The sequence below is a fragment of the Scomber japonicus genome, chromosome 14 (genome assembly GCF_027409825.1).
Source record: "Scomber japonicus isolate fScoJap1 chromosome 14, fScoJap1.pri, whole genome shotgun sequence".
Taxonomy (NCBI): Eukaryota; Metazoa; Chordata; class Actinopteri; order Scombriformes; family Scombridae; genus Scomber; species Scomber japonicus.
Genome location: NC_070591.1, coordinates 18,400,215 through 18,460,975, shown reverse-complemented (window position 1 = coordinate 18,460,975; position 60,761 = coordinate 18,400,215). Strand labels below are relative to the sequence as shown.

At 40.0% G+C, this 60,761-nt stretch overlaps 2 protein-coding genes across 2 annotated transcripts; both read left to right on the top strand.

Moving 5' to 3' along the window:
* Positions 1–3,516: 3,516 nt before the first annotated feature.
* loxl4 (lysyl oxidase-like 4) lies at positions 3,517–22,573 on the top strand. The gene is made up of 14 exons (XM_053332785.1): positions 3,517–3,835; positions 4,732–5,033; positions 5,132–5,340; positions 11,680–11,718; positions 11,808–12,021; positions 12,128–12,305; positions 16,674–16,828; positions 16,925–17,092; positions 17,509–17,671; positions 17,760–18,003; positions 19,223–19,338; positions 19,669–19,805; positions 22,304–22,415; positions 22,503–22,573. The coding sequence occupies exons 1-14, from the start codon at positions 3,517–3,519 to the stop codon at positions 22,571–22,573; spliced, it is 2,427 nt and encodes an 808-aa protein (XP_053188760.1).
* A 19,974-nt stretch (positions 22,574–42,547) lies between these two features.
* crtac1b (cartilage acidic protein 1b) lies at positions 42,548–58,137 on the top strand. The gene is made up of 14 exons (XM_053332957.1): positions 42,548–42,732; positions 43,780–43,976; positions 44,372–44,508; positions 47,230–47,386; positions 49,425–49,559; positions 49,698–49,840; positions 52,853–52,989; positions 54,516–54,598; positions 54,879–54,979; positions 55,087–55,255; positions 56,762–56,907; positions 57,441–57,483; positions 57,588–57,731; positions 58,010–58,137. The coding sequence occupies exons 1-14, from the start codon at positions 42,548–42,550 to the stop codon at positions 58,135–58,137; spliced, it is 1,905 nt and encodes a 634-aa protein (XP_053188932.1).
* Positions 58,138–60,761: the final 2,624 nt, after the last annotated feature.

Sequence of the window (60,761 nt, the reverse complement as noted above, 5' to 3'; positions counted from 1 at the left end):
AGAGTTGAGATGCATTATGGGAAATGTGAATTTTTATACAACCTGACTAAAAATACAGACATCTAAATACTTTTTTAAATTTCCTAGATAACACCTGGATGTATATCCTTGGGAGTTATTGATTTAAGGGTGCATTCATATCTGCTAAGGATTTTGCTACTGTTATATATCAGATTCAGTTGGTTGTGGAAAGGTGTACACTGCTAACAGTCTAAATGTTAACCCTGGCTTGTATGGTTTGTACCCAACAGTCACATTTTAGTCTGCCTCAAGTTTAAGGCAACGATAGCCTTTGATACAAGATTTAATCTCACTTGGAAAGGGCCCTGTAGCCTGTGCAGCATGATCTTTATGTAATATATGCTTACCTGCTCCTATAGCATGTATGAAAGTTAAAGCATTATGAAAGCCTGGTGAGAAGGCAGTGGGGGTGAGCATAAGGAGGTGCTGTCGTTTGAAAAGGCACTTGTTTATTGTTGGAGAGCACGTATTTATTTCATGCCTCCACAGATTGTGGGTAAGGGCAGAGCCGACTCGGTTGGCGTAATTAGAGAGGTGGAGAGAGTGAGCGCTCTGCCACAGAGAGTCGCTTCGCTCAGACACTCAGTCCTGTGAGCCCTGAGAGATCCCTGAAACACTCTCACAAGCACACACCCACTGTGCTGTTAAATATTGGCACATAGGCAAGAACACCTGTCCAGTCTAGTTTAATAAGTCTGATGTGCAACAGTGCAGTGTCACTTACAATGCAGAGATGTCACACACCGAACTGACTGTCTTTTCTTACCTCTCTCTTTCCTCTCTCTGTCGGCCTCGGATATCCCTCTGATTTGGCCCGCTAATAGGGGGTCTGCGCTTCCTGTTCGGGTTTACCAGTCAGGGAGGGACCACCATCCTACCACCCAGTCGCACCATCACTGGCACACACAAACATCTCAATTACAGCTTCAAAGTTTTACATGTGCACACAAATGCCCACATACTCTATGTAACGTATGATTTTTTTTCACCCAGTTCGGAAATCTGCATATGAGTAAGTGTTTTTACAGTTGTGGTTGATGTAGCAGTTCGTACCTCCCCTGTCATGATTGTAATTTTTCATGTCTATGAATAAACTTTGCTGCCTTAAAAAGGTGCCCACTGAGGTTTCACTTGAAAACTGAAAATACAGTTTATCAACAACACCCTGAGGCCAAACTTTTCCACGTAGCTAATTTAGTCTCACATCCTCCAGAAATGACTCGAAAAATAAATAAACAACTTCCAAACATGTAGAAAGACCTTAGTAGTCATTTGGAGGAAACTTAAATCAGATCAGGACTGAGCACTGAAGTGACCTTTGCTAGAAAGCCATAAACATGACTTTTCCTTGGTTTTGTATCTGAATCTACAGATGAGTCAAATTCTCCACCTTTTTCTATACCATTATGATAGCTTTGACAGTAGTGACATGCATTTGTGCAGGGGTGATATGGCATTTTCTCATCAGTCACGTTCACTATGGCCACGGTGAGGCTGGGCCTATTATAGCGTTGGTGGTTTGCGGCCATCTCAACAAGGAAATATCTACCCTGTGGTTTGGGGAGCTTCTTTAAGACACTTGGAACTTGATGTTTAAACTATTCTGGAGCCAAGACCTTCCTGTTGGTTTCATGTACACACGTTGGCCATACCGTTGTGCAACGCTCTGAGCATACAGTTGTGTAAAGCATGAGTAGCCAATCAGAGAGGAGAGGTGGTAAGATGCTGAATCACATGATATCATAATGCAAATGGGTTTCATAATGTATCAACACCTTTTTTTTTTCTTTTGCTGAAACTGGTGAGCCTGTTATTGCTGTAGACTAATTTCTTAAACATCTGACACCAAATTGACCATCTGATTAATTTCTCTGTGACAAACAACAGTCCCAGGTTTCATCCAAGAGATCATTCAGCATTGCTTAAAAATGTTCATCCACAATTATAGACATGTCAGCCAGGACATACAAGTGACAATGACCAGTGGCTGAGGAAACCCACTGCCTAGATATTTTTAGATTTTGAACAGTGTTGGATTATTACCCTCACAATTTGATTGTAATCTAAACAAACCAGCTTTACATTTTACTATTTTAATTAGTCAAATACTTAGTTGTATATGAGAGAAAGAGACCTAAAGGGAAAGAGAGCACAGTAGGAGGGAGGGAAGCAGGGAGGGATATAGTGAGAAGGAGGGAAGAGGGAGGATTGACTAAGGAGAACATTAAGTAGACACACTCCTACACTCAGTCACTCTCCCCTAGCCGGTGACGTCCACAACTGCAAGCATTTGCTGCTTGCCAGGTGAGTGAACTTTCACGTTAACTTCTACTTTACATTTTCTTGGTAAAAGATTTTATTGTATCTTTGCTAAATTGCTATGTCAATATTGTTATTATTATATTTAAATTGAATTTTAAGACAAGCAGCTGCAGATATGCATAACAGTGTATGTAACAGGTGTTTTAAGGGGCTGAGATGGAGCAGTTACTTCTTTTCTTTCATTTGAAAAAAAAAGTTAGAAATGTTGCCAATATTTAAACATTTAGAGGAAATATTTGCTGTTCTAAACAGATGGTGTTTGGATTGAACAACAGATACAGATGGCTTTAAACAATGATGAGTTGGGTTTTGTTTTTCCTCAATATGATTTACTGAGGTTCTGCCTACAATGTCTGTTTGCTTGTTGTTGGTTTTTTCCTAAGTTCACCGTGACATTATACAAACAGATTCTTCACATTTTGCGGCCAGCATTATGCTGTGGCCTGCAATGATTTAATGTTTCAGTCAGTGTCTGTCTCCACCACTGCGTTCTTGTTTGGCTCTTGTTAACCTACAGTTAAAATCTGCCTTACGTTTCTGTCTGGTTTGTTAGCCTTGAGGGGTGTATTGCAATACAAAATACACTGCTGCATCTCTAATTATATGCCTATGTTTGACATGAGTGAAAAGCATTCATTTTATGCGTTTTGGTTATAGCCTATTACATCACTGCAAGAACAGACTACAGTGACTGAAATCAACTGTCTAGAAAAGCAGTCATGTTTTATCTCTCAGACTGTTAACAGATAAATTATCACTGCAATGGTAAGTGTCTCAGCACATCATTCATCTTGATAAGAGTAAAGATATACAGTATACCACTGAGTTGACTACCTGAACTGTTTTGTCCAGACGATGTCACCGTTGGTCTTTTAAATAATCAGGCCTCTGCTCTGCTGCTGCTGGCTGTTAAACTTGAAGAGAATTACTCAGTCTTAATGCGCAGTAGTTTGCCTCAGGATGTACTACATCTAAAACTGATAGATGTTTCTCGTCACAGGCAAATGAGCCTGTAGCTTTTAACGAAAACCTAATTGACAAGTCAGTTAAATGACCTCACTGGTCAATTGAACACGAAATGAATTAAAGTAACTAGAACTACTTCAATAAAAGTGGTACACATTGAATCAAACAGTGTTTCAACCTTTCCCTTCAGACCCCCTCCTCTCCATCATGATGACCCGTACCCTCTGCTTGAGCTGCTGCCTCTTGCTGCTACTGCTGTCCCTCTCCTGCCCCGCTCGTGCTGAACCCCGCCGGACCACGTCTAACCAGCGCAGGTCGGCTCGTGCGCCGCCCGCCAAGGTGCGTCTGATGGGCAACTTTGCACGAGAACCGTACGAGGGACGCGTGGAGGTCCTGCACAACAATACCTGGGGGACTGTCTGTGATGACGAAGTGGACATCAAACTGGCCAACGTGGTGTGTCGGGAGCTTGGTTTCCAGGGTGGTATAACGTGGGCGCACAGCGCCAAGTATGGTGAAGGAGCAGGTGAGAGGACTTCCGGTGCCATATTCAATAAAGCGATTTTTATGGTGGTCAAAGATTCTACTGTGAAAGGCCAAAAGTCACTGCAGGCCAAAAGCGAGACTGACTGGATGCGAGTGATAACAAAATGATAGGTCTTTCTCACTACATTTTAACATGTGGTAGAAGGAAAGCCACAAGTTTAACAAGGACTGCGCTCCATTTAGTTTATAGTTTCAAGGTCCCACCACTGTGCAAAGTTTACTGATACACCATATAGTTATTTATTACACCTGTCCTTTTCCTGTAATGACAAGAAATATCTGTCCTGAAAAAGGCCCATTCGACACAGTAAATTTATTAGATTTAATAACCCTTTAACAGGCAACCATATTTGACCAGTTTACCCTGTCTTCTCTAAAACTTTCCCAGCAACACACATGTGCATGGCTTCATGAACAAACCACCAATTAAGACATCCAAAATAACTAGCATCATAAAGTGACAAAGATAACTTGTTGTGGGATCGGAGCCTACATCTCGTTAAGGTTGCCTGGCAGACTGGCAGAGCAAATATATGGGCCGAAAACAGGCATTTGTTTCAGAATAATGACAGCATAAGCTTGGCAGAGTATTGCAACACTTGCTGTAGTTCATGAACATTCTTTACTGCTGCTTTTAAATCCAAATTAAAGAGAAGGTTGAGTGGGGCAGGATCTACAGCACCCTGCCATACTGTGTATCTACTGCTAAACACACCACTGAAGTGCAACCCTAAATCAGTCTGACAGTAAAAGTCAAGTGTTAGGTGTTTAGGGTCTGATTTGGGCCCTAGTGTAGATGCATTGCTCAGTCTGTCTATTGAAAAATCAATGAAAATCACAATGAATGTAGTAATGAATTGTTTATCCTTTCACAAGGCCCAATATGGATGGACAATGTACGCTGTGACGGCTCTGAGAAGTCCTTGAAGGACTGCAAGCACAATGGCTGGGGGGTGAATGACTGTAAACATTCTGAAGACTTGGGAGTGGTGTGCACCCCTGAACGCAGGCTGGATCAGACAACCAGTAGAGGCCAAAGCAACGCCATAAGGCCCAATGTTAGCCCTGCACCACAATGGCAAGGCCTCGTGGCTTCCCGCAGGCATCCAGGATACAACTATCATGGAAACGGACATCCGCAAGAGGTCCCCAGGTTTCAACGACATCACCAGCACCAGGTACAGAAGCATTCCTCTGATAAATGCCACATCACAGGTAGATTCATTTGTGAGTTATTCTTTTGTAACAGCAATTGTTATTGTTCACTCTCCCTAAGGGTAAGGTGCAAATTGAGGAGGTGCGTCTTCGGCCCATCCTCATGGCCACCAAAAGGAAGAGCCTGGTTACAGAGGGTGCGGTGGAAGTGAAGCACGCTGGGAGATGGAGGCAGGTGTGTGACTTGGGTTGGAGTCTCAACAGCAGCAGAGTTGTGTGCGGGATGCTTGGCTTTCCAGAGGCTATCCCTCACAATGTGAGAACATACAAGTGAGTATGAATCTTACCCTGCAAGCTCCAATGAGAACAACACAACACTGACTTTCATGAACTCAAAGTTATTAGATTGGCTGTTGACTGTAGGTCAGAAGGGCGAGATGCTACGCCATTCATCCCATTGTTAGATGAATAAAAATACATCCTCAAGAATAAAAAACAAACAGTGGCATCCCGTTTAAAGCCTAAGTGAATAAAGGCCTTTTGTCGAGCTTATCTTCCTACCACAGCCACTTCTTCTCCATGCCCCCCCCCCCCCCCCCCTCGTCCTCTCCTCAGCCTCAGGATGATGATAAAGGAATCTCTGTCCCCTCTCTACTGCCCTTTCTTTACACCTCTCTCTAGGCAAATCACCTCTGCTCACCTCATTGCCTCTCTCTTATTCTCGCTCCCTGTCTCTCTCTGATGCTATCTTTAGCTTGCAGCTCCAAGACAAACAGCCCCACTTTTACTTTTAGATTCCTGTGCTGAGGTGTAATATCACTGCTGATTGTCCTTTAACTGTCCCATTGATACCATGGTGTGAGACTGAGGCAGCTATTGGAGAGTGGAATGGGGGTCTTTGTGAAGTGACTCATCTTATTGGCAGGGCGGCCTATGCAGGCTTGTGTCAGCCATGCATCGCTTCACTTTTACATCCTCTTCCAACAGTTTGTGTGACAAGCCGCCATTGTTAGTGTGTGTGTATGTGTGTAAAAGGGCTTGTCCTTTCAAATTCATTGTTACTGCATCAGAAGCAAAACAATGCTATCTTTACTTCAGGCAACATAGAAACTGTTTTTAATTTAATAAGAATAATATTTTATTTGTAAGCTAAACTTCTTAAATACATTTTGTCTGAACATTAAGCATCTATTTAAGACTGTTCCTTACTAAAACACATTCTAAAATCAAGAAAAGAACACTTTTGAGTACTTTTGGTATTTTTTTGTTTAAAAAAGTGGTAATGTTCAATACCTAACCCTAGTGTCTACACATGCACACTCTCTTGCATACACTGTGCTAATGCAGATCTGCTTAAATGCATTGTGTCTCCTTTTGCCCTTTTGACACAAATCTGCACTTCCTCTCCTGCTGAAAAATGTGACAGTGGTTTTTGGAAGGGTGCTACTCTAAAACCGCAGGACGACCACACATTAGCAAATTACTCCAGTGCTATTTTAAGAATGAATAATGTCTGACCATTAACTGTCTTCAATGGACGGGGGGACCCAGTTGGATCTGGCTCTTGAAGAGCTGCTGTGTCTAGATGATTCACAGTTAAGCTGTTCCTTTCCTCTCTTGGCCAGGGTTAGTCTGACCCAACCGTTGACAGGCCGCAACATCTGCTCTGTAGTGTAGGTGCTAGATTCCTCTTGCTGCTGAAAAGTTGTTCCTGTTGAGGGGGGAACTCAGTTGTTTTATAGACTTTTCTAAGTTTTTATTCACTTAACAACATGCCCATTTTGGAGCACATTCACTCACTGAGGGTATGTCTGCATTGCCCTTGAATTAAGATATCTCCACTGAACTCTGTGTTATTGGGAACACAGTGATGCTATAACTTGATTCTATTGTTGGAGGAAGGTCTCATCAGACATCATATATTCAGCAATAAAAGGTCCTCAGTGTGAGCTGTCGCTGAACAACCTGGCCTGGCTCTGTACACCATCTGTGTAGGATCATTTATTAGAGCACAGCTTCCCCGCATTGCAGGTGTGATGACTCTCTCGATTTCCTATCACTGTACAGATTTGCCACTTAATGCAAAGAATGGGAGATGGGAAGCACAAGTAATAGTTGAGTGAGGAGTCAGGTGGGTAGATTTGCATGGCTGCAACATAAGAAATTTGGCTGCTCACCAAGAAGAGAGACAGAGGACAGGGCTGCTGTAGCTTGAAGGGCTTGGACTAAAGCCTGCAGGGAAGCAGTTTCAGAATGTTGTTTTGAGATCCTCCTCTAAGGATAAAGATCTTAAATAATAGCACTCCTTGAGCTCTTCTTGTCTCGGCCATAACAAAATGGACAATACAGTTTACTCAGCATATCTTCTAAATGTACAGTGAAAGGTTTGGGAAAACATATGCTATTATGTTGATTTTTCATATTGCGTCATATTGCATATTAAGTCTCTGGCATGAAGCAGACATGACTTGATACATCTTGGTTTGCCTGTTCTGGGCATGATCTGGTGTTTTGTTGTAGCCTCAGGCGCTATATTAGTCTGAACCACGATGATGTGTTTGTTTCCAAATCAAATCAGTACCTGTGGTACCAGGTGTTGTTCTTGGCTTAAAATTGGTTCAAGATATACACATGCCTCAACATCTTAAATGCCAGTGCTCTACTTAAGTTATCTAATAGTATTTGGTTTCTAAAGTCAGGATGGATCCCTATCTGTATTATCATATTGGGATGTTCATATGTGACATGCAGTAACAACCAAAAGAATACTTTAAAGACAAGAATACTTAGAGAACACTTAGCACAGGGAATGCTATTTCAGCCTGGACGTATGGGTAATTGTAAGGATTTTAATCTGACTGAAATTCATACGGTAATTAATTATTATAATACAAAATGTCATCAAGAAACTATAGGATTTTCAGTTTTTATGTAACATCTTCCAAATGGGTGCCAGAAAAGCTTAGGATTGTATTGCAAATTTAGGCCAAATTTAGCTGGTGACACTCCACCCTGTTTCTCCACCTTGCTCCAAGTCTCTCAGTCCATTCTTAGAAATCCTGGACTGTGCAAGTTTCTCTGCCGCCTGTGTCTCTTGGATGAGACTCTGAAGATGCTGTAATTACAGGTTGGTCAGGACTGAGGCTCTCCGGGGTTTCTGCTGAGAGTGAAAAAACACCCCCAATTATAGCCGTGTGTGTGACAGAGAGTAAGACAGAGTTGGCGAAGAAGGAGGAAGAGAGTAATGAGAGAAAGAGGAGATGGAGGGAGAGAACAAGAGCAGCAGTCAGATGAGCCAGATTTTCGCTTGCTCGTGTGAAATATGTCCAATTACAGCTGCAGTTTGCAGTGAGGGCAGCTGTGTCAGCAGCTGTCTGTCTTCCTCTGTCACCATAGTGATTTGGGGACTTAACCCAGCATTTTATGTTTAATTATGTTTTAGCTGAAATTTTTTTATGACACGGGTATTATTTTCATCCCTTTGGGTGATATTTTGTGTAACCGACTCTGGTTTTCCTATCCGATCTTTCTAAATGATCTTCTCTCTAATTTATTTTCCCATCTTTTAATTTCTGTAGTCATGCCGGTGGCTCTTTCTGTGGTTTGGAAAAGACTGTGGAAACCAGCTTTCAAAACAGAGTTGAAGCAGAGTGATTTAATCACCTCATTCTGGCCTGCGAGATCCTTTTCTCAGATAGTCAAAGGAGAGAAAAATTAAACCTCATAAAATATTTCAAATTGACTCCACTTATACTCTGTAAGAAAATAAAATGTTCTATCTTGGCTTTTTTTTTCTGTAGCCGAGAAATAGGTCCATTATTAAGTAGGTCCACTTGATGTGACTGCAAAGCATATTTTCAGACAACTTAATTCTAACTGATGAACTTAATAAGCATGTTGTAAATAAAGGTTTATTAGTAATATAGTTTAGCATATTTAGTACCCCTGATATACGGAATAAAAGGCTAATTGTTCTCAATGTTACATAATCAAAAACACCTAACCCTAACCCTAACAGATTAAACTAAAAGATTATACTTTTTACTTTTAAGATATTTTAGACACTTTATGTCTCCCAAAACTTCAAATCAAGCAGTGAGTACTGCCTTACTATTTGGGACAGACCTTCACCAGTCTGTATTAAAAATTGGGTTATTTTCTAACAAATCAGAAGATAGTAAGCCAGTGAGCAGTGTGAGGGTGATGAAGCCCAAACAGTGGTGTAATACTTTTAAGAGGTGGGTGGGACTCCCTATCATTAGCCTCTGTTCTCTTGGCTCCACAACAAGTGCTGGAATACACTGTTTGGTTAAGCAGGCTGATGAATACTATGGAGGTGGAAAACTAATACTGTGGCTGTTTGTTGCACAAGCAGACAGCTGTGGACCAATGCCCTCAAACTACTTGTGATGAACACAGAACTGTTAATTATCATTTTTTATATATTAACAATGTGGTATGTGTGCATTTTACTATCCTGATAAGAAATCAAACATCAACAAACAGTGCTGTGATTAAGTCAAATGAAAGACCTGAAGGTATCATTTATAGCTTGTTAGTGCCTGTTTCTGTCTCAAGAGAGTAAAATGGTTAGCCGATTGGTCTGTGGTGAGGTCACAAACAAGTCATATTTGCCTTATGGGAAAATGTGTTTGTACATGTGTGCATACTCTTCAGTGTCTCTCCTCGATGACATGTTACTGCAGAGCCACATGGTAGACACATTTAAGATGTTTTACAAGTGTAGTTCAAGACACTGTAAAGAACAAGTGTTAGTGTCTATACAATGTGTCAGTCGCATTTGCAGCTAGTCTCGTGACATCACATATGGCTTTATTTAGCGCACGTGATTTCAAATGTTTACTTTATGGGATTTTTCTGCCTCAGCGAGTGAAATGTTTGATATAGTCTTAAGTGGTAACAAGCAAGACTATTTAAGTCAATTGAAATTTCTTTTACAGATGTTCATAAATTGCGCTGAGCTGCATTTGTACTTCAAATGGGTCCCAGCAACCAGCTAAAGTCCATTTAAAAAGTTTAATTTAAAAATAGCATCTGTAATTTACAAAACACCTTTACTGCTGAGATGAAAGTGTACTCATTTTCTAAGACTAATTAAGAAGTATATTTCTTTACCAAACACATATTTTTGATGAGGGGTTGTTTATATTTGGACTACAGAGTGAGGAGGTCTCTTCTGGCCCATTGACTGCATACAACATCAGGAAACAAGCTATTTCGTGATTTTGGAAAGTGTACAGTCAGCAGCCCATGACCTCACGCAATCATCTACATAACATCACATCAGTGACAATGTGTCTCTTGATAACAACTTCCTTGGTTTATTTTTCAGACTTGTGCCTTAACTTTACAGGAATGTCTGCTGTTTCATGTCAGAAATACAAATATTTACCTGCCTGTGCTTTCATAGAAATATCCTCAGACATGTTTGTTTCTTTAAAGGGGAATACCACTGAAATCAGCATTGGAGTATGTTTTAGTGAAGTTCCTCACTGTGTTAGTAGTTACGGGGAAAAAAAGAACTATTTAATCCTCCTACAGTTGTTATGCTATGCTAATGTACAGCTCTGAAGAGTATTTTTTCTAGAAAAATGTACTAATATTGGCTGATAAAATATCAGACTGTAGCGTGCGTATCTCTGAGTGTTTCGGTGTGATTGCTGTGAACACCTGTGATGGTGTGTGCACTTTGCGATGATTTGAGGACATTCTGGCATGACCTGTGGCATGTCTGCTTGGCGTGTCTGCCAAGAGAAAAGAAGGCTTTCCTCTCCACTGCTCGCCCGAGTCAGCCAGCCTACTTGGTGCATAAATCTCTATTCTGGTATTTCTCGGACATGCCAGAGTTTTTGTTTGCATATCGTGCTTGGTCAAACCCTGTTTTCCCAGAAGTGTTATACATCACTGATGTTGAATGTCATGATTTTTTTTAGTTTGTGGCTTTAGAGGTTTACGACATAGTTCAAAATATCATGTGTTTATCCTTTTATAGTTCTTACATCCTGTAGTTATGTACAAGTCTTTGTTATGTTACAACTAGCAATGCAAAAGTTGTATATCTAAAGGGCACATGTTAGTTTAAAAGCAAAAACAAATTTGAGGTGTACTGTTGCCTGATAGCTGAGGGACACATGATACACTGGCCACTTTCTCTACATGTAACCACAGCAGCCCACATTCCAGATGGAAATACACACTACTGTACAAGTTAACTTGCTGAGAGAGAACAGGAATGGTGAATTCTCCCTTGAATTATGCCAGTCATTACCATCAATATACCTAACTTTACACTCACCACAAAGCCACATGCACAACTCATTGTGGTTTTATATGCAGAAATTATATTTGGACCAGTATGATTCATTTTTTTTTTAATTTTAGGTAATAGCCAAGTGCCTAAGTAATAAGTAAATCTATATATAGTAAATCTATATATATTCACTGTGGCAGAAAACTCTCCTGTGTGGCCAGGTTACATATAAAACAAACAGCAGATGCTACAGTATATCTTACAGTCATTCATTCTTTACATCACAGTTCGGTCACTCAGGTCACCTCACAGGGTGATTTGTGTGTGTTCCAGAAAACTTTGTAACTACATAGACCTGATAGAACTAACATCCATCTCTATTCTTTGTTGTTTTACAGGAAAATATGGGATACCAAAGTTGCAGATCCTTCAACAAGGTAGCCATGTTTATTTACATTATGTCATTATGTCTTGAACTTTATTTAAGAATGTTTAATACAAAATGGACTTCCTACTCTTTTTTTAGACTGAGCATTATGGCAAAGAAGAAGGGATTCTGGGTAGAAAAAGTACACTGTCTGGGCAGCGAGAACAGCCTGTCAGAGTGTCATGCGCAGCTGTCAATCCCCCGTAGCCCCACACCCTGTAAGAACGGGAGACATGCAGTGGTCAAATGTGTTGCTGGACCTCAGTTTGCTCGCATCTCCTCAGGAAGACCCCAGGCCCCTTATCCAGTTGTGGTAAGATGTAACAAAATTAGGTCTACAGTAGCACAATCATACAGTGTGTGCATTTACTGTTCTTATGCACAGGCTCTGCTAATCTCCCTTTTGTTGCTTTGTTCAGCCTGTGCGTCTGAAGGCCGGCCCAAGGCTGGGCGAAGGTCGTGTGGAGGTGCTCCGAGAAGGAAAATGGGGGACCATTGTGGACCACATGTGGGAAAGAAATGCAGCCAGTGTGGTTTGCAGAGAGCTGGGCTTCGGTACTGCCAAGGATGCTCTGCATGGAGCCTTTATGGGTCAAGGTGAGAAAGATCACTGCTGTTTTACAGAGAGTCTTCTACACAAAGCTGGAATTTCTTGAAAGCTTCCCATTTTATCTGGTCTTGAATCTGCAGTTTGGATGTTTGAACGTGATTATTGTGCGTCATGGTCTTCCAGAGACGAAAAGGAGACCTTTCTAGTCTTTTGCTTATCTTAGACATTGCACCCGTCTGCCACGGCTGATCAGATAATGTATGAGAATGTCTGTGTGTCTGTCTGTCTCCCTTTAATACCTTGTGAAACTGCAAATGTGTTGATTGCAGTATGCCCAGCTGTGATTACGTGAGTTCTTAACCAAGGCTACCAGCTGCCCAAACACTGTGCACATGTGCATGTGGACACACTCAAACACACACACAAAATGTAATAGTATAAGCCACAGTGGTATACACTGGCATTTGATAGTTAAAGTCACAGACATAATCTTGCTAGCTTCAAGCAAGCTGTGGTCTTTTTTCCTTCGATTTCAAATTTCCAGCAATGGTGACACACAGATTTACTCTGTGTTCAGCTGCGCCAGTGGTGTCCCCACCCTTACGAGATGTGAGAACAGCCTCCCCATGCCTCAGGATAGGGTGTACTCTCTAATCATGCTGATCAGGATGAAATGTGGGATGACAATCTGCTGGTTTAGCTGTTCACTTGATCATACAGAGAGTATTTTTGTATGTGTTCAAGTGGTCCTTTTTTTTTCTTTACCTTTTAACCTCTTCAAATGGGTTTTCTGTAGATGATGTCATTCATGCTACCTTTCTTTTTGATGACTCTAACAGAACTAAATCTGACTCTTCAAAGGAGACTTTACAAACGTATAACCATATAGTCTGGTTTCAATTAGCACCTTCACTTGTTGGGTCAGGGTTCAGGTTCATCGTGGTTCCAGCAGTCTGAAGCAGAGGTGTTTAATTGGCAGGGAGGAGCTAAAAAGCATTCAATTTTCTACCTAAAATAGATTCTCCTACCCACAAAACTGCATTTGTGTAAGTACACACGTGCACATGCCAGCATGTATATTTTGCATGTGTGTGTGCAATAAAATCAGTCTCAAAATTATAACATTAAGATGTGGCTCTGCAGCTGTAGTTTGGTTTGACAAATGGCAGGTTTACCCTCTAATTTACCTCATATTACTCCTGTCTCGCTCCTGGAAATGTAGGTTTCCTATACTGTGTTTCCTGGGTTGGTGATTCACACACTTACTATGCACACACATATATGCTCTCTCTTTCTTGCTCTCAGTCCAACACTGGCACCCACAGTACTCTCCCTTTCTGTCTGTTTCTGTCTTACATATACACTGCCATTGCAGGATGATTGGACTTCAAAGGCGCCTCGCAGCTTCGTTTCTTTAACATGCAGCCTGTTAGACATTTTTACTGTGACATATAATTTTCCATGTGTTTGAAGGCCACATAAATATAGGTCTATATACTGTTGGAATAGACATGAACTATCTTTAATAGAGCAAACTCACCAAGGCAAGGAGTCCTGAAAAAGTGAGTGAGTGAAAAGTGAGTTAAAAAAGAAACCATACATACATATGTGTGTATATGTGTATATATAAAGATAGCCAATAATACATTCTTCAAATCACGCTACTTAACACTCAGGTACACTTGCTTTCTGTCAGCACCTCAGAGAAAAAAAATCCATGATTTCTATCAAATCTTTCAGCCAACAGTCAACAAGACCCCACAGAAGAGCACTGAATTATTTATGATGATCAAATGTGATAAGGTGATAAAGGTTGTGGTCCACTGGGTCAACAGGGTGGTAGAGCTTCTATCTTTCATCAGATATGTTTGAAACGCTTGCACAAATGCATTTACATGCAGGTGTGATATACAAGCAAACACACACACACACACACTAACTATCAGCTTACAACTTGTCCATCAGCTTTGAAATCATGTTGACAAAGAAACATGATTTAGATTCTTGTTGGCTTCTACCATCTGAGCGCCCACAGGCTGGCAGAGCTATTTACAAACCGACATGATTTTAGCACTTGGTGAAGAAAATCTATCCATCTGTCATCTATCCAATGACACAAAGTTGCTTACAAATCTTGTTAGAGGCATAGCAAAATATGTTACATGGAAAGAAAAACACAACAAACACTGCATTAATGTTCCTAAAATGGAGTGTAATTTCAGAGAGGAAAAGAACAGGGTTTCCCTTGTAACCACCAACCAACTATTTACGCTATTCTCAAGAATGTGACCGATTTTACCCTGTTTCCATCTCTGTAACTCAATTTTCTAATCTCTCCAAATGATCAGTGCCATCTGCCAATTCAAACTATGCGGTCATCAAGCTCAGTTTATTTCTTGTAAATACTACATTTAAGATATAGCACGTTTTTATTATGCCTCATAATTGCTGTCTGAGTTGTATCTGCTGTCAATCATCAACATTTTGTAGAAGTTCATGGTTTGATCATTTTGGAAACTAATGTCAGGGAGAATGAAAGTGAAGAAAATATTCTAAGCTCTGTGCAAACTCCATATGCCACCCATCTAACTCCCATCATCATTGCATTTCTCATCACCATCAGCAAGTTAAATTACAGGGACAATGTTTCTATTTCCTTTCTTGACCAACATTGTTATTTTACCGTGTAATTTTACCCTTGAAGTACAATTTAATATACATACAGTACATAAGGGAGTTCAACACCCGAAAAGCTTGTGTGTTTGTGTGAATGTAAAGTGTGTGTGGCCAATTTCTTGGAATTTATTTTGGGTTTTCGTGGATTTCCCAAACTAAGGTTTAAATACAGCATGTCACTGTTCATTTTGAGAATCCCTTGAGTGGGACCCTTATTTGTCTTGATAACTTAAACACTGGGAGTTTGGATTTAGCTTGTGGCCTTTACCATACAGATAGAGACGGAAGTGGTTTAGATGTGTCTTTTTAAGTATGAACCCACGCATGGTGACCAGTATGGAAGCAGGTCTTCAATCTACCAAAACCAACACAGAGGCAGAATGACTTAGGCTGCAATCTAGTCCCTGCTCTTTCAACCATCTTCCTTTTCACTCATCTTTCTCGGTTTCTCTCTCTTGCCTCCTATGTGGGTATGTGGTTATGGTTTTGTTTATTTCAATGCTACCACATTTCTGAGTTTGCAGTTTACAGTCTTTTGTCTTAAGAAAACAAAGAAGCCATAGTTTGCCCTGTTTTCATATACTGTCAAAATCTTGAGTGTTCTTTCCACCATTTTCTTTGCTGTTTAGAGATTATCTGGTTTTAAAAGACAAACGAATACAAGTGAAAGTTTTACTGAGTCTTGTTTTGTTGACACAGATTTGGCCTTGTTTGATCGCCCAGGGTGGTGGACTACACACAATGTTATTGTTGTTGTGCTCAAAGCAACAGAATGATGGTAATGATGTGTGACAGATCCCCAGAGTAGATGGTGGTGGTACTGCTGCTTGGCTTGCAGGAGTATTTTGTCATGAGAGATAGGAACTTTTTATAGTTGGTTAGACGCTTAAGTAGAGAAAGCATACTCACGTTAAAGAAATACAGAGTGTACTTGTGTGCATGCACACTCCTTTGCGTGATAAAGTCTGTTGATGCCATTGTGTCTTTGTTGGGTGGTATGAAGGTAGAATCATTTTTGGCATGTTTCTCTCAAACGGAGTGTGCCACAAATGAAAGAAAGGCAACTCACGATTTGCAATACACAACTTATAACGTATTCAAGAAACCTTAAGTTGTGTCTGTTTTACCACATGCATCTACTACGTGGCAGTCTGTCATTGGCCAGGTCTATCATTTTTCCATCCCAGTTTAGATCAAACCATGCTCACTTCAACATACCGCAACCCTCGATGTAATAAACTATCCCAAAATGCATTGGGCCTGTTATGAAATCTTATTAATGTGACTGTTAATAAGTCACATTAATAAGATAATAATAATAATAATAAGATTTCATATTTTTTCAAGGGAGAAAGAAACTATGTAGATTCCCAATATGTAGTCAGTTTATCAAAATATTGCCTGTCTACAAATCTGCTGCAACATTGTTGGACAACATTGTAAAGCCAAGTGACCAGGCTGTGATCTTTTGCAGATCAGACGTTACAATTGCAAATCCCAAAATGTAATTTCACAAGTTGTGAATTACAGTTGCGATTACTATTTTGCTTCACTACTTCACCATTTACAAGCGCAAATCATAGTCTCTTCTTCTTTGTATTTATGCGCAATTCTACCTTTATAGTGTGGCCCTAAACAGCCCTTGAAATATTGCTCTTCAGTTATGTCCCTTCTTGTATTTTCCTGCTGTGTTTTTGATTTCAGTACAGTCATTAAATCTCCCACATCTCATTCTACAGGTACAGGACCTATCCACATGAACAGTGTCCAGTGTATGGGGACAGAACGCTCCATCCTAGACTGCTATTTCCAGGAAGTCCAACCGTGGACATTCAAACACAGCCAGGATGCCTCAGTACGCTGTAATGTCCCTAAGACTGGCATAGAGAACATGGTATAGAAACTACACCATCACAACATGTACACATATCACCTTCTACTGATAAAGCATCACCTAATCCTTTAATCCCTAATATTGATGGATTTCTAGGTGCGGTTGGCTGGTGGTAGACTCCCATCAGAAGGCCGGGTCGAGGTTTTGATGGAGGTTGGGGGCCGTAAGCGTTGGGGTTCTGTCTGCAGTGAGAACTGGGGCATCAATGAAGCCATGGTGGTGTGCAGACAGCTGGGTCTGGGTTTTGCTGCCAGTGCACATCAGGTAAGAATCCACCTGAGCACGACGGTTGTTGCACCACATTTCAGCAAGTCAGGGTGATTTAGTAAATGCCAGAGTATACTTCCACAACTTCCCTCAAAGTTGTATCATCACTGTTAGAGATCTTGGACATGATGCCCTGAATGAACAAACAATCTAGTACTCCCACCTCTAGACCAATTAGTGTGGTCAGAGGCGTCATTCCTCCAAGATTTGTCAAAATCCTATCAACACTGTCTGACTTATTGATGAAAGGACATAAACAGATGATCAAACAAATGAACAAATGGAGGTCAATCCATAGTCACAGCCCCTGAAGTCAGTGTGGTATTACACTATGATATTTCTCATTAATGAAAAAAAAAACCCTGACAAGCTATCTATGTCCTATGACCCCACCCTGCCTCTGCCTCCAACAGGAGACCTGGTACTGGTCCGGTGACCCAAATGCAGCTGAAGTGATTCTTAGTGGATCTCACTGTGTCGGCACAGAGCTTTCGATTCAACAGTGTCGCCGCAACAACCATGTCCACTGCCCTCGAGGAGGTGAAACTAAGGCCGCTGGAGTCAGCTGCTCAGACAGTAAGCCAAACCATCTTGCTGTAGCTCTCCATCTCCTCCTCTGGTTCATTTAATCCTAACACATCCTGTCACATCCGTCCTGCTTCAGCCGCACCTGACCTTGTTCTGGATGCCCAACTGGTCCAGGAGACAGCCTACCTGGAAGACAGACCCCTCCACCTGCTGACCTGTGCACATGAGGAGAACTGTCTGTCCTCTTCCGCTGCCAGGATGAACTGGCCCTATGGCCATCGACGCCTGTTGCGCTTCTCATCACGCATTATGAACCTGGGCAGATCCGATTTCAGACCAAAAGCAACAAAGGATAGCTGGACATGGCACCAGTGTCACAGGTAGAGCATCCAACAATGGTTTTTGGCAGTGTTACTTTGCTTAGGTGTGTTGCAATGGAAAGAACTGTTTAACTACTTACTATATATATGGGGTGTTGTGGTTGCACATGTGGTCATTCTAAATGTGTGTTTGGGGAAACTGCAGTTTAGAGTGTCCTGGATACAGGTGAGTTGTGGTTTCAGGTGTGAAAGGTTGCCAAAAATATTTTGTGAAACACCTGTTTGTCATACATTTTTTTCTTGTATTTGCATTAATGATATAACTACCTGCACAGTGAGCAATTTGAGCTATATTTAATTTAATTGCATTTAATTGCTACCAGGAAAGAAAACATGTCTAAGTGTGATCTCTGTGCCTTTTTTTTTAACATTGTGTTTATTGAGGATTTTCGTGTCACAGATATTTCAGTAGTACAACAACATGAACACAATCTGTTACCCCAAGCCCCCCTCCCACTCCCTCCCCTTTTCCCATTACTGGTACATATGTTTATAAAAAATATATTTAGACATTTGTGCACATATGGTTTGATGAGGGGACAGTAGGTAGCATGCAACACAAGCTTAACATAAGAGCCTTTGTCTGTCAGCAGGCTTTGGGAGTATTTTGTCCATTATCTGTAAATAGAGGACATATTTTCCTCAGGCATACTTTTAACACATTCCACTCTGCCTCTCAGCATACTTTACTCAGTTAGTTAGTTTCTTGTCAGATGATGAGAGCACTTTGACGCTGAGAGAAGAAGGACCCTTTTGGAGCCCACAGTTTTGGCTGTGTGAGATGTGTCCCAGCGAGTTATGGGTGGCCTGAAACAGTGTTGTCATCTCTCCAGATTCATTAGCAGCCCTGCAGCACGTGTCTGGAAATGACTGTTGAACCAAGCCATTTACCACAGGTCGGGCATAATACAATGGACAGGGTAGGCCGTGCACAGTCAGGTCTGCCACAGTTTGCTACAACAACACATCAGAGCTATGGTTGTGTGTTTCAAAGCCCTCCATTCATTGAGAATGAGTAAACAGCTGGTGCTAAAACAAGCTTCTGTGAAAGGTGTTACGGTGACACCCACGCTCATGTTCAAGCAGTGAGGTCATTAGGCGACAAGCCATAGGGAACCAGTGTTCATTTAGTGTAAATGCATATACTTGCGGAAACACACATACACACACATGCACACGCACACACTCTCACCTGGGTTTTCCCCCTCTGTCTTCTCAGGCACTACCACAGCATTGAGGTGTTCACACATTACGACCTGCTGACTCTGAATGGCACCAGGGTTGCAGAGGGACACAAGGCCAGTTTCTGTCTGGAGGATACTTACTGCCCTGACGGTAATGTTCACCACCATTCATGGATCCTAAAAAAAAACAAAAAAAAAAAACTCTTACCCATTAGTGACAGGAAATTAATATCAATATAAGCTATTCAGATTTTCCCTTTGTGGTTAATGTATTAGATCGTTGCTGATGTTGTTTGTTCACTCTCCATTTACTTGTTATATCTTGGATGAAATACATTAGCTCATATGAAAAAGCAGCATTTATATGTGGTCTATAGAAATTCAGGAGGCCAAAGGCTCTTAAAAATAACAGGGAGTGCCAAGCATTAAATGAGCTTTGATGATGTGATTGATAGTGTTGTTGGGTTGGGGTGTGTGTTAGGACTCCAGAAGCGGTTCTCCTGCTACAACATGGGTGACCAAGGTATCTCTGTGGGCTGCTGGGACACCTATCGCCACGACATCGACTGTCAGTGGGTTGACATGACAGATGTACGGCCAGGAGACTACATCTTCCAGGTGAGAGGTCATTTTATTTCTCTCACTCCTCCACTCCTGCAGATTTGGCTTTAATTCAACCTGTTCTTTTTGTTCTTTAAACTTTCATTTTGTGCTTATTTGAGTCAGAAAAACAAACACAACTCCACCTAATAATAGTCACTAATTAACATACATCTATTTTTTTTAAATCCATACAAAAACTAAAGAGTAAAGACGACATGATGTGGTTTTATGGAGTATTTCATGGGTAGGTGTAGTGACTTCCTGGAGTCTTGTCCTCACTGGGAGGTTTAAACAAATGAGATATAACATGTTAGTCAATTAGTCGCTATGCTAAATTAAGTTAACCGGATACTGGCTATAGATTCATATTTACTTTACAGATACAGTATGAAAGTGGCCAAAGGTTTAATTGATAAGAAAGGTGGTCATAGGTTCTGCGAGTGGACTTCTTGTCTGGTTTCTATCTATTTTGGTAAAACATTATGACCTCCCTTAGTCCTCACATTCCACCTCAACCATCTCTTTGTCTGTCATTATTTTAACCCAGTCAATCAGTCAAGTCATTGTAGCTACTAGAGTAAAACACATCAAGGGCATTTCCCGTTATCCGCCATATCCAGTCCAGACTGTTCATCCCACCATGGTATGCAGCAGTCTTTCAGAGCTTAGCACGCTGCCAATTGCCTCCCAGCTGTTGGAGACTGGTTACAGTATAAGTCACTGTCTGATAATTGCTGCTGTTACCCCAGTTTGCCTGAGAAGTCAAACTCAATCTTTGTAATTACACCTCTTTGTCCTCTATTGAACATGGATTCATTTAATGTACTAGTAATAGACATGCCAGACTTACATTTAAACATGTGTGCAGCCTGGATGTATTTTAAGCATGTTGAGCCGGGTGTCATTATGAAGTGGCACACTGCTACGGCACACAGTGTGTAGGCTGAAAGGAAGAATGAATGATAGAGTAGGACAGAAATAGTATAAATATATATGAGAGAATGAGAAATTCAAAGGGCTACTTAAGGTTAAAAGGTCAGGGGCTTTTGAGGAGACCAGCACTAAAGGAACTAACTGAATTTTGCTGAGAAGAACAACTGAGAGAAAAGAAAAACAGAAATTATGCAGAACTGGAAAAATACAAACAGCACTTTTCATTTAACTAGTGAAGTGCAGATAATGCCTGACTTTTCTGACCCTGAGCTTTACAGAAAGATTCAACCAGCCTACACTTGAACCTTCCAGTGCTAATAAAACACAGCAATTACCCATTAACCATTGCCTCCCTTTAGTGAACCAGCGCTTAGTGCCCTCTTCCATTAGGAACGGCTAATTTGCCACCAAGGAATTCCTCCTGCCCTGTTTTTATTTTTATAGCCACTTTCTCACTGAGCAACACATTCTGTCACTGAACCAGACCTCTGCAAAAGCTTAGCACACTCAAGTCCAACACTGTAATTTACCCTGAAAAATTAAGAGATAGTTTTCACAGTTTTTTAAAGTTTTCTCCTTTTTATAGTATAGTTTGCATCCTTTCTCCCTGTAGCTGTTTGTAACCTGTACTTAAAGTGGGTGTAGCAGTTTACAGGGCAGCTATTAGAGTAAATGGCTTCTCATATTATCACCAGACCAGATTAAGAGAATGGTTGTATCAGCAGTTATAAAGCTGCTCTGCAAATAACAGGCTATTAGCACAGAGTATGGCAGCACTCAGAATAAGTCCAATTTCAAAAACATAAACATGCTTATGCATAACTACTCTGTTGCAAAAGACTTCAATTTAAAGATAGGTATACAATAATAATGACTAAACTATGTGTAGTGTGAGAAGAGAGGCGATTTCTCCTCTGTTGGAGCTAAACTTAGGTTCAACAAATTCCATTAACCTGAGCTATACAGTTGTGTAAGCTCTTCTGCAGCCAGTTGTCATGTTTTGTGTGGGCACCATGGTCTTTGTTATATGTTTCCCTGCACACATAAAATATTTTACAATGGGCTTTCCTCAAAGATCTACCAGTATGTTGTGTGCTTTGCATGACACAATGCCATATGCTTAGCTATATATTGCCAAGTGAATATAATTTCAATGTTGTGTTCATGAGAGAGTATTGTACTGTATAGTGTATTTATCTTTCCAAATAGAAATACTGTATGGAAAAGTCATCCAACTTTTATAGATGAATTAGGGATTGACTATAAAAAACATTACCAGCCAGAGTGCTGTTTAATAACAGACCCTTTAACAATTTTACATCCAACTGCTCTTTATTTTAAAACACTTTCTCAGTTTGTAGAGAGAGGACTCCTTCCCTGTTTGTCCATGTGCCTGTCCAGCTAGAGATGTACTGTAGTAACAGATACAATAGAGAACAACACAGTTATAAATCCTCCCAGTTTTCTAATAAACATTTGCTGTGATGATGATGATGATGATGATGATGTAAGCAGCTGCAGGTCATATTGATATATTGAATCAGCTCTCAGTGTCAGCATACATTGTGTCCTTTTTTCAGGTGGAAGTAAACCCCTCAATGGACATGGCTGAGTCTGACTTCATGAACAATGTCATGAGATGTCGGTGCAAGTACGATGGCCACAGAGCTTACATGTACGGATGTCATGCAGGTGAGAGCACAAAACCTTTTTCTCTTATTAAATTTCCCTTCATTTTCCCTTAACTGTTACTGATGACCGTATTGTTTTTCCTTAAAGGAGACGCATACAGTGCAGAGATTGAAGACCTGTTTGAGCACCAGCGGCAAATCACCAACAACTTTGTGTAGCCCATCCCAGGACCCAGTACAAAGGCCCTTCCAGTGGGGCCAAGACACTTCTCAGGGTGGACTGAGGTTGATGGCCCCAGGCTCTTGGGACACTAGGATCCACATTTCCAGAGGACAAGCAAGATGGCACCTGTCCATCTCCTTGGCAGATGTGGATAAAATATTCATGAACACATCACATCACAGAAGCGACTATTGCAAAGACTCAATTCTCAACTAAAACAGCCAATGACAACAAGAGTGGAACAGGTGCCTGTCAGCTCAACATGTTTTTTACTCTAGTTAAATAAGAGTATATTGGATATTGATTCAAAGTTTACTGTTTTTTGGTGAATGAGGACTACTAGTAACTTAAGTTAGTTATTCAAAACATATACGCATGAAAGACCTTAATGTTGCTATAACTAATCTGTCGCAGAGACAACGGGGAAGCTGGTGCTCCTGGGAAATCTTATTCCCAAGATAAAAGATATAAAACAAAACAAAAAAGAAAAAAAGAAAGTATAAAAAAAAATAGTTGTAATTTCGGTTGCAAAAAAACATCAACTTATCTACTGCACAAGCATAAATAAATAGTATAAATTTAAGGCGTTATTTTACCCAGATTCTATACTTTTTACATCCCTGTAGTATTGGTGCTCCTTTTGAATACTGTATGCCATTATATAAACCTCACTAAGTTACAGGGGAACACTGTAGTACAATGCATTTTGAATAGTTTTTAACAGTTAATCAGGTATTTTTTTTAAAAATCATTGTTTTAAAGAAAGTGTAGTAATGCCACAAAGTTTTGCTTCTCATCTAGATTAGGTAAGGTAAGAAGAGTTTAAATTGAACAAAGCACTTTATTTAAAATCAGTATTGTAGTTTTGCCCCTCCCCCCCTCCCCCATTAGTCACCAAATTGACATCTTGACATCCAAAAAACTAAAAAGATACATTATTGTTTTTACATTTCAGACAATGAAATATAAGGTTATATATATTTAATTTACATATGCAATGTACTATTTAACTTTATTTATTCAAGGAATTCACACATTCACAACATCCTCAGTGAAGAGTTTGCCAGCTAGAGTTTAACTTTCATTTCTAAGACTTTTTTTGTTGTTGTACTGACATAAATTAAACTGAGAGAAAAATAATTTCATAGTTACAGAACATACATTTAGAAAACATTCTGAGCAGATGAATAAGAGTTGATTTATTTTAGTTATTAAAACAACTGTAAGTGTACAGTTTTTTTCTCTTACAACCTCTCTGATGGGAGAGAAAACCAGCCTGACAAAACCACAGTATTGTGGTAGGCAGGCAGGCTGGGTTTTGAGAGCATATAAAAAGCCTTTTAATTATGTCTGTTTGGGTTAGACTTAAGGTTACGGTTAAGGTTAGGGCTATAGGATGTGCTTTATAAAGAAATGGTATATAAACTATGGTATTGTTGCTTATTGAATGACGGAAAGAGAACAAATCTGCACTTTCATCTTTACATGAGTGAAAAGACAGATTATGAGATTCTGAGAGGTTTAGTTAAGGGTGACAGTGATTGAAATACAAACCAAGAAAGTAAGAAAGAAGGGACTTAAGTTTGTAGAAAGACTTGCAGATATACACGTTTTACAACCAGAGCTGCCTTTTTGTAGACCACAAGCTGGCATTTTCAGCTCCCCAAAGAGAACAACATGTTTGTCTGGGAGAGAAAATAAACTCCTCAATTCATGCTCCACACAGTAAACAGTGGCCTTATTTGTGCTAAACCCTCGGCCTGCCAAAGCATACTGTATTTTTCTACATCTTTGCTGAATAAGTCACATTTAAGATCCCCATTAAACAATGATGCAACTGCATTTTCTTTACAACATGGAACTTGTGTTAATCATGTTGTTCTAGCCCATTCATGTGTTTGATGTGTTCAGCTTAATGTCCTCAGTGGTTAAAACCTGTTAAGATGTTTTTCTGATGCACAAGACATGTCATGTAAAGGACTCCTCATAAAGACAACTGTAGACATTAAGTCCTTTCACAGATTGTCGACCTCCTCACTGGACCCTTGTGACTTTGATTCCATGAATAAGGTTTAGAAAGAATTGTAGTATTTTTTTAATAAATTAATTTTTATAAGCATTAACACCACCATTTCAAATTCAGCCCCATTACTTAATATGATCAAACTGTTGAAAGTCTAATCAGACTGATGATATGCTTTTCTGTTGTTTTGTGCTTGTGTACAGTTGCTATTGACATATTATTATGGTCTGTTCTATGTGTTATTTAAAATTGTATGCCATTCTCATATCTTAGGTTGGTTCATATCCACTACACTCATCATATTGCTGTATGTGCACCCATGTTGTAGTTATAGTACTGGGATATTGTTTTCCATGGCCAGTCCTGCTTATATTTTGTTTTTAAAGCTGAGAGTGTAAGCTACACGGTGCTTATCTACAATCATATTCATAGAAAGCTGTGCTCTCAGGGACTTTGACCTCAACTAAAGAGAAAAAAGAACATTGCATGTGATGTGATTTGAGTTACTTTTAGCTGTGATGCATTCATGATAACAACAACTGGCTGTTTTTTTCATGATCAGCACTCTTTCAAAGTAATCTGTACCCACATGTTTATTTTGCTGTTAAAATGAAAGTTATGAAGATGATAAGTGTGTTTTCCTTGAGGAAAGTTGGGTTAACTATGGGTAGACAATGGCTGGGTCAGAGGCAAATTTCAGTTGAAGAACAAATCACAATCCATTCATTCATCATTACTGTGAATCAATAAAACTTCATCACATACTAAGCTGTCCTCTGCTTCCTGCCTCCTTCTTATTGTAAATGTATGACCCTGCAGAAGATTTGTTAATGATGAACTGGCTCAGACTGTTTTTTCCACACCAAGAAGACTATAGATGTTGTATTATACTGTAGCATTTTCCTTTCCTTCCATTTTGTGGAAAGATCTGATATGCCCTAACTGGTTGGTCAGTCTGGCTTTTGGGTTTTTAGACACTTACAGACCAGAGGAATACTGGTTCTCTGTTTTACAAGGTTTCCCCTTAAAACGACGAGGCTACCCAAAGTCAACCCTTTCAAGTTGTTAGATTTTCTGTGATTTAATCCTTTGCAAATACTGCCCCTTATGGGAACCGAAAAGTTTCTGTAACAAAAATACACAAAAAGTGTCCAAGAATTAATGACTAAATTTAAGTATATCAAATCTAGTGGGAGTGGGTGGAATAATCAGCTATGTCTGGAAAGGAAATTTACTTTTAACAAAAGTTTGATTTGATCATGGCTGACAAATCCACCCAGAAAGAAAACAGCGGAGCTGTGAAGTGGTCACTTACTGAAATGAAACAGATGCTGGGTAAACAGGAAAGGAGTAGATGAAAGCAGAGCACCTGGTTACACACAGCATACTCACACACATTTAGCAAACTTTCACTTTTAGCATACTGTATCCCTGTAAACATACATACTGAATATATGTACAGTAGACTCCACAGGTTATCATTTATATTAAATCTTTATGTTTTTTGTTTTTTTTTAACCTGTGAAAACAAAAATGTGCAAGGTGCAGTAAAGATAATACTGTGTGCTCCTCATGCAGCTAAGAGCTCAAATGATAATCTCCAGACATTAGACACTGTGTCTAGAACATGTTAAAGAGAATATAGTTTCCTCTGAACTTGATTACATCTCCAGAAAGGCGTATTCTTGTGAAGTCTGGACATGTGTGGACATCACACATCCAAAATGAGACAGAATCACTTCATCAGGGATTAATCAGAATCAGAGAATGAAAGCAATTTGAGGACAAGAAAGCGAGTTGAGGAAAACGGCATTCATAAACACTACGCAGCCACGCAGTTCTCATTTTATCCTTACAGGCCCACTTCCTGTTTGCAGCACGTGTTTTTATTCGGGAGGCCCCTTGCCACCCCACCCTGATCCGATGGGGACCACAGACAGGTCCACAATGGAGACTGTGTGCACTCTCTGAATGACAGACCTGTCTATACAAGCCATAAGGAACCCCCACCCTATCACACACACACACACATACACACCCACACACAAACAACTGGACTGCATAGCAGGTTCTGCCGTCATCTCTTTGAGAAGCAGTGTTCCATGGTTTATAAGGTAGACAGACATGGAGAGAGATTTTTCTGATCAAGCTTCAGATTATTGAGGAGGAATGTCTTCACTGAGAGCCATGCATCAGCTTTGATAATAGCAACTGTCTGGTTTTGTGCTGCCCTCATGATGACTTGCTTTTTTATCACATTAAATGTGATGAGCTGCTGCTGCTGCATAATCTGAGAAGCTGATGAGAATGCTCATTAGTGTTTACTTCCAATTATGAGTTATTTACCTATTTTTTATTTACCTGTCCATTATTTTGAATGTGCACAGTATGTAAATGTGTTTCCACATTTTATGGATCATAAGCAGACCGCCTGACGTAGGGATAAATCAGCCCCTTACCCATCACCTGTGGGACTGTTCACTGATAAGAAGATGCTCTCCTGAATAATGAATGCATTTGCATAATTGTCCCATCCGGTTGAGAGAAAAACACATTATGAGATACATTTAATTTTCATGTCAGGCCCATTGGGAGAGTAAATGAACAGACAGTGCGATACAATAATTTACAGAGGCAAAGAGGATGCTTGTAAATGAGTGCAATTCCTTTTCTTAGGTGCTTGTAAAATTTTATCTACCGCCGTATGTGCTTATGGTATTGTTTGCATGATGCCTATTAGTGAAAGCATCTTCATGTGCATGCACGTGCTTGCTCACATACATCACCCCCCTCCAACCCTTTCAAACCACCCCAATCCTCTCCCCTGTGAGATTTACTGCAAAACAGCCCTGTGAGAGAGTACACATGCACTGCCCAGTCTCCGTACTGCACCCTGACAATTACTGCTATATATACCACTCCAAATGAGAGCCATGAACCGGCGTGATTATAGGGTGGAGCAGAGGCAAAGAGGGTGAGGTGGGGAGGGGGGGCGAAAAAGTGAGGCGAGTTGAGAGAGAAGGGGAGAGAGAAATTTAAGAGGGAGAGAGACAGAAAGAAGGATGACAAGTGCTGTAAATTGTATCGTTTTTCATAAATCATAGTGTATTGTATACAGCAGGCTTCATTGTAGTCTGAGTAGCTTCCTTTTTAAAATAGTAAAGTGGAGATTGATGCAATTAAAGAGATGGGAAGCATACAAGGAATGGGCAGCATCTCCTGAACTTTCTTGTGTGAAAAAAGTCAAGAAGATGAACTCTGAATGTCTGGATGTTTCTCCTCAATAAATTACAAGGTGGAGCTTTAAATGTCAGAATAGTGTATGTGGCTGAATTTACAGTAACATTTGGTAAAGAAGTGCTGCCCTCTTCTGGAAGTGAGGAAATAAATTGAATGTGAATGAAAAAAAGAAGAAAAAAGCAGAGCATTTCCTCACTGAAAGCAGTATTAAGTTTAAAGATATAAGCCCGTGCTTCTCCTTTTTTGAATAGATTGACCACAGTAGGGGTAGAGAAGAGGATGTTGAGATAACAGAACAAACAGAGAGATTTATGGAAGCCTAACAAGAATACAGAAGAATTATGTTTGACACAAACATCCTGGTAGGTGAGGAAGCGTCCACAGGCTGTAAACAGTCAGTCTCCATACGTCCAGCCACTTCTCACTTTCCCGTCGGCTGTCCAACACTGAGCCTGTCACTTCAGCTGAGTGACAGCCTGCTGTCAGTCAGAGGGCTACCCTGTGTGTTCACCTCAAACCAGCTGACATCAAACTGCCTAGAAAAGAGGCAGCACACCTTCAAAAGAAAGATTTGTAACACAGGAAGTAATGTAACAGCAGAAATCCCCACATATGATGGATTAAACTGGATATAATGGATGCAGGTTGTTGCAAAGCTCAGGCACAGGTGATGAGCCATTTACTGAATAGATCAGTCTACCTTATGAGGTCATGATACTGTGGTAAAAGGGGTGATCTGGGTAGGGTTGAGTAGAGAAATCGCTGTTCTCTTAACCCCCCCCATGAGTGGAAACCAGCCCTGTGGGGGGAGGAGGCGGGGGGTGTAGCAGGATCATATTAACCATAGACCAGTTTTCATCGTACAGAGACCAACGCTCCGCCTCACTTCAGCGACTTGCATAATTGGAAGCATCTTGGCATGAAGATAGAGTCAAGGTGGCATATCAATGGGTGCATACTCCAAGGGCATGTAGATAAGAAAAGGCTGCTTCTCTTAACAGGTTGTGTCCATGATAGGGTCACTGGCCCTCCCTAAAAAGACGGCAGCCTGGTTGTTGACTCACATACAAATAGCTGTAGCTGTTCAGTGGTGTGGAGCCTTGTAGGACAATCCACTTCCAGTGATGCTCATCCTGAACACCAACAAGCTTGTTACCATGCCTCATTTTCATTATGTATGCATGTATAGAAGCAGAGGATTCCTGCTGTTCAGGGTAAAGAAACCAGGTGATGATATTTTCGCAGTGACTAAATGCAACATGACTGAAAATCTACTTAGGATCACTAACTTGCACTATAGATTTATTGCATGTAAGTGATCTATTTCTACTGTCCTGAGATGTTGTGTCAAGAGCAGTTGGTTGATATGTTAAGTATTACATGTTAAAGACGCATTCCAGCAATTCAGTAATACGATTCAATAATACAGTTAGGGGATTTAAAGACAGAAACAGATTTAAGACAGAGTCAGTCTTGCATGGGCTAAGATGTCTTTCTGGAGTCATTTAAACTCCATGCTCCTCTTTGCAAAGTAGGATTTCTGTTTTAAAAAATCCCCAAGTTAATGCCAGAGTAACCTTGATGATGTCACAATGAAATCAACATAATTGCAAATCAAGTTATACACTGATTCAGTCATACAATGGTTGGTTCCTCTTTCCCACACCTACTTGTTATAATGATGTCATGATGTCACAATGACGTCATCAGGGTTATTTTCTCAGACTTGACAAATCTCCTCCAGAGCCAAAAACAACTGTTTACACATGCTGAGTGTTATCCCAGTGACCAGCAAACTAGTCTTTAGCAAAACCTTTAATAAAATATTTTTCTGATAGCTGTGGTATGTTTTAATGTTTGGGTTTTATTTTTATTTCTCATATTGCATGTTTTTATGTTTTTTGTTTCCAATTCTTACTGTTAAATGTTTGTTTTATGTAAAGCACATTGAGTTGCCATTGTGTATGAAATGTGCTATATAAATAAAGCTGCCTTGCCTTGCCTTGCCTAGAATAAAAAAACTGCTATTCAGTGCACAAAACTAATCAACTGAATTACAAAACAAAAATATAAATATCAATCAAAAACTTAATTTTTTGTTTGTCTTTACTGACTTTAAAAACAAATCATTCTTCTGAATAACAAAATCTCGATCATATCATGATCATAGGAGTCTAGTGAAAGACAATAAATTATAATATTGAATTATTGGCTAGCTCTAATATAATTTTTAAAGCCTGTCATAAACGGTCAGTTCCTCTTTATCCCAGCTAAGCATTCTCTATCACCCCACTGCTTCCCATCCTGTAACAGTATCCACTCCGCCTCTCCAGAAGGAGGAGAAGATCAGGACTTCCTCTACACAAATAAAAATGTGTTCCAAGCCGCATTAACCCTGCATCCTTACTGCCTTTCTGACTTGAAACATTTTATGAGCAGGGAGTTTGTCGGCACCCTCAGACTCTAACAACAAGAGGAGCCATGCTTTATGCACTGCTGCCTCACCAGCACTACTGTTTACTAGACTCCATTATTATTTAACTACATGTACACTACGAAAGGTCACATTTTGGACTTCCATTTATCACATCTCATTATGTGATATATATAATAATGTAGCTTTAAAGCTGTTCTGAGCCAGGGCAGGTCAAATTTAGACAAGTCATGGTGAAGTTGCACATAATCACACTTATGTGGACACACCTTGTTGGGGCACTACTACTACTGTACTAGACTAAACCACTCTTTAATGCTTAGCCCACACAAACACTGGCTCTTGCTACTGTCTAAAAATAGGTGTTTACGCTTACTGAGAAGAAAATTATCAGCATGACAGGAATGCGTGCATATTTCCACTAATACCTTATATAAGGTGTAAAATAATGGGAACATTTCTGATTTTAAACCAAATAACCAGTGGCATGTTGTAAATTGGTCAACATGCTTCACTAGGACAAATTCATTTTTATCTCCCCATGTTTTTAATATAAAATACCCGCTTCAATAGTTTTACTTTTCAGTATGCATCCACTGTTGCCTCAATCAACTTGTATTCATTTAACAGCTACATTCCCCCGACTTGCTCTTGACTACAGCATTAGTATATGCAAAACCTCATAATCACACTGTGGCTTTGGCCCCTTGTGGTTTCTATAGCAGTAACTTAATTCTGCTCCACTAATCATAATAATTATAGATATTACAGTAGCCTTGGTAATTACTGTAGAGCAGTGGCTCCTATCCTTTAATGGATGCTTAAACAAACAGATTTCAGATAAGTTTGGGAAGAAAACTAATTTATGGCCTCAGAGGGGAGATCAATCAGGTGAAGGGGGTTGAGGATGGGAGGGTGTAATAGGGTGGAGTTCAGTAATTAATACAGAATGCTGTAAGAGGTAAAACCAGGCTCTTCCTTTTTTTCAATTCTGCTTTCCTTTCATCCCTGCATCCCTCCTTCTCTCTGTGCCTTTGCCACATTATTTATCTGTGCTGTCACACCATTGTTGTGATTATGGATGTCATACAGCTGTAAAGCGCTCCACGATCAATAGGCCTGAAATTAAACCAAAAAATGAATTTCCGCAGTGTCGGCCACATGCACTCCTGAGCAGGAATTACCTTGCAGGGGAATGGCTGATTACCCTACTGAGGAGACAGAAATACAAGAGGAAGGATAGTGCTTGGCTGAGCATTGGAAGCAGTACATGACTGAGGTTGACCGGCAGTCAGTGAGATGGCTGTTTTACAATTTTTTTCCCCCTTACAGCTACACACCACAGCACATATATTACTAATCACAGACTTTAATGTTCTTTAATAAGAGAGACTTTGACTCATTAGCATTCAGTGCTAAATGACTGAGATGTAATGTAACAAGTCTGAGGCCGTTCACTATGACACAGGCCAACTAGGAAGATGATAAGTAATTTCTCTCTGGCTGAGATCAATACACTATTAGGCATGATGAGATGAAACTGTGCTCATTACTCCTCTCATCAGGTCATTTGGAGAAGCCTGTACATGGGGGAGGGGGGACTTTGGTCAAATGACAAGACCTTCAGTGATGAACAGCTATGACAAAACAGTAATCAAGCAAAGATGCAGTAAAGTGCAGTAAAGATGTGTACAGACATTGCAGGGATTTTGTAAAGCCCGGATGGTTTGATAGCTGCAGGTTTTATTGAATAGCAACAGCACAATATGCCACTTGTTACAGGATTATGTACCCACACTTACTGTGCTTTCAATCTCGAGCTAATGGTGAAGTTGCCACTTATCCTTAGTGGCTAGAGAGAGAAGACAGGGTGTCATGTAGCGTAGCTCAAGTGACAAGGAAGGTGGTAGGCAGGCAGACTCAGGCTGTCATTTGAATGAGTAAAAAATGATTTATTCAGTCTGGCATAACAACAAAAAGAATGTGTATCCAAAATTAAAAGAATACAAACACTCAAAAATGAATTGTTTAACTCAAGATACTCAACTAAGGCATGAACAAGTTCACACACCTACACCTTCATCCTCTGACCTCCTCTAAACCTACATCTCTCCCCTTAAATAGGCCCTCCACTCAATTAGGCAGAACCATTACTGCAGGGGTGTTCTCTCCCTCTTACCAACTGGCACTCAACAATGCTACTTGTATCAGTCAACACTGTGTACCACCCATCATTCCCAACATTTCCATAAGGCAAAACAATGAATCAAAAACATGAAATCAGCCCTTTTAACCGAGTAAAATAAATCCCCCATGCTTAGTCCAACCCACTGACATCACCAGTGTATAAATACAGGAAGTAGTTGGGCAGTTCTTCCTTTTGTTTGGTAAGCACATGGTGGCTTTGGTAAGTAAAGAAAGGCAATGCATAATTTATGAAACTCAAAACTAAACCCAATAAAGATTAACCTTATACGTCTGTTTTAGTTTAACCAAAAGTTTGCTGAATGTAAATTGTAACCAAATATAATGCAAAACAAACAAACCCAGGATAATATGTATCTGCATATAATTACTGGTAAACTAATGGTTTAAACAAACATACATAGTCAAATTAATAAGTTAGCTGTTGTTGATGGTGAAAAAAGGAAGTGACAAATGATGGATTTCACCCACTTTGCATTTAAAATACCTGATAAAATACCTCCTGAATCTCCCACAAACTTGCTTGCCTTTTACCATCTCCCCCTTCACATCCTTCCGCCGGAGATGGACGCATCCTTTTGTTTCTCACTTGTTTCCCTTGTCCTTCATTTGGAATCGATTTGCTATTAATGCAGAAGCATCACAGAGGGAGGGTGACATAGGCCAAGGTGGCTGCAACCGCTTGACAGGCTTCTTCATCTCTTGAAAAGGAAGTTTGGTTTACATCAGCCATGGGGCGGGAACTGCCATTGGGAGACCTGAGGGCTAATGGGCTGGATTTATGCTCTCCTCTCCTCCTCTCAGTGGACCAAGTTAGGAGAAACTGAAGTCACTGATCTGAGGTCTTTTTAGTGTTTGGACTCAGATAGCTTATGCAAGATCTATGCTACAGAGAGACATTTCTACTTGTTCATGTGATGAGCAGTGAAATATGAGTTTTAATGCGTTTACATAACTCAGTCAAGCACTCCACCTAAAGTCATTTCTTTCATTTCCCCTAACCTGACATGTCAAGGCACATTTCATTCATCTCTCCTCCAAAGAGCCTGTTACAGAGCAATAACCACAGTTTGCTTTTCAAATCAATTTGACAAATCCTTGGAGAATAGTAAAACAGACTCAGAGCAAATAATGGCATGACACACTGCATTAGCTGATAAAATATGACTTAAGACTGACATGTAACCACGTGGCTTACAGCTTCTGGGTTCACAAGGAAAACATCATGTTCTGTCACTTATTACGCTGCGGTAAGATGTCAATACAGGTTAGCATTTTGAACACACAAAGGACAGTGACACCTGGAAGCAAAGTGTATTATAGCTCAACGCAGTCACCAGAACTGTCTCCGCCTTCAGCTCTGACCCAGCTTCTTGTGAAAGTGATGGAAACATCATGTGACTTCATGCCCTCATTTCACTGTCAGACTCAAAGGATAAAAAAGTTAATTCTAGTAATTAATTCCTGAATTCATTTGTATCACCTCAAATCTAAAATATGCATGTAACAACAGTGTTTATCTTTTATGTTTTCTGATGACTCTGCCATTCAGATATTTTCCTCTTTCCTGCTGTTTGATTCTCTTTCTGTTCCCACTCCTCCCTCCTCACGCCATCACTCTCCGCATCCTCGTGAGCATCGCAGTGACTGAACTCATTCTAAACTATTTATTTGCTTTATTTCCTGAGATCAGCTATAAAGAACAAACACTATTAAGCCAGCCAATCAATAAAGGAACATCAGCGCTCTTGCCCCCCCTCTCTCTGCAAAATAGATTTATATCTTCTGCCTGGGCAACATAAATCACATATTCATACATTAAATTAAAAATGTGATTGATAGCAATGCAGAGAGTGTGTACAAAACCTCATAATGTAAAAAAACAAAAAAACAAATATTAGTTGGGGACTGTGGAGGGTGAAGAGAAAATAAACATTGTTTTCCAAGTGTAATACTTCATAGTCTTGTGAGGACATAAGAGATGAATTGTTGCTTTGGGAAAGAGGAAACTGACACTTTCTATGATTGCAGTTACAGAAGCAGATCATGTTAATATAATTCATAGATCCAATGTTACTGAGCAGTTGTCACATAAAAAACATGTGCTGTAAGGAGGGCCAACTCTGGGTCCAAGAGACATTTATCTTTACTTTAAAGGAGCTGGTCAGCTTCCAGCCTCTATCCTCTGCATGTCATTCTGTGAGGTGAACTGAGTGTGGAGAAACAGGTTCATTCACAAAGTGACACTTAATGGGATATATACAGATTGTGTCATGCATTACAGGGCCCAGTGGTTATGGGAGCGTTCCAGAGGAGAGAGGCAAAGAAATATGGCAGCATCCATCAGAAGCTCGGCCAGAGTGGAAAAGGTGCAGGAACACAGAGGGAATGAGGGCTGGGGGTTGGGGGGCTGCCAAGGACATTTAAGAGAGCTGTCAGGGTAGGCTGATCTATGAATGACCATATTGGCTAAACCTATATGCCAGCATGTCTATGTGTGTGTGGGTGTGTGCTGGGGAGAGGCACAAATGCAGTCACACTAATGCATGCTGCACTCACACCCTGGAGTATCAAATCTGAATGCACAGGTTCAAAGATCAGATCATCCATACAGACAATCAAATGTTTTCATTCTGAGCAAGAGAAGAAACACAGAATAAAAACACCATCAGGGTAAACAACAACAACAGAAACTGCTCAGCTGAAAAAACTGCATGTTTCTGGGAACAAAAAGTATATGTAATTATGAGTTAGAGTTAAGTTTTAGGTTATATTCTGAGACAAACACACATTAAGACAGGGCTTAAATCATAGCTCAACACAGCATGTACAATACAGAAGAAAATGAGATTCACTTTTCACTTTGTATGGGCATTAACTACGCAGGGAGCACCTAACAAAGATGGTATCAAGCTGCTTTATGGGAAATGTGAGATCCTGTAATTCAATTATTACTATTCTTTTTTATCTTGCAAGCCTCCCAACTTTATGAAAGTACAATACTAAATCCCTTAAGCACACTTTTAATGAATCATTAACTATCTATGAGGGCTCATATCTGCATAAATGTCCTTTTTTCTATCAAACAAATGCTTGAGCTGCTTATTATAATAGTAGAATAAAAATGAATGCATTTCATTTTAATTTTACGCTATAGGAGCATAAATGCAAATCTCCTTAAAATAGCCAAAAATGAAAAACAGCATATTTTGTTTGTAATTACAGCATAAAAAATTATGTTAAATTGGATGAGAAGCAGCTTCACTTCACATTTTGAGTCGACAATAGTCAATATGAAAAGACCCCTGACTCTTCTTCAGTTCTATCTGAGGCAGCCCAGCAGCAGCAGTGAAGCTGGGGTAAATTTGCGCTAGGTAACCAGCAGGCCTGTTAGCTAGAGGAGTGAATGCAAGGTAGTCCTGCCAGGGGGACACGGTATTGGTACCATTACTAAAGCTTAATGATATGAGAAGTGTTCTCCTATCCACCGCGTAGGGGATTCATCAGGATGCTGTAGCACTATACATCTTTCAACAGCCCTTAAAGAGGAAAGGGGACATTTTTTCAAAGCATAGTAAAGCAAGAGTCCTGCCCCTCCCTTCCCCATTATTCCCTTGAGCTTTATACATTCCTCATCTTCACTTAAAGAAGCTCTATTTTAAGATCATTGCATCTAAAGGAGGGAGGGGTGGCACGACCTTGGCAACGAGAGTGTGAGGTAAGTTGGTCAGAAGTGCTGGATATGTGCATGTGTATGTGTAGCTGTCTCAAACCACAACATCTTGTCTGAGATTTGTACCAGTGGTCCCCAGGGGGAAAGAATACAATTCACTCTCTGCCTCAAAGTCACACATACACTGTCACTAGCTTCAGCTGAGTGCTGATAGATGTCTCTTTGTCCCCTCATAAATAAAAACACCCTGGTCTCAGCTGTGAGAGACTGTAGATCAGGGAGTAAATAGCTGATGGTATCATGTGCTGCTCTGCGTCAAGCCTGGAAGATTTTCTCTTTTTCTAACTCTTCATATTTTGTGACCGTGTCTAGCAACCTGTAAATCAAATGGTACAGATAAAGTGAAACAGATGAGCTACCAAAATTAATAAAAGCTGAGTGTGGGTCTTTAACTTAATTTTATAGCCTGGAGTCAATATGCAGTTATCACAACATGGAAAAAAGCTCACGTTTCTGTCGTAGTATTTGCATTTTTTGAGTCACAACCACCTGCCTGGGGATTTACACCACTAGATTACAGACAATAACAGTAAAGACAGAGGTGCACTGGTTTATGACTTCAGTACTTTCAGTTTGAAGTCTTCCAGCACCAGTGAGTTTAAATTATGGTGGGAGACGTCCTTGGGATGTGAACATCTCATTTCAGCAGGCTGCACACACACAACCACACACACACAACTCATTTCATTGGGGGGTCTCTGGGAGGCTGGACTCAGTGGAGCATGACATAAGAATTATACATCTGGCAGCAGTAAACCTGCAAAAACTCTCTGTCGCTCTCTCTCTCTCACACACACACACACACACATACACACACACACACACACACTCACACACACACACACACACACACACACACACACACACACACACACACACACACACACACACACACACACACACACACACACACACACACACACACACACACACACAGTCTTGTGACTGAGACAGAAAGCTAACTTTTTGATCATCACTCAGCAGAATTATTTTTTACTTTTGAGGATCATTGATATTGATGCTTCAGACTCTACTCAATGCAAATGTGACAATGTTGCTTTATTCCATTCTTTGTCTAGCCCTCTAGTTCTCCTCAGATAACGAAAGAGAGGCGATTTTAGACCTGACTTGATGATAAAAATAATTTGTGTGTGTATGTTTCTGAGTTGATTATCATTCAGGTGTAGATCACAGATGCAGACCACACAGCTGCATCTGCATTAACACTGAAAGCCCCAGTGTTGTTTGATGGTAGAAAATGGTAGAATTTTTAAATGTGTTTTTATTTACTTTTAGAATGAACAAAACCAAGAAAAAACATAAAACAAAATGGGTCTAAGTGATGTAGTTTAACATCACATATACATCAGTGATAAGCTTGCAAAGCTTTAAGGATTGCTCTACTAACTTCAGAGAAAACCGGTACAGTACATAGAGCCAGTATACATCATATTATATCTTCTCAAGACTTATCTCCCTGGTTGAGTTCATATCTATGTGTCAGTAGTGATGATACATAAACAAAGGTAAAATAATCTGAGTGAGTCAGTGGGTCAGTCCACACAGACATCCAGGAGAAGGGTACAACTGATAGGTGCCACAGAGTAGTGCACTAGGGGGGTCAAGGTCATGCCAGTTCATCTGCTTCCACACAGTTCGCATTGGCCTCAATTGTACTGCAAGCAATAGATCCTTCTTGACATGTACTTGTCCTAATTCAACACTTAGATTTATGGTGATCACAGATGGAAAAAAAGAAATGATGGAGAATATAGTAGGAAACTAACATAATTAAAAAATCTTGATAACCCCCTGCTATTTTGAGATATGGTAAATAATTAGTAAATTTATCCATACAAAGTTTCAAAGTGAAAATTGTTGATTGTAAATTTCTTTACAATTTCCATCATCTCTCATTTTGTTGGGGGTTCTTTAATCATCTGTTTCCTGGTTATGGCTATTTGCTGGCTCCCAGCAGGAGGATATTTAGAGAATATACTAGTTTTGCTTGATGTTTCTTTAAGCCACCAACTACTTATTCCTTATTCTTTTTTTAATATTTTTGATTTGTATTGGTTGCCAGAGGTTTTACAATACAGCCACAATAGTTTTGCTTCATGGCAATTTTTACAGTCTTACGTCACAGTATCAACAGCTGACTAAGGGATGGTAACACACAGTCAAAGAAAGAAGTAAAAAGTAAATAAATAAATAAATGAAAGTGAATAAATAACAAATTTAAAAATAAATAAAACATAGAACATAACATAAAACATAAACCAAAATTAAATAGCGCCCAGGTTTAAATCAATTTCCACCAGAATCATCATCAATCGGGTGTGTCCATTACCAAGAAGAGTCTTTTACTTTTCCTGTCCTTTAGAGTCTCAGAGCTTCTTTGTCCACTTAGGAAGCAATAAATAATGGAAAATATAAAATACACCAAACATAAGCGAATATAGTGAAATTCCTTATATTCAACATCCTTTCCCATTAGTCAGATTACGTAGGTGTCAACTTCTGGTACCAACCTTAACTATGTACAACACAGAACACAACAACTGGGAGGAATGGTAATATTTAAGTCATACTTATTCCTTAGTCTTGTGATACATTTTGAGAAAAAAATGAATTTAAAAAGTGTTGAACCTGTGGGCATAAGATAATTGGAAAAACTAAATTATTATTATGAACTATTAATTAATCAAACTACAAACTAGAACCAATCCACGTGTGCAGAAAAATAATTGTAACAAGACAAAAAAAGCATACATCCGGGATGTGGTCGCACATGCATGAGACAGCAGCCAGAGCATCCCAACTAAAGCGCGGAAGCTCTGCATCCTGATTCCAGCTGCGCCCCGCTGCCACATCGTAATGAACACCTGGGAACACGCCCACCCACGCGCTCCCAGCTCCACTATTGGCTGTACGTTTAAATATTCATCAAGCTGCACGGTGATTGGCTCAAATCTCACACAAGTGATTTCATAAAGCAAATCCTTTTGGAAGTTGTGTAAAGGGAATAAGTGGCAAAAACCCTTGAGATAACTGCGGTATCCTTAGCAAAATTAACCGCCGATTGTATCTCTCTTTCTCTCTATCTCGCTGTCAATCGCTGGAGGATTTGTCGGAGTTTAGGAGCGTCTCTGCATCTGTGAGTACCTGAGCTTACTTGCTGCTGCTGCTGCTGCTACTGCTGCTGCCTGCCTGCCTGCCTGCCTGCCTTTGGGTTGAGAAGAACTGTAGCGCTCCGCTGGGATCTGCTGCAGAAAACCCCGATAGAAAAGTTGATCTCCTTCTTGATTTGAACGCAACAAATCACAAATCACAAGTATTGAGACGCTTGTTCATCATTTTTCAGCCAGGTTCAATCAGGCTGGTGATGCTGTTTTATCCTCACATACAATAACTGGATACCTCGCATACAAAGATTCCCTAAAAACTAGTAATTGCCACTGAGCAGTTAGTAAACGAGGAGATGACTGCAATTAATTATTGCAGCAATTGCATTACTTTTTTTTTTTTTTTTTTTGGGAATATATATTGTTATAGTTACAAACTATACTTATCCTTTTCTTCTGTTTTTTGTGAGTTGTATTTTGCTTTTGTACTCTGGATAATTTGTAAATAGTTGTGCATTTAAACTCCTGTTGAAACAAGTATTGATTGAGTGATAGTCAGACACCCACTTTTATTATACCTCATTTATTTAAAAAGGCATGGGGCATGTTTCAAATAGGTGGGCTTTCCAGTGTGACACCTTAAAAAACTCCTACAACTATTCAAATGATCTTCATCACAAAGTTTCCCCTGTTAAATATAAAATGTTTGTGAAGCACATGAGGCTTTTTGTGTTCAGTGTCTCAGCTGTAGATGAGGATATTTTATTGTCTAATATTCACTGAAAATGATATAAATTATGAATTAATTAGAGCTTAACATGAGAGGTAATTGCTGATTGCTCAGAGTGATTGTTAAGTGTAATTCAATGGGACCAGTACAGCACTTTGTCTGTGTGTGTGTGTGTGTGTGTGTGTGTGTGTGTGTGTGTGTGTGTGTGTGTGTGTGTGTGTGTGTGTTCTGCAGTGGGGGTGTCCTTCACAGGGAAGAGCTCCTGGAAGCGTGTTTTGAAACTGAAGATGTTGCTGGCTCTTTGTCGCAGTGTTATCAGGATCAGAGCTGGGCTTGAACGCTCCAGAAAGCACATGCTGATGTTGCACGCTGTGGTAATGGCCTCTTAATGCCAACATAAATAACCAAATGGAAAACATTTCTCTGCCTCACACAACAAAAATTTCCCAGGCTATTTCATGGTCTTTGACTGTTTTATTACAAACAATATTATTTGATGCTCCCTTCGTTTTTATACTAGGGCAGATTGTTGTTGACCCTATGATGCTATTCTAAAACCCAGATGAGTGCTGCATTTTGTGACAGCTTGTGATGTCTTGCTCCTGGAAAAATCACATTGTAACTTTACTTCGGGTGTCTTGTTTCTGGAGTTTTATTGCGGTGAATGTGGGGCAAGTGTACTGTGTGTCCTTGACTGGATAATGTAGTACCCCACCATTTTATCAGAGTGCTCCCCAAAGGTTTGAAGCACTCATCTGTCTTTTGTCTACCTTTCTCCTCCATCAGGTCATTACTTTATAGGGTTGAATTATTGGGCATCCTTTACTTGATCTGTTGCAGTGCTTCTGTCTCATATTTAAATCCTCATTTATTTAGGCATTAATGTTCAGCTGACCACAATGTAAAAGTATATGTTTTGTCCTCTAAGATTATATTTAAAAATGACCACCCCAAGTGCATCTTCACGTAAAAAAGAAATTCCTAAAGTTTGTACCCTTTTCCAACTTACTTTTCATTTGACTTTTTTCTTATTTCAAGTTTCCTTTTCCTATCTACGGTAGAGTATATGAGCAAGTCTGTAAAGCTGCCTTCTGTAGTCTGGGACTGCTCAGCTCATTTGTCATCACATCCTGCTCTAACAGGGAGAAACTGCCTAATCTTTAAACCCTAGTGTTGTTAATTAACCCTTCTTGCTAACACCCACAGTCTACATCGCAACCGGCCCTCCAAACAGCGTTATCACTGCACTGCCTGCGGGAGGAGCTAGCATCAGTCCAAGCTATATTTCTGCAGGTGTCAGTGAAGGTGCTTCCTCTCCCTGCTGCTGTGCTTTTGAGAGTATTACTCAAACAGCAATGCAGTTTTATCTCAAATTGAATTGTTGAGAGAGATGTTAAAGAGCCATACATCACCTGGACACTTAGAAAGCAGAAAGGCAAAATCTGCAGCAATGTGAAAGTAGGGATGAGAACAGCTCAGTGGCATTACAAATGGAATGAGTACTATGACGAAGGCTGTGTCCATAAATTCACCAGCTGAGCAAATCAAGATGTGTTTTAAACGCCATTGAGTGTGTGTGTGTGTGTGTGTGTGTGTTGTGTGTGTAAAGTTTTGCAGTGCTGTTGAGTGTTTTACTTCAGCCTTAAGGAGGTGACCTTCCTCTTTCCTTTTTTCCTCTCAGAGTTGTGTCTCCTCTCTCAGTTTAAGTATCAGAAACCCTGCCTCTACCTGCTTGTACTTCACAAGTGGATTGGATCAATTCCTCTGTGTTCACCTTTTATCTGCTTACCACTAAAAGGAACGCTTCTACATCACACGGTCCTTTTATCCAAAAAAGCTTTTCCAATTTAGGGTTGGTCACTGTCCCCGAGGAAACGGCTCAGGTCTGTTATATCGAGTCTATTGGTTTCTCCCTGTGTTCACTCGGCCTCTGGCTAATGCCTTGCTCCATGTATGGATTTTCTGTCCTGTAATTCCTTTGCCTGTCTACATGTGATGGGTTGTTCAGATCTAACCCTGCAGAACGCTGCTGATTGCAGTGCTAAATCTTCATCTTTACTGTATATCTGAGTATTGCAGAAAGTTCAGCCAATGGCCTGCTGATGTTTGGCTCGCAATAGATTTGGAGAATTAGCAACCTAGGCATGTGTTACAGTTTGCAAATGTATGACTTATAATTTTTATTTGATTCTTGTTTCCGTGAAGTGCCGGGACAAATGTGTGCTGTAATTCATAAAGGGTGTTGTGTGTAAAACTGTCAATGTGTTAGAGTCTGTGCTTTTCTGCAGATGTACACTTGCATTGTTTATACCCATTTAAAACCATTGCTGCACTTTTACTGCACTTTTGCTGCACATGTAAATTTTAAAATTTGAGAAAGAAAAGCAAAGTTTGTAGTACTAATACAGGTTGCAAATGAGACATATGGCATGACATATAGTATAGTTGTTGCAAATGGTGTGTTTTCCCTTTAGGTGAGGATGTTGTTGTGGTTGGTTTTGCTCCTGCCTGCGTTCTCCTTGGCTCAGCGATCAGAGCCCATGTTCTCAGCTATAACCGGGACCGTCCTTCCTCCTGACTACGACAACAACCCCACCCAGCTCAACTACGGCGTGGCAGTCACTGATGTGGACGGGGACGGAGACCTGGAGATGTTTGTAGCTGGGTGAGAAAGGGAGGGAAAGATGGTGGAGGCAGCTTCTGTAAAAAATATTACTGTGTCAAGCAAAGCAAGAATCATTTCAGCTTTATGAATTGCTCCTCACCATTGTTTCCTTGCTGTCCTCTGTGTTATAAGCAATATTTAATTTTTCCATTATACATAATTAATTAACTGATGAGTGATATCTAACTCTATATCGAAAGGTAAAATAAAAAGTGCACCGTCATTTTCCTTAGCTAAAGGTTGCACACAAAGGCAAAAGTCTAAAAGACGAGAGATGGTGAGGGTGCCTGAGGATCACTCAGCTGATGAAAATGAATGTGATTGGATAGAGCACCATTGATGGGAACAGCTTGGCAAGCCTGCCTCTAGCCAATGAAGCAGCAATGAATTTTTCAATGCTTAACAGAATATAGATGGACGTAAATTACCTTGCTTCATAAATGTAATTTTGCTAAGATATCCTTTTCAGCAAGTATTCTGCACTAGAGGGCATCAAGAAACCTCACAGAGGGTTATTTTATTGGGGATTAGAAGAATATTATTATGGAATGTTTTAGTTTACATTACACTGAAGTGGTTGACCTTCAGCTCTAAAGTAAAGCATGGAAAAAAAAATGCATTCCTGTTATGCTGTTGTTGAGATTTTAACAGTGATTTCATTCATAATTAGTATGGCCAGTTCAGTTTAACTAACAGGCTAGAGGAGTGTCTGAGATGCTGATAGACCTGAGTTTTTGTCCTGCTTGTGGCATTTTCGCTTTTATTTAGTCACTCTTATTTATTCTGACTATATAAAAAGAATCACATATAATTTTTCAAAAGGTGTTGCACTATACATTCAAATGTGCAATATTCAAATGATTTTTAGTACTAATAATGAAGCTGTTGCTCCTGTTTTGCACTATTCTGAGAAGATCTTGAGTGAGTTCATATGCAAATACAGCATTATAATATTTCTTTTTTAGGCAGCATCATTAGTTAAATCACTAGTCAGACTGTTTCATACAGTAGAGAGGTAACAGCTTGATGTTTATTCCCCATTGACAGCTACAATGGCCCAAACCTGGTGCTGAAGTACGACAAGCAGAGGAGGAGGCTCATCAACATAGCTGTTGACAACCGTAGTTCCCCGTTTTACGCCCTGAGAGACCGTCAAGGCAACGCCATCGGAGTGACAGCGTGTGACATCGACGGAGATGGCCGAGAGGAGATTTATGTCCTTAACACCAATAACGCCTTTGCTGGTACAGTACATGCTGGACAAACACTTGTATGCACACTCACACTCACACACACACGTACGCACTCACACACACACACACAAAGGGGTTACACCTCTTTTCTCGCACAGAGACAGTGAGTCTGTATTCAGATATTTAGCTTATCTCATCTTCATCAGATAACAGATAGGCTTTGTGCTGCTATTAATCAATCTGAACGCTACAGGGCGCACACTGCCAAAACTGCTAGACCTCACCTCTATCATTTTTACGAAAAACTCCAGTATCACATTTCTCACTTTCAGCTGCAGCAGCCTACTCCACTGTTTCCTGTCACCCACAGTTATTGTGTTGCATAATACACTCTTCTCTCCTCGCAATCTTTGCCTCTCATGAACTCTGCATCTCTCTGTATCAAGGTCGGGCTACATATTCTGACAAGCTGTTTAAGTTCCGTAATGGACGCTTTGAAGATCTGCTTAATGATGACATTAACGAACACAGAGATGTAGCCAACCGTATGGCTGGGCGCTCAGTGGCCTGTGTGGACAGAAAGGTACCACACACAGGAACACTTACACTACAGTATATGTTGATCCACATCATACACACACAAACACAAACTCCCCAGAGTGTCTTCTGTGTACATGCATGGGTGCTTCTGTTTGTTTATCAGTGATAACTCATGCCCTGCCTACGCCGCCCTTCTCAGCATGTGCTATGACAGTTCATTTGGGGGAATGGTGTGCCATTTTCTCTCTTCTGTCCATCGCACCAGTGTAATTACAGAAGCCAGGGCTCGTTTGTTTTATAGAACAGCATACGAGGGGAGGAGTGATGACTGCACACTACTGCTTTTCTGCCTGTAGCATTTTCTCTCTTTGTCTTTAAGTCCCTTCTCCATTGTTTTCTTCCCTTTTTCCGCCTACTTTACTCTCATTTTTTCTCTCTCTGACTGGTTCACCCACACTTCTTCTTTGTCTCTTATCTCACATGCACGTGTGCTGTTCTCACTTCCAATCAGGGTACCGGATAAAGAAAGTAATAGTGGGGAGAGGACAGTAGGGATTTACAATGGAGTTTTTTTCTAAAACCACAGTCCCATATCAGTGAGCACTGATAGGTTGTGTAGCTGCCAAACGGATTGGAAAGATATCTACTTTTAATGGCATAATGCTTTTAGAGCAAGCCAAAACCCTGATGTGTGTTCTTCCATGGTAGCTCCAGCAGAGAAGGTGAATACATTTTCATTCTCCTGAACAAATTTTATTGGAACAGATGTGGAGCAAAGGCAGAGTCCAAACCAAAACTGGATCAGCATGTTGTGTAACCTGTGACCTAACTAATGTGGTGGGTCTTTTTTTTAAACTTATAAATAAAGTGATATTGCTTTATAAGAGGGATAATTAGTCATCCAACAGATTCTCCTATTCTCCTTGAAAGTGACGTCCCCTCATAAGTCTCACACAAACTGATGAAGGTGACATATTGAGAGGTCTCACATTGAAGTGATAGATGGGTCCTCTTTGCACTGGCAGCCAGCCTGGAGATCTGAGTGTTTCAGAAAAACAGTGGATTTCAGAAGGTTTTAAAGACTAATTGAAATACTTGTGATCAAAAAGAAAATACACAACTTTTCTATTCTCAGTGATAGCTAACATAAAGGGCATGTAGTTACGTATCCCTTCATCAAACATGCACTTTGCAGGCATGCGCGTCACACTACTCGCAGTGCCAATTCCACTGACAGAAATTAGCCTCGGGTGAAGACTTATTGAAAAATCGTTGACTTTTAAGTTTGTTAAGTAACTGCCAGTGGCCTTCAGTTCTTTTTTGCTGTAGCTCAGTCTCATTTTGTAGAGTACGGATTGTAGTGTGTGTGTGTGAGTGTGCATGCAACCCACCCCTCCCACCTCAGCGGGCCATAACGCGATGCTTGATGACATTTACATCAACCAGTCTCATTTACTTTTCATGTCTTGTATAAATATAGTAAGGTGAACACAAATGGTGAACTGATGTTTATGTGTGTGCCTTTTGCATATGTGCATGTGTTGGTATTGATTGAAGTATGTTAGGCCTGGTGGGAGAGCTCATTGAAATCAAGTGTGTAGTCTATTAGTGTGGTTCCATCTGTGAGTTTGTGTCTGCAGGGACTCTGACTGATAATGGAGTGTGAAATTAATCTCCAATGGGAGGAGAGGAAGGAGTAGGGGGAGAGGTTGGGGAAGAGGGGGTAAAGGGTAGGAAAGAGGGTAAGGGGAGATAAAGGAGAAAGAGAATGTTTGATTAGGAAAAGGTGAAAGTATGATATAGCATTATTTTTTTCCAAACACTTATTACTGACACATAAATAAGCATCACAGCTGCACCAGGTGACATGTTCTTTCATTACAATGAACATAGTTTACACTGAGCCAATCCCAAACACATTGTCGTGAAGCGGAAAATACTCACTGATGTACCAAATTCGCAGCTGAAAATAGTCTCCAATACACTGTTTACTTGTGTTAAAGTAACATCTACTATAGTTCCCCAGCTGTTTTAGATATTTAGATAACACATTTTTAAATATTTAAGTGCATAATTCGCTTAGAGCCACAGACTGAGAAAGTCAGAAAGTACTGAGTGGCGCATTAATGCATAGTTGGTTTTGGTCTTTTCATGGCATTTAAGGAAACATAAATATCACCAGCCTAATCCTTTAAAGGGTCAATTCACCTAAATGATAAAAACATCTTTGTTGTATGAAGCCATGTAAATAATGCATGTCCATGTTCTTATATGTCTCTTTCTGAGTTTTCTGCCGGCACTCCAATAAGATGGAGCTGAATATAATTTGGTTTATGGTGCTAACAACACTGGAAGAATTACATAGGAAAAACAAAATCCAGCAACTGTTTTTCCCAAACAATGTAACCTATTCACACAATTTTCATGGGAACTATTTCTTTAGTAGAAAATAGATCAAATGAAAAATGTTGACACCGAGGTCTGTGGATTATACAGACAGAAATGTTGTTGCTGAATTCTTTAAATACTATGTTTTCGATTTTTGTGAACACCACACAGTTAAAATGTCATTGTACATTATAGCTTGTCCTCCATTGTGTTGGGGTGGCAGCAAAACACATATCTCAGAACATGGGTTAGACATGGCCAAATACCACTAACTTTTGTAAATCATGAAATGTTTTATCATCCCATAAGTGTTGTGTCTGCGTTCTTGTGGCTTTGCTTTAATAAGATGTATTAACAAATGTAAGTGTTTCTCCAGGGTACAGGTCGTTATGCTATCTACATAGCTAACTATGCCAGCGGCAACGTGGGTGACCATGCACTCATAGAAATGGATGAGGCTGCGAGCGACCTTTCACAAGGCGTAATTGCCCTCTCCAACGTGGCAGAGCAGGCAGGAGTCAACAAGTTCACGGGTAGGTGTGAGCAGCTTTTTATTTGTGAAGAAACTACTACTGTATGTGTATGTGTGTGTGTGTGTGTGTGTGTGTGTGTGTGTGTGTGTATGTGTGTGTGGGTGATGCAGACCATGGCTTTATGATCATCCAGCACTCCTGGTCCCTCAGTCTGATTTACACAGACAACTGTAGAGGAGCATGTGCTTGTTGTACCCATAGATCCTGAAATATAAGACTCTAGTAGAGGGAGAGGGTAAGAGAGACAGGAGGTGAGTAAGAGAGAGTTGGAGTGGTGCCAGGTAAGAAAAAAAAAGAGAAAACGAGAGAAAGAAGGAGAATGCAATGAGTGTTCGCGTGAGAGAAGAAAGAGAGTGTTAGTGGGCTCTTTTGGCTCTGTCAGCTGTTTACTTCAGTCAAAGTCACAGCGAAGAGAAGAGGAAGGGCGACGCACGCATACATCAGACCAGCTCAACGGTCCAGAGATGGCATCTATCACAGCCTAGTATGGTTCATTATTGGTGAGCAGCCTGCTTTAGTTCAGAAAGAACACAAAAAATGTACCTTCAATCCACACCATCCTCTTTTTCCCCTCCAGAGATACAAGCATCTCAACATTATGTGACATGTAGCTTTTTATGTATTCCACACACATTCAATTCACATAAACCCCACACTGTTTTGTACCTAAAGTTATGCTTACTCATTGCTGTTTTGTCACATTGATATTTTACCGTAATTTATTTTGTGTCTTAGTATTCTTTTAATGCTTTTTACGGTCTTATATTTTACAATTTCTGCAATGAAGATCCTGACTGAAGTTGCCATTCAAATGCTTTTGAAACTGAATATATGACCTTGAAATTGATTTTCTTTTTTAACTTCAAAAAATAGCCCTGGACTTTGTCAACATGCCCCAGTGCTCTTCCCTCACTCAAATAAACATTTTACATCTTCATAGAAGAAACATGTGACAGATACCTCCTTTGGTACTGAAGAAAAAGCACAGTAAATGACAAAATGAGCAATTTCACCATGATTTATACCTTTGATAATAGAGACTATCATGAGTAAATAGAAAAAGCGGCTGCCTCTATGATGCTTTATTGTAACCAGCCATTGAAACGTCCTACATGTTGTCCAAGTAAGTTTTGGTTAATGGGTGATGATGACTTTGTGTTTGAGTGTAGCAACATCAATCTTCATCATCCTTCAACATGCAGGATGTCATCTGATCCACCAGGGGAGCAGCATGAGCCAGGGCCAGAATTGCTGTGAATGATATACAGGAGATGGCTTTGTCATCAAACTGCCGTTAATCAGGGCAGAGGGACAGTCAGTAAAGTTGTATATCTAATGGTTACATATCTCTGGAGAGACATTAGAGGTTTATGGCCGTTGGGGGCGAGTGATATTTGTCTGGGCTGATGGAGCGGGCCAGTAAATCATGAGCCAGTCCTGATTCACAGCACTGATTCTGCATACTGGAAGGGCAATCAAAGCCCTTTCAACTCCATAATTAGACTCTGCTGGTCTTTGATAAGACACTTGAGGCACTTCACTTTATCGAATATCATTGGAAAATCCTGCAGTGATCTTGAGTGTGTATTGAAAAGGCAAAAATATCTTTTCATAGGTGAAAATTGCTGTTAGCTTTCGGTTAATGTAAAAGATTCTCAGTACGTTTTGCGCCTTTGCGTTTATGTGTTTGTGTTCAGGTCAGTGTGTGTGTCTGAGTGTGTGTGTGTGTGTGTGTGTGTGTGTGTGTGTGTGTGTGCGCAGCCCATCAGAGTCAGTGTCTGTGTCAGCAGAAAGACCTGCTCTGCTCAGAGGAAATGGCCTGGAAAGTGGAAAATGATCTCTTGCCATTCACTTTTGTTATGGACCCTGATCTTTCTCCTTGTGTTCTCCCTGTTGTTTTTTCTATCCTGTTTCATTTTCTCTTTCCAAATTTGTCAGTTCACTCTCTTTTTAACACCCCAATTTTCTCTTTTACTACTGATTCTCATCTCGGTTCATCACTCACTTTCGTTCCTCTCCGCTTTCTCCATTTGTGCAGGGGGACGAGGTGTCGTGGTGGGGCCGATTGTAAGCCAAACCTTTTCTGATGTGTTTTGCGACAACGAGTATGGTCCCAACTTCCTCTTCAGAAACAATGGAGATGGAACCTTCACTGATGTGGCACAGCAGGCTGGTAACAAGAAGATACGCGGTTTAACTGATCATAGCTTTATAGATCAGTTAATTCTGGACATAATCATGTGAATTTTGTGTAACAACAACACAGAGGAGGCTCTATTGTATACAAAACTACATTAACATTTCATTTTAGGAGTGGAGGACTCCATGCAGCATGGCAGAGGTGTGGCTCTCGCAGACTTCAACCGTGATGGTAAGACGGACATTGTGTACGGCAACTGGAATGGACCTCATCGTCTGTACATGCAGCTGACCAACCGTAAGCAGAAGTTCAAGGTGGGTCAGTCTGGAGGTGCTTCGTAGGTCTCGTTAGCAATACTACATGCCAACAGGTTTAATGTCTTAATATGCTTCATTTGTAGGATGTGTTGTCTGTCCACATCTAAAGGAAAAAATGTATGATCTGAATGACTGCTCTCCAAGGTATCCATGACTTGTCTTTAGTCATGGAAAGTGACAGAAGCAGTTATGTAAAAAAAAAATTAAAGCTTAAGAAAAAGGTTTTAACACTGCCATCTTTTATGCTTCCACACACCTGGCCAACAGCTGTGTGAGATGGGTGTAACCGGGATTTTCTGCTGCGGAAAGTCACATAAATTCTACCCTAATTCCATTGGAAAGGGGGTTTCAGACACTGTTAATGATTTGAAGAGGAAACGTATTTTGTCACCTGTTTCTTGTGGTATTTAGCCCTGCTGTCAACAATTTAGGTATGGCATATTTATTGTGTTAAAAGTGTTTAAAGGTAGATCTGTAAAACTAAAATTGATCGATAAAGTACAGTCTGTCTGACTAATGATTCCTCCATCACATTATCAAGTAAAGCCACTGATGTAGGAGAGTTCGAGACAAACGTGCTTCTCTATTCTTCTCCTTCTGACCAGAATCAACGTCTAATGAACAAGCAGCACAATAACACTAAATCTCACTTAGAACACTGTGAATCACAGGGTTATCAATGCTAATGGCGGGCTAGTGGATTAGCACTGACTCAATTAGGGATTGAGTTGAATTTAAAGATGGTGCAGTGGTTGATTTACTCAAAGATAATATAGACAGCTGCTGTGGGACCAGCAAGCGGTTTGCACTAGTTTGTTTAGTATGGTAAAAAGTGGCAGAGACAGAAACAGGCTTTGGTGTGTGTAAATCTACAGAGGTTTCCTTCTCAGTGATCTATCTGTCATCACCTGTGACCGCATCCTTTACCAAAGAGATAAACGTCACAAGAGACATATTTATAGGGGTCAAATAAGGGGTTAATGTGTGATGCTTAGCCCAGAGACAGTTCCATCAGCATCACATGAACACACGCACACATGCACACATGCACACACGCACACACACACAGAAGACAAATTAAATTAGCTCTCTGATGTTTCTTTTTAAACCAAGATTGTTAAATCACAAGCCCACAACACATTTAAGACCCCTTTCTCCCACACAAGCTGACACTCCTACTATCCGTGTTGACCTTTGGCATGCATAATGAAGCTGTTGTATCACTTCAGTAAACTGCTAATTAAATTGGGCTGAAACAGCAGCTTGCCTGGGTTGTGGAAAGTGCCGATTAGGCCTGTTTGTGCTTTAATTAAAATCTATGGTTGAGGTTTTCTTTGCCATAGGTTTATCACACATGCACACACACACATACACACAATATTTAAACGGAAAGAGCAGGAGTCTTTTTGTAATAAATTAATATAAGGATACAAGTGGAGAAGTTTAGTTTCTAGTTTCTAGTTTCTGCCATAAAAATACAAATTAAATACAAAATTTCAAATACACACTTAAAAAAACAAATATTTACGCTATCATTTATAGTATTTACTAAACTTTTTAAAATAAAATCCTTGTAGTAATAACTGCCAGGATTTATTAAAATGTATACATTTTATATTTTATAATAATGCTTGTTATGTTAAATGCTACTAATGTTGTGAATAGTTACTCTATTTTGAGATATCAAAATATGCTTTTCCTCAAACACTCTTATTCTCTGCTAAATGTTTTTGTGCTTCGTATTTGTTTTAGTGACTCTCACTTTCCTTCTCTGTATGGCACATCTATCCATCCACCTAATAACGTAGTGAGCGAAAATCCCTCCCTCATGGCCTCAGTTGGCCATTCCCTCTCCTTCACCTGAGAAGCAGAAGGTCACTGTGGGCAACCCCCTCCCCTCTGAGGCTTTATGAGCCTTATAATTAAAACAGGGAGTAAATACTGGAGGGAGTGAAGGGCTGCTCTATAACTCTTTCCCGACTTATCACCGTGTCACTGAAGCGGGGAGAGATCCGTTACTTTCTTGTGCTAAAACTCCTCTGCTGAGGAGAGGAGACTTTTTTTGGGGGGTTAGGATAGCTGCAGTCTATTTTTCTGATGCCAGAGGATATAAAAAGAGAGGCTTTTGTTCTTATATTTGGGCTTAAGATGAAACGCTTATCCAGAGCCACATACATTGAGGGAGTGAGTAGGTGACAGATCAGTGTCTGACTCAAGGACCGGACACTGATTATTGATAGATATGTAATCTGTTGTGGAGATTGAACTAGTGACCTTCAGGTTATGGAATAGTGTTTGTGGGATCTGGCTGAGTTCGCACTATGTGTTCAGTCAGTTTACACATTACAGGATGCAGCCAACAAGCTGAAATACAAACAGGTTCTAGAAAAGTTAACGTTAAAACTTTTTTACTTTAAAATATTTGAGGCGTATATTGTCCTTATGTTCTTCCATTGTATCTGTAAAGTATATTATTCTTAACATCACATTGCCATTGTAAAATGGACCAATGTGGTGCTCTTGAGCAAGGCCTTTAACCACCCTGACTACCCATTGAAAATCAGTGACCAACAGAGCAGAAAAAAACTTTCCCATTAAAAACAAAGCCTTCAAAGTCTTTAGAAAGGAAAATGTCAATGTTGTCATGACCATAAAGAGTAATGACTGTATGCTTATGAAAGCGTTGGATTATTACTAAATAACTCTAAACCTATTCTAACCTACAGCAAGACAATCACAAATAAAGAAAAAATGTTACATTAAAACATTTAAAAAGAGGCTTGTATAAGTTTATGTTTGGTGTAAATTGCATGTTTGAATAGAGTTATAGTGAAGATAATCTCTCAAATTGAATCAGTTCTGTGATAAGAATTTGTCATAATTGCTACAAATGAGCTTCAGAAAAGGCATTTCAAATATTTTTCTGTTCATAAAAAGAATAGCTTCTGTTCATGTGTGTAGTTTGTGTGTTTCTCACTGATGTGCTGTTGTGTTTTCTTTTTTCCTCAGGACATTGCATCTCAGAAGTTTTCCATGCCATCCCCAGTTCGAACAGTCATTGCTGCAGATTTTGACAACGACAATGAGTTGGAGGTCTTCTTCAATAACATTGCCTACAGGGGCCCCTCCGCCAACAGACTGTTCAGGTAGTCACTCACTCAGACATACATACACACATTTTGTACAAGTGCGATAGTAAGTTTTAACAGCATGTTGAAGATGGGCTTAATGAACTACTCATGTGCCATGATTTAATATTCTGAAACCGAGCTTGGAAGCTGAGAAGAATTTTAAATCCCCGGTTAAGGATACTTATCGAGTCTGGCATCCCGCCTCCTCCTCCACACATGAATGAATCTTTCATTAAGACAGTATTAAGTCTCTTTTTGGCGCACGGTTTGGCTTCCTCTCTAGATAATATTAATGAACTCAGCTCTTAAAATGCAATACATGATACATATCAATTGTTTGAACTTAATAGCAGAATAAACCCATCCTGACTGAATAAAAATCTGATCTGGCATATTTTTCTGAACAGGATGCAGAAGTCATGATGAATGTTGCCATGAACTGGTGGGTCAATTCATACTGAATATCAACAATCAGTTTCTGCCCCAGAGATTTCCTGGATATGAATATTCCTATGTGACGGGTTACTGCGGAAGATTTTTCTGGTCACAATGATAGTCTGACAGGGATCACTGCTCTGCAACCCATGGCTATGCCTTTAACTGGTCTGAAGATGAATCAGCTAATTTTACTCTGCTCTTTGGCACCGAAAATACAAGCTCAAACTATTGTGCCAGAGCTAATTAATTCATTATGACTAATCAATATTTAGCTGAGTTGAGAGGTTTAACAGCTAAGATCAGCACATTAGTGCACTGTGAAATAAAATGAATACTTAAGGAAATGTTGATATTGAAATGCTTTGTTATGGTGGACACTGTTATATTATACAGTATATGATTCTTTCTAAATAGTGTCTATCTGGGCGCAATATCAATAAAGCAAAAAGCATAAATAGTGAAAAATTATTGTTTTCTATTTCTGTATGTCATTTCAATTTGTACAGTATAAGGTGTAATCAAAAACAACAAATGTGGATCAAAGTACTTAACAGAGAGATTAGAGAAAACATAAAAATTATAATTAAAATCGATGAGTAAATATAATTACAGCAAATGTTTTGATAATCAAATAATTGTTTCAGTCAATTTTAAGGCATAAGTGCACAACATGTGCTTGTTGCAGATTTTCCAATGTTAGAATTTGAACTTTTCTGTCATACATGATAGTAAACTGAATATCTGGGTTCCGGACTGTTGACCATACAAAGACATTTGGAGAAATGATGACAGACATTTAAAATACACTATGATTAATTGATAATAAAGACCTAAATAAATTAAGAAAGTGGAAAAAGTAAAACCTTAAATACAAATAAAGAGTATAATATATTTCTGTGTGCATGTGTGTACAGTTTGTTCAGGTTTTGGGTGTACAGGCTATTTGAGTTATCTAATTGAAAAAATGTAATAGTATTCTGAATGTGTTATGTTATGTTCTGAATATGTTAGATTAAATTGCAATTATATATACTTATAGTGACTGTGGTATTAAAAGTTTGATGGCGATGTACTGAGTACTTGTTGTGTTGCTGTTCTGGCAGGGTAAGTAGGAGAGAGCAAGGAGACCCCCAGATAGAAGAACTCAACATTGGAGAGGCATCAGAGCCAGAGGGACGTGGAACCGGTGAGTCTGGAAGAACGTGAATAAGCATGAATGATCAAACAAGACTACCAACCAGCCTGAAATCAACCTGCTATTCCTACATGCTCCCATTAGGTGGCAGCAGAGCTCCACTAGATTTGAGTTTCTCAATGTGCATTATAACAAGAAAAAAACTTGTTCCACATAATTAGGTCTGACTGTTGAAACATTATGTCCACATTTCCCTGCATGAAGATAATTAATGTAATGTAGGCTGTTTCCTGAAGTGTTTAGTTGCATCATTACTGTGATGGATCTTCAGGAGCTGTAGCCACAGACTTTGATGGTGATGGGCGTCTGGAACTGCTGGTGTCTCATGGTGAAAGTGCAGCACAGCCGCTCTCTGTCTACAAAGTCAACCTGGTGAGTGTTCCTGAGACTAATTTGGAAAGACTCAGTCAGACACTCAGTAGGCTAAGTGTTACAATCTTAACTCAAGCCCTCCTTTTCTCACTCGGCCTGTGTCTTAGGGCATCACTAACTCATGGCTGCGTGTGATTCCCCGAACCAAGTTTGGTGCTTTTGCCAGAGGAGCAAAAGTGGTGGTGTACACCAAAAAGACCGGTCCGCACACACGTATCATTGATGGTGGCTCCGGGTACCTGTGTGAGATGGAGCCTGTCGCACACTTTGGACTTGGTAAGTCTGTCTTGACAGATGGAGTCACTGTTACAGGTATCAAACATAATTACTTCGGGGTTGTGGGTTGTCTCTCCAACCACATGTGCTCTCTGTCAGGGCTGCAAGACTCATTTTTAGACTTATTATCTTTATTGATTAATCTGCTGATTATTGTTTATGATTAACTGGCAAACTGTCAAAAGATAATGAAAACTGCTCAACATAATTTTTTTAATGGCTCAAGGAGAGGTTTTATCCCATCAGTAGTAAAACATTCAAAGGTACAATGTAAAACAGAGAAGCAACTAGTGAATGTTTGAGATTTCTGCTTGATAATTTAAACAATCAATTGATTAACAAAAACTGTTGTTGATTTAGTTTTTGTTGATCGATTAACAAACAAATCAACAAGTTTTAGAACTTCTCTCTGCGGCAGCAGGGTTGAGGGTGAAAAGATACTGAGACAGACAGAAAGAGAAATGGACAGAATGAGCAGTACCAAGAGTAGCAGTGAGAAAGAAAATACAAGCTCCATGTGGAAAGCATTGCTTTAATACTAACAGCTTGATTGGGCACCCACGGGAGCGTAAGTTATCTGTGGAAGGGAGCTGGTGGACAAAAGGGAAGAGCTGGGGGACAGGTGCTGCTGGAAGCCGGCCTGGTTTGTGAGGAACTGGCTCCCTGTCATTGACTGCCCCCCCAGGACAGTCAGTTGCTGACCATCCAGGTCTGGTAGCCCACCCACTGCTGCTCCCTGAGCCTGTTCTTTATCAGACTGTCCAAGCACATATCTCCTCTGGAGGCCCTCCATTATAATGCCTGATTACTCAAAACACACTCTAAAAGAAAACTTTCCACACCTTTGTGGCTACAGAGCACACACTCCCCATCACTAAATGACAGGGTGTCATGCAGGAGCAAAACAGGTGAAATATTCTTTGGCTCTGAGGCAGCACACCTGCTGAGTAGATCACTGTCTGGCAAGGTAACTCAAGATCTGTTTACATTAGAAATGCCACTTTAATTAAGGGCCACAGAGGCCTTCTGGAGCAGGGCTTTCTCCATGCCTGATTAAAATAGTTAATGGAGAGAGAAGAGTGGCCCTCTGTGTCTGGTAATACTCCCCCTGTTTTGCATTTATAAGCAGTCTATAAACTTAAATTAATAAATGTTTATAACACACTGTAATGTAATTGTAAGCAGATGTAATGAATAATAATGAATGACAATATAGAAAAACACAGTTGTAATAATAGGGGATGTTAGGTGGCAAATACTGTAGATTAATAAATACAATATCCTTTTCTGCTTCCATTCATATTATAGTGTGCTATAAACCATTTCTTTAATGTATTATGTGCTGCTGGACTTTAAGTTGTGTGTTACTATGTGTCTCTCACTGTGTATGTATCAGTGAAAAAGAGAGGAAGTAGAATGCTTCACTGTGTGAGCCTTCAAGAATCACTAATCCAACATATGAATGCTTTTCTGAGTGTGCTGTGTCGGTGCTCTATATCTGACCAGGTAAGGATGTAGCTACCAATGTCGAGGTATACTGGCCAGACGGCCGCTCTGTTGCCCGACCCTTGGAGCTGTCAGAGATCAACTCTGTGCTGGAGATCCATTATCCAAGAGACGAGGAGGAAGTCACTCCCACTGTGGAAATAGAGGTACAGCTGTGTTTCACAGTGATGTTCATTTCAACCAAAAGATTCTTATGCTCTGTAGGAAATATACCACTATGTGCAGGAATTGAAAACAAACTGCATCATTTATCATCATCAACAAATATGTTAAAGAATAGCTTCAGTGCTCCTGGACAAGGATTCTGCAAATGACTTGAATTGTACAAGAAGAATTCTTACAAAAGATATCCCGTCATTCGGTGTTTTAATGATAGAAGTGGGACACACTCTCTAATATATCAGTAAAAGGTTTGAGATCTGGTGGCTGTGAAGGTGACAGCATACGATTTACACCAGTTTCATACTCAAAGCAATCACCAATCATCCTGGAAGAGACTAGAAGGTTAAAAACATTTCATCACAGAATAAGGTGATCACTGAGAATAATTTTGTATTGGTTCTTACAACCGACATGGATTCACTTTGTTTCTCTGCATATACATCAGATTCTTCCTTTCATTTGTCACCCATCTGTATAATCACACAGTGTCTTTAAAGAATTTTATTGTGTCTTGCAGTGTGGTCATGGGTTCACCCTAAATGAAAATGGCCGCTGCACTGGTAAGTGGAGATTTATCTGTTGTCAACTTTATTTTTTTCTCCTTGATTCAAAATCCTTAAGAAAAGTGCCTTTTCCCTTTCTCTTCTCCCTACCTATCCTTCAGATGAAAATGAATGTACCCAGTTTCCCTCTGTGTGCCCCTCTGACCGTCCCATCTGCACCAACACCTATGGCAGCTATAAGTGCCGGGCCAAGAGGAGATGCAACCAGGGCTTTGAGCCCAACAATGATGGGTCAGCCTGTGTGGGTGAGTGGTCTTGGCAGAGTCAGGGTAGACTTAGCTGGATTACCAAGATCAGGAGAACAAAGGCAGCACTGCCAGAGAACGAGATGCCTTAAGCTGCCTTAATTACTCTAGTTTTGAGTAAAGGCTTAGAGGTGCTAACATTCCTCTGACCATGTCCCCTCTCTGCACCCCGCTGTCTTGCATGACTTACTCCCCCATGTGAATGAGCTCTCTTTCAGCAGTAAAGACAAAGCTGTTGCCTAATTTTTTCCTGCCCTCTGTTTTGCTGTTCTCTGCAGCCCAGGTGGCTTACTTTGGGGGAACGCAGTCATCTGGCGAGCGCAAATGGTCGGGCCTGTCCTTCTGGCTGCTGTCTATTTCTGTGCTACCACTCGTCACTTTCCATCTCCAGACTGGACTACTGTAGTTGCCGCTCTCCTCTCCCCTTCCTGACTGTCCACTGATGAACGGGGATGTACAGAAACTCTCAGAGCAAACAATTCACTGAAACGTCATCTCTTCCTCCTCTTCATCCTAGAAAAAAACTCTATGGATCTGTGCTATCTTTTTCCATCAGTTATTTACAGTCTTGCCCTCTCCTCATTGCTGCTATGTGTCACCTCTTGGCTCCCAGCCCCCTCTGGACTATAAAAAAACTCACAGGGAGCATGCTTGCTGGGAGCTACAGGATTCAGAACTAACCATATCACACCCTCAGAGCTGCAACGTATAAACCTCTGCACATACAGCAGACAGATCTACTGGCTCCACACACCACATTCATTAGAGACACGCTGAGGCCCCATCCGTATCTCCACAATGCCGCTATGTTAATCCTTACAATGCCACACTCATTCTTATTATGGGCTTACTGGGATGCTGAGTAACACCAGGTCTCCAAGCTGTAGGTTTTGTTTGTGTGTGTGTGTGTGTGTGTGTGTATGTGTGTGCGTGAGTTGCGTCCAAAGAGGCATTCGGGTAGAGGAACATATGCCAGACCATCTGTCTCGGATGGTAGGTTACATTTTGTTACCTATGAATAATACAACAGCACAGTGGCGAGGATAAACACAAGTGTATATGTGTGTGTGAGCACAAGAAGAGGCAGGAGGAAATGTCGTTTTAAGTACAGTAGCTGGAAGGTGTACTTGACTATCTACATTTATCACAGTTTTAAAATAATTTTAATGTAGAATGTAGAAGTTGTAAATATTGAATGAGCTTTACTGCTGAGATTATGTCAACCCATTATTTAGTGTCCATCTTCCAATTTTAATGAAATAAAATCTAGGTAACAAGAACAAAAAGAGAAAGATTTGTTCTTTAGAAACACCAAAACTCACCAGTCAGTTTAATGAAATGATTCAGTTCAATGATTTTTCTAAATGTTTCAAACTATGCTCATCATGAAGGCCTTAGTATACACCAGTTGAAATGTACAAATTCAAAGTTTAAAGCACAGGAGCCAGAAAGTGTACTTGAATCATCCATCATAATTTATTTAACAAATCTGACATAATTTACAAACATATTATAATGGTGATGATGTTCTATATTTTTGTTTACACATCGCATGAAAAGACCAAAATCATCAATGCATTAGTCAGTCTCTCAATGCTGTCTAACTTTCCTACCCAATCTGTAGCACTGAAATCATGAATCTTTAAAATGCATTTTAAATTAATTTCATAATAAATAAGTTCCTAAAACATCTGGGGCATTGTACTTTTAGTTAATGTTGCTCACACAGTGGTAAATAATGCTTGTGTCAGGGACAATTTTAACTGTGGATTTGGTCTGCTAGTGGGACTGGCTCAAAACAAACTACAGTGCACATGTTCATCATAACACACAAACACATCACCAGGTGCAACAGTATGGCTCACTGATGTGTTTTTAATGGCTTTTAGGAAATAATGGACATCTATGGTAATACAGTTTATCGGGTGTCACTTAGGCCTACTGTACGTAGGATTAATTCGTCATTAGTTTTGTGTTTTAATTTTACGAAATAATGGACATCTATGGTAATACAGTTTATCGGGTGTCACTTAGGCCTACTGTACGTAGGATTAATTCGTCATTAGTTTTGTGTTTTTAATTTAATTCATGGGCAATAAGAACAGTGCAAAATATCACCAGACATACCCTTTAAGTTTTGAATTAAATGACCAGCTCACAATTTGTACTGTTAATACTAATATTAACTTAGTTTTTACTGCACACATTCCTATTTAAATAAAATAAAGCTCCAAGAAAAAAGACATGAAGCCAAAAGAAAAGACATGACTCTGATTTTCATAAAACAAACAAAAAAGGACTTTAAAATGTGAGTTCATGAATAAAATAACAATTGCTGTCTACTTCAACAGGCTAACAGTAAAGGAAAATATAGTTCTCAACAGTGGCGTAGTAATTGTACATTCAGTATTTGCCATCTTGACTCTCTTTATCTCTATACACAGTGTCTCAACCATAGACTGTATAGTACCTGCTTTAAAGAAGAAGAAGAAGAAGAAGAAGAAGACAATTTATTTGTCAATGTAGTCACACAATAAAATTATGTTTGGTAACTCTCAGAGATCAGCAATAGAAAACAAGATATAAACAATCTAACAAGACAAAGAAAAAAGGGATGTACACCATGACATCACCACGTGGACTCCCGTTTAGCATTTTGACTGTTGTCATCTTGGTTTTTTGGAGCCAGAAGTAATGAGAAGTTACCATATTTGGAGGAGAGCCTGGAGCTGGGGAGGACCTCCCCAAATTCCAAATACAGCACCTCACACACATCTAGGTTTGAACTTGTCAATCACCTGCTGAGTCACCACCTGCTGGTCATTAGAGAGAATGCAGATTTAAGGCACAGTTTCACTTTTCAGACCTGGAGCTACCCACTTGGTCTGCATGCGCCACCATCAATTTATGTCAGTGCCACCCAGTGGTATAAAGTAGCAGACAGCTAAATGATGGAACGCAACATCTCTCTCTGTACAAGATCACATCTTTAAATAAAATAAGTGCCAGCAGTAAATCATAATAAATAAA

What these genes read in the sequence shown, in the direction of transcription:
- crtac1b (XM_053332957.1), top strand. Translation starts at nt 42,548, where the DNA reads ATGTTGTTGTGGTTGGTTTTGCTCCTGCCTGCGTTCTCCTTGGCTCAG. An exon ending in CTGGAGATGTTTGTAGCTGG is followed by an intron (nt 42,733 to 43,779) that starts GTGAGAAAGGGA and finishes CCCCATTGACAG; the next exon opens with CTACAATGGCCCAAACCTGG. An exon ending in CTCCCACTGTGGAAATAGAG is followed by an intron (nt 56,908 to 57,440) that starts GTACAGCTGTGT and finishes TGTGTCTTGCAG; the next exon opens with TGTGGTCATGGGTTCACCCT.
- loxl4 (XM_053332785.1), top strand. Translation starts at nt 3,517, where the DNA reads ATGATGACCCGTACCCTCTGCTTGAGCTGCTGCCTCTTGCTGCTACTG. An exon ending in AGGCCCCTTATCCAGTTGTG is followed by an intron (nt 12,022 to 12,127) that starts GTAAGATGTAAC and finishes TGCTTTGTTCAG; the next exon opens with CCTGTGCGTCTGAAGGCCGG. An exon ending in TGGAGTCAGCTGCTCAGACA is followed by an intron (nt 17,672 to 17,759) that starts GTAAGCCAAACC and finishes GTCCTGCTTCAG; the next exon opens with CCGCACCTGACCTTGTTCTG.